Genomic DNA, 72,089 nt, shown 5'->3' on the forward strand with positions numbered 1-72,089 from the left:
ATGCATGTATGGTAGCAATGAACAGATCAAGTAGTTTTTATTGTCGCTTATTACAAGTTCTGTTTTAGGTTTCAGGTAATCCATGAGAAACTAAATTTAGAACATAATTAGACTGGGTTTTTCCTCATATCGTATTTCAATGTACTAATATATCTGAAAGCCCTCTTACTTGCGATTATAATATTCCTTCAAAATCAACTGGATTTAAGTTAAATTCTGTTCCTCGGCCTTTACTGAAATATCAAATTAATTATCATCATCCCTATGATTCCAGAACTTCCCCAAATGTTTCTTGTATGGAAAATATTAATGATTTTAACAATAACCATATCCGTGATCCAGAACTATCATATATATATATATATATATATATATATATATATATATATATATATATTCTCCTTTCTTCCACCTTATAGGGTTGGTATATATATATATATATATATATATATATATATATATATACCAACCCTATAAGGTGGAAGAAAGGAGAATATATATATATATATATATATATATATATTCTCCTTTCTTCCACCTTATAGGGTTGGTATATATATATATATATATATATATATATATATATATATATATATATATATATATATATATATATATATATATATATATATATATATATATATATATATATATATATATATATATATATATTCTCCTTTCTTCCACCTTATAGGGTTGGTATATATATATATATATATATATATATATATATATATATATATATATATATATATATATATATATATATATATATATATATATATATATATATATATATATATATATATATATATATATATATATATATACAGAATGATTTCTAAGGGAATCGACCAAGTTTTACACCAAAAAAATACTCTGTTTTCTTTGCCGAGCTTTCGGATTTTATTCAATCCATCCTCAGGGCTTCTACAAGATATTAACAAAAATTATCAGTTACAATAAAAAGAAAAAATAAACATAAAACTGTCACAATGGTACATACAGTCATCGATAAAACTTGATTAAAATGAAAAACAAAAACAATTGAAAACATACTCACTGAAATCGAGGTTAAGGTGTCAACAAATATAAACTAATCATTAAGTAATTCATAAATCTAACAAAAATAAAAATATTTCAGGAATCTCAAAGTGACAACTGGGTATCTTATGTCGATAAAGGTCAATATTTTAATGTGGAATATAGAATGAAATAAGATGGTGGTATTTGCACATGCGTTTAAATCATTCAATTTAGACAGAAGATAAAAATCAATGAGACAAGGCATCAAACAATGGGTGCAAGAGAGATGGTGGGTTTTGTTCACAAATTTTATTATTCATCAATAGGTCCATCATAGATATTTTTCTCTCGGTTTGGGTATGTTAACAAATATGTGTAGATATTACTAAGATTTTGCGTGTCAGATTTACTGTTAATTGCTTCTTCTTCCTCATTGATATGGATCATCTCTAATATAATTCTCTTATTGTAATTCCGTTCTTTATCAATTATCTCTACATTGTCAAAAAGAAATTTATGATTTTGTTCTAATGAGTGCTTTGTTAGGGCACACCTTTTGTTCTTTTTATTTATGTCGCTCTTGTGAAGTGATATTCGATTTTTCAACAATTGAGATGTCTGACCTACATAACCACGCGAACAATCTTCACACTGTATTCTATAAATTACATTTGAATGCAACATAGTTGGAATGGTATCTTTCAGCCTACTATACAGTCTCTTAACAGTTTTGTAATTATATACTGCTATTTTCACATCTTCTCTACTCAAACATTTTTTTATTTTACAAGTTAAACCTTTAATATTAACAATACTACCAAACTTAATTTCAACTCCATCTGTGTCCGTAGATCTAAGTACCTGGGGAGGGCGGTCGTTGTCGTCTATATGGTTGACATTCGCTGACGAATAGAGTAGCTTGGAAATCATTTTTCTTGGGTACCCATTTTCAACAAAAATATTAAAAAGTTTGTCAATGGAGCGTTTCAAAAATCTGGGATGGCATATTTTGTTCACCCTATTTTTCATTTCTTTAATACAATTTATTTTTATTTGTACAGGGTGGTCAGATTTGAAATGTATTAATTTATCTGAAGCAGTTTGCTTTCTATGCCAGTCAAGATGTACAGTATTATCAATTCTGTAGAGTCTCGTATCTAAAAAACTAACAGAATTATTTTCGTCCTCAAACTCTATTGTAAACTGTATATGCGGATTGTAACTATTGAACTGTTCCAATATAATTTCAACGTCTTGTTTGTGTAAGGCTACAATAAGATCATCAACAAATTTTTTGATGAAGGCGATTTTGTGTCTCAACTTTGGAACACACATATCTAATGCATGATCCATGACATACTGAGCCAATATTGGGCTGATTTTCGAGCCCATGGCGCATCCAAATATTTGAATATAAAACTGATTGTCAAATGAGAAATAATTGTTCCGAAGTATGAACCTGATAATTTCAAAAAATAGATCTTTAGGAATGTCACAGTTTCTAGAAATACTACCCCATCTCTGATTAAGGACATCTACTACAACTTCCTCACATAGGTTGCCAAACAGGTTGACAACATCTAAAGAAATGAGGACATAATCCTCCTCTAACCTGAAATTATTGACAAATGTAGCAAATTCGAATGTATCTTTTATAAACCACCATCTTATTTCATTCTATATTCCACATTAAAATATTGACCCTTATCGACATAAGATACCCAGTTGTCACTTTGAGATTCCTGAAATATTTTTATTTTTGTTAGATTTATGAATTACTTAATGATTAGTTTATATTTGTTGACACCTTAACCTCGATTTCAGTGAGTATGTTTTCAATTGTTTTTGTTTTTCATTTTAATCAAGTTTTATCGATGACTGTATGTACCATTGTGACAGTTTTATGTTTATTTTTTCTTTTTATTGTAACTGATAATTTTTGTTAATATCTTGTAGAAGCCCTGAGGATGGATTGAATAAAATCCGAAAGCTCGGCAAAGAAAACAGAGTATTTTTTTGGTGTAAAACTTGGTCGATTCCCTTAGAAATCATTCTGTATAAATCACGACCATTACTGCATCTAAGTTATATATATATATATATATATATATATATATATATATATATATAATATATATATATATATATATATATATATATATATATATATATATATAAATCATAAGGATAAGGACAGTCCCTCTCAGAGAAATACCAACCGTAGACACGTGTTTCGGGCTTTCGGCCCTCATCAGTACGGTGAACAAGTGTTAGGATGTGCAACACTTGAAAGAAACAACAAACAAACAGAGTCAACAACAGAAGCCAGCAATCCATTTGTGGTTTCAGCAGGAAGACCCAATGTGTTTTCGGGCAACAACCGACATCACCACGCGGAAAGCTATAGCTAACTGCTAATAATAGCTAAAATGACTCATCTGATAGTTTACAATATGAAATATTAATTAAAATTGAGCCTTCAATTTCTCGTCATTTTACCTGAAATGACGAGAATAGTATGTTATGGAAAGAAAATAAATATGTATTGTCTTCTAGATGTTCATCAACACGTTTATGGGCTGGAGGTGCATCATATCAAATATTCAATATGAAAGTTAATTTTTATGAATTTCAGATATCAAATGGATTGATAACTGTTAGAATATTAAGCTAGAGCACACATGTACCTAAGTTGATACTTTGAGGTCCTAAAATAGATTTGTAGAGAAAATAATTATACATCTTCAGAAGTAAATGAAGATAACAATAAAGGTCATCATCAAAAGTTTGTTATATGTACAATTTGGCGATATGAAGAAGAGAAAACGGATTCAAAATTGAAAAAATTTATGGCGCTTGAAATATGACGATTGAATTAATTTGAATGAAAAATAATCAGAAACGTTATCGGAGCATATTTGTTTGCACACTGCAGAGACAGTCACTGTACTTCTATGGGTTGATGTAATAACTGTGACGATACTGTACAAAAATATGATCAGTGGAGCAATTGATAATTAAATATGTCATATAGATATTGCTTCATGTTATGGAATTTCATTATTAATGAATCGTCTGATATCCACTAACAATGTACTTTTCAATGAGTGCTTCGAATGATGAGTCATCTTGGGGGATCGTTATATCCTTATAACGATTCCTTCAGATTCGAACAGAATTCTAGTTTGCTAGTTTTATAAATCTAGAATCGACCACAAATCTGATGAAATTAATATTTAATCGATAAATAGGTACATACAGATTACATGACTTACCTATTCACCTTCAATAGCGTCATCGAATGATTCATACAGTTTTATTAAAATAACCTATGTATTATTTTCCGAACACTCCGTAGAATGAAGAATTATTATATTCACATAACGACGCACCTAAAACTCACTTATCAGCTCAACGCACATAATTGAAATGAACCGTTTTCTGCTGCAAAATATTTGGTGAATGGTTACATCTGGTCTAATACTCTAGTGGGTTTTACGATTGTTGTTATTCACTTCTTTGAAAATGCCGCTCGCCTTTTCTGGGAAGAAATGTTTTCAAAAATAACCTTTTTTTATGACCTTTCCCTCTGGATATTAGGGGTAAATATACCTCCTGTAGGTATATCTTTCCTAACGAACTTCCGTGCTTTTCGTGTTTGATAAAAAAAAATTTTATTTATATCACAAAAATTTGCTCAAGATTATCATCATAATTATAAGCTTGCGAAATGAAAAAAAAAGGAATTTTTATGTTGCAGATTTGTCTGTTTTTCTCGAACGATAACACAAAATAGTTCATAACGCGAAATAATACATATATGTAAATGAACTGATATGATAGACCGAAAAAAAATCGAAAACATTTTTCGACGACAACGTTTACTCATACCTGTAATGTGAGAAAGAAAGGTTCGATAACGAAGTTCGAAGCAAACATTACTCAAAATAATAGCAATTTTTTGATTACCGATTCGATCATCAACCCTTATACAGGGTGTTCCTAAATTGGAGGTACCGCAATCGCTTTGTTTTCAAGATACAGGGTGTTCCTTGTAATTCTACATATAGAATATATCTCGTCTATGGTGTAGTATTTGCGCGATATCGTAAAACTCAATTCAATGCTTACATTTATAGGTTTCCTTCAAATAGTGAATTTAGCAAAATGTGGTGTCACGCGTTAAGATTGTTTTCATTTTGAAATATGATAAGTCATTTATATTCCTCTGAGGGGACGCCGACGAAAGCGGGTAGATAAAGGAAAATAATAAATTTCGGACATAGACGTGCTCGCAGTGCAATAAAAGTAATCATCTTGAAAGCGATAATAAACTGAAATTCTATATTTTGTAAATCTTGGGGGGGGGGGAGTAATTACCCCGAGTATCCTCTCATTTCTACGCCCTTGGCCCTCTGGTTATTACTCGAACAAAAGGATTTGTAGGTCCTGTCTTTCAGAAGGCAAATTCGTTATTAATGAGCAGATATTTTGAATAGATAAAGTTGGTAGCTTCTCAGAATCGAAGATACCCATATAAAAGTGAAATCAACCTTTCCTATGTATATAATAAAACATGTCTGAAATCCTTTGAATGCAATAATAAACGCTACCTATACAATAGCTAAATGACCATCTTTTTCTTTGAAAGTTGACATTAACAATATTACAAATAGTTCCCATAGAATTTCCGAGAAAAGGTCCTTTTTCACATAATCGAAAATCAGGGGTAGGAATATTAATAATGACTCAGATGTTCATTTTAGGTATAAGGACTGGAATTTTATTCCCTACGCCTCTACTTTAATTTCTCCGATTTCCTACTAATGTCTAATTGTGAGACTTTTCTCCCTAATATTAATACTGTTTGACAATCGGTTTTTAATTTATACCAACTTTGATACGAATCGTTTCAGAGAACGGTGTACGGAAGTATCATTATTATTTATCTATTGAGTAGGGGAGAACGGGGGAATTTCGCGCACCTAACGGAAAAGGTTTCAAAAATGTTTCCTATGTAAATGCAAACTTTCACAATTTAACTTCGAAATTTTGCATTTATTTGACGAATCGCTTTGAGAATATATTAAAAATCTGAAATAATAATGTCATTGCGCGAAATTCCCCATGTGCTGGGATAATATCGCGCATGGGATGGGGTAATTCTGCGCAAGTATATATTGAATGAAGCGGGTACTGTTCCAGCATTATTATGCTCCCAAATTCAATAATTTAAAAGTCATTCGAGATTTTATCAATCAATGTTATCTATTTATTTATACGTAGGGTTAATTCCATCTAATGTGTTTTTAGGGTGCGTTTCAAATAAATATTCTATAGCATAGAAATTAAACTATGTAATTTTTTCACAAGTGACAGGTGTATTCATTATTGAAAGTAGTGCAATATAATTTCACGAACTGAATCTGAGAATCTCCGCTATTCAATTAATGAAATTTTGGATCTTGTCGAACATTCAATTAAAAATATCCACATTCAACTCCGATGAGGGAGAAGATATTTTGGAAGTATGTCGCAAACTTTCTAAGTTTTGGAACAGTTAAAGCATCTAGAAATTCTGAAAAGGATATATTTGAAGTTCTAGATAACCAGATAAATGTGCGTATCAAAAAAAAATTGTTGACGACGACGTTTACTCATATTTGTAATGTGAGAAAAAGTTCGATAATGAAGTTTGAAGCAAAAATTAAAATAGAATTTTTCTAATTCGATTGTTCATACCATTCGATTGTTCCTAAATTGGAGGTGCGAAGAAAAATGATAAATTCCCTGAATAATTTTAAGGAGCAAATGTACTATACATGGGCCCGCAAATGCTATGTTTTCTGGATACAGGGTACCTACGTTTCTTGTAGTCCTACTTTTTTGTGATGCATATAACATTTTATCGAATCTCTTATTGATCCTCTCTACAGATTGGATAAATAAATACCAAAAATTATAATTAATTATTTATCACTGGATCCTATAATAATTTGAATTTTCCTTGGGATTTCTGAAAATTTGTTTGACAAGAAACCGTTAAGTGTAGTTCTGGACCAGAGATTCTTTTCACATTTTTCTAAACAACCAGTGGTTCATCCAAAAGGTCTGGTGAAAAGAAGCGGGCACTCTTCCAGAAAAAATATCACAAAAACTTTAAATTGGAATATCTATGCCAAATTCAAGTTAAATATCTTGTGGGGAGAAGGTGCACCCTCGTTAAGCTAGCAGAAAGACTTTCGAATTTTTGATTTTTATTTTGATTTTGTTGGCTTATTTATTATTACCTTATTCAAAAATTTTTTTTTCTTGAATTGTCGGAGAAATCGCGGGTTCTGCGAGCTTTACGGTTGAGCTAGCGGAACCCAATCGTAACTATACTCCTCAGAATAATTTAAATAACATAATAATTTTAGGCTCTATTCAAACTAATTTATCACCCTATTCCGGCGTTTTGATAAGTAAATACACCTTTGACGACTTGGTATAATCGTTTTGGTGTTTCGCCTCCTGTCAGATTGTGATTATTTCCATAGTAACGTACTTGGACGTTCGCCCAAAAAAAAAAAAAGTCAAGCTCACTGAAATGTCATTGAATTTTTTAAAAGGCAGCGCTTTGGTTATAGGTCCATTAATAAATAAGAAATTGAAATTATTTTTCGTGATATAATCATAACGAATACCAGAGTGTAGACTATATATTTCGATTATGCGGACCTTTTCATCTCGTCGTATTTCGGGAAACACCACACGAGTTGCACTCTCGTGTCTCAGTGTTTAATCGAATATTATATATGCTCTTATGACATAATAACTGATCATTCAATGAATATTAAGTGAATATTCAATGATTATTTAGTTAATACTTATTCGAATATTCCAGATTCCACTCAAAAAACCTAGCCACCTATGACTGGAACTTTGTTGATATCTTTAAATAAATAAATATATTTCCGGTGGTTTAAAAAATAATGAGCATTTCACAATTGAAAAAAGATGGAATTGTCATAAATAATATTTTGCTATTAAAGTCATCTAGACTTTCTTCCTCCAATCCATGTTTGAATGCCATTAAAACTGGCACAGAATCTCCATCAATATCACGATATTCCAACATAGCCACCATGCCATCAATTTCCATAGCAGAAAAATATGCATAATTATTCAACAGATTTATTGAATGAACAGGTAATACTGAACACAGTTTACTGTTATCTGATGGATAAATGTAAAAATGTTCGTTATTCTTGGAAAGTCGAGAGTACCCTGGTTTTACCGAAAAAATGGTTACTTATATTTTTATAATCAAATTGTCGTTTGGAAAATCCAGCAATTAGTTCTATTCCATGACAACGTACAAAATACAATAGATCTTTAAGTAGACGCAGTAAAACCTGCGCTGGGACACTACAATCTACATAGACCCATTACAGGTATACAGGTATATGAACCCATTATAGCTATACAGGTATATATTTTTTATTTTCCATTATCTTTCTTACTTTCGTAGAATTTATTTCATTGAAAAAACCAAAGAACCCATATCATACTCATCTTTCCGAATGTATTTTCTATCCGTAGAATCTTATGTTATTATTATTAGAACTCTTTATTGCTAAACTCATATGTTAGAATTCATATTCGATTTGCATTTTTCACGTACTGGCGGTATGAGATTAGGGGAGAGTGGGGCTGGAAGTTCCCGGGGTAAGGTGTTCCGATGGTAATAACTTTTTAACAAAAAGAGATATCAAGAAAATGTAAATTAGGCTATTTTGTGAACCACTGGAAGTTTAAAAAAAATAAAAAGAAACTCTTGTTCAGTACTACACTTTGGTTTGTTATAGTTTTGTCGTATTTGCAATCGATTTCGAGAAAAAAATTCAAACAGCTCTCTATAGCAATTCTCAGGAAAATCCAAATGATTATAAAGATCCAGTTAGGTAGCTGTGATGAATAAATTAATTATAAGTTTTGATACTTATTTACCAACTGTGTAGCGAAGATTAATAAAGATTCGATAAACTGGTTAAGCATCACAAAAAGTAGCACTACAAGAAACACCCTGTATCTCGAAACCAAAGCGTTTGCGGGCTCATGTTTAAGTGCCTTGATACAAAGGGCGGTAAGGCATGCAAAGCTTCGAAAACTAAATGAGATTAAAAACATCTGTTCCGCTGAAAACACTTAGCCTTTGTCAGTAACTAGTTTCGAACGCAGAATCGTAGGAAATTTCCATATGTTAAATGTGTAAACAACTTCCACGTAATTCGAAGTGTTGTTTTTCGTCTTTGTGAAATACATTACATCCCTGATTCAGTTAGGGTAATAGGCAATACCAGTGCCGTATCTAGGGCGTGGCAAAGGTGCACTTGTCACGGGCGCAAGGTCTGCAGGGGCGCCCAAAAATATCAAGAGAAAAAATAATTGGAGCACACATAATAATTCGAAAGATCACAACTCGGTTTTCAAGTATACGCCTCGCAACGAGCAATGACGAGGAATCTGGAAACCAAGGACGGAGATCTTTCTTTTTCTTGGGGGGGGGGGATTCTCGAACAAAATTTTTTTTTACAACAACGTTTACTCATATCTGTAATGTGGGAAAAAAGTTTGATAACGAAGTTGAATCTTAATTACTCAATATTTTTTTTTATTACCAATTCGATTGTTCTCACCTTATACTGGGTTTTCCTAAAAAGGATTTACGAAGGAAAATATTCCTTAGGATAATTTTAAGAAAAAAAAGTCCTGTAAACATGAGACCGCAAACGCTTTGTTTTCGAGATACAGGGTGTTTCTTGTATAGTCATAATTTTTAGTGATGCTTATATTTATTAGTTTATCGAATCTTTATTAATCTTCGCTACAGAATTTGTTGATAAGTACCAGAAGTTATAATCAATTTATTCATCACAGCTTACTAACTGGATTTTTATAATAATTTGGATTTTCCTGAGGATTACCAGAGAGCTGTTTGAATTTTTTTTTCGAAATCGACAGCAGAAACGACAAAACTATAACAAAACAAAAAGTGTTGTACAAGACAAGAGTTTCTTTCCACATTTTTCTATAGAACCAGTGCTTCACCAAAAAATAGTTCTGGGGGAAAGAAGCAGGTACCCTTCCACAAAAAATATCACACTGCAGATTTGCATACAAAATAAGCATATCACAAGCTGAAAACTTTAAATCGGAAGATCTATGCCAATTAAAATTGAATATCTTGTGAAGGATAGGTGATATGAGAAAAAAACTTGAACTTTAACACCGGCATCTCAAAAACAAAGCGTTTGCGTAATCGTGTTAGGACTTTTTTTCCTAAAAGGATCCGAGAAATCTGTCATTTTCATTTGTACCTCCAATTTAGGAACACCGTTCAGATATAATCAATTCAAAACTGATATATTCACAAAAAAAATTGCAATTTGAATGATCCACAATAAATTATATAACACAGCCCAGACAATTTTCAGATGGGAATTACTCAGTTCAGTTCTTTGACAACTACAGTATTGTGACGAAAATTATACAAAAAACTGAAAACAACGGGTAGGTAAGTGTATACCGATGACGAATGCAAAAATCACAGGTAACAAAAAAGGGGCGATGCCGAGAAAACGGATAGATGAAGGAAAATAATAAACCTCGGACAAAGACGAGCTGAAATGCAATTAATGTACTCATTTTGAAAGCGATAATAAACTCATAAACGGTAAAGGGGTCCGATTTTTTACTGACGTGTCGATTTCAAAGGAAAGAAAAATGATTATTATTATTGGTTCATTTGATGGAGAAATTTTCGTTATTCGTATTCGCGATATTTCTAGAATTTTATATTTTGAAAATCTTGGGGTGGGGTAATCACACCCAGTACCTCCCCATTTCTACGCTCTTGGATTGAAAAAAATGTTGACGAAAAAATGGAATACTTACACTTTGAATTAATTAACCTTTGTTTTAGAGTCTAAATCAGACTCCTCCATCAGACAAACTCTTAAAATGTTCAGAATTTGTCAACACAGAGAGACATATTGGTCTATCTCATTATAAAATTTTTCACTGTCAATTCATTTTTCAGTAAATTCATCAAATATGTACGATCTACTCCTATTATAGGGAATAAATATCACTATTCTTTACCTCTATAAAGCGGTTTAGGTCTATATCATCTTGTAGGGGAGAGTTGGATAATACCGCGGGGTTGATAATTCCGCGCTTCAGTATTATTCAAAAACTATTCACTTTTTCTTTGATGTAGTGTGTATACATCAAAGCTGGACATGCCTACATCCTTCTCCGCGCAATGCCATCACGGTCCCTGAAACGACGAAAATAGCACGCCCTGTAGAAGTTTTTTTCGTCACTCCTTATAATTTTTCGCGTACTTTCAGTAAGAGGTAAGTAATACTGTATTTATATTGTAATACTTTGATACTATAAATTTCTAATGCTTGTACACTGTAGAATTATTGACCGAATACTTTTTTACGTACTATAATATTTCCCATAAAATTTTGAGCTTAAAAAATAAAATTATCAAGTTTGATTATTCCGCGCCGGGGCGCGATATTATCAATCCGTAAAATATGAAGTCTGTACTTGAGGCTATTCGAAACGGAAATAAAATAAAGACATCTGCTAGAAACTTCAGACGAAAATTTACTTAGACTTCATGTTATAAAAAAATATTTACGTTTTGTTGTCATATAGACTTTAAGTTTCCATCAATACTTATTGCGTGATATTTTATATACTGATTTAATTTTGAGAAGAAGATTCGGCTCTCCCTATCTTCACGCAGGAAAATTACTCAGAAAGATATCAATTTTTTTATTATTAGATACTTTTGTTACTTACCCATTCGCGAGCAAATAATGTGGGCACTATTTTGTCAAACCTGGGCACGATAATATCGAATCAGTTCGATAATACCGCGCCTCTATTTTTTTTTATAAATTGACAATAAATACTTTTTGATTAAATTTCAGAAGTTTTTGTTATGCGGTTATTGTACCTGAATAAATGTCCTACTAATTACTCAATGTTGTTTCTTTCAATATCAAATAGTTTCCTAATTATAGGTCCAAGTCCTTAGGGGCTCGGTATTATCCAACTCTCCCGTAAGTCGAATTTAATCAAGAATGAATTGTATAACTCGAACTACGCCTATGTCGAACTATACGTAACTCAACGAAAAATCTTGCTCCCGTGGTGTTTCGAGTAATACGAGTTAACTCTTAACTGCATTAATTATCATATTTGATATATCGTATTTTTAATACTGCTAGGGACATCTATGAGCGAGTGTACGAATTTTATGACGTTACTCATTGGAGACAGTAATTCGGATATAGTGAAATGATTTGCAACATTAATCGCAATTTCTCTTAATTCTGGTGGTGTTAAATCGATTTCGTCAGACATAACTAACGAATTTAATGAGTAATTGTAAATTATTTCAAAATTCTAAACGTACGATTCATATCCAAATTTCGTAATCTGTCAATGTTCGTAACAGTCACACCAACTGCAATGATACAATACAAATGTCACTAGGATATTCAATCTAAATTTTTCATTTAATTTCGACAATAATTCACAAAACTTGACTGAAATAGAGAAAATATCGTCTAATACTCGTTGCAGAAGGCAATTCCAACACTCATGCGTTCGAATTTCGCATTCGTGTTAGAATAGAAGCCCATTCTGCAACTTGTTTTAGAATATAGTCCGTTCAGGAATTATTGACATCCCGGGTGGCTGGTGGAAAATCGAAATTAAGTTGGTAATGGCTCATTCGATCAGTAACATTTTGAATTGCAGATTTCGGGTTGGCATTGGAAATGTCATTGACAGGAGGTTAGATTATTCAGTTTGTTTGTATTATTGGTTTTGATCCAAGAAATTTTGAAACTAAAAAGTTGTATCAATTTCAAACACACATTGATTAGTTTATTTGAGTATTTCTCACAGTACTGTTTGAAAAAAGAAGGCAAGTCATTACAGCCTGGATTATTAGAGGAAGAAAATCTGTGCAATACGATTTCACCTTCAAAGAATCATTGAATGATTTGATCGTTACCAACAGCAACCAATATATCAGTCTGGATAAAATTTGACCAAAAAGCATCTGAATTTCAATAAATCAAAGACAACATTACATAAAATTTATTGGTCACAAGTTCAAAACAGTAAATAAAAGGAAAATTCTTATTGATAAACAGAAAAATATAATAAGTTGAGTACGATTTTATGGTGAATACGTCAGAGGAAAGAAAATATAGAGGTGCCTTATAGCATTTGTTGACATCGCTATAACATTTTTGTTTACAAACACTTATAATGTACTGCGTTGCCATTCTGAGGAAGAAGTAAACTTTTCTCCGTTCTGTGGCATAGATGTTTTGCGAATATTGTGGGGATTTGGCAACACGGTTCTGTTGTTGTTATTGCACGTGACAACTAGAGGGACGTTAAGGGTTAACTGTTCATTTTAATTTCACGTTTGTAATCGTCGTTATTTTATACAAGTTTGTGAATTTAAAGTTACATATTGTTAATTTTAATCATGGTAAAACCTCGAAAAACATGTATAGTGTGTAAAACATCCGGAAATGAAAACCTAACCTATCATAGGTAAGTTCACGTTTTGAGTCCATAGGCGTAGAATATATCTCGTCTAAAAAATTCGATCCATTCTTTAACGATTTCCTAAAAATTTTCTTGTTTTATGTGCGAATCTATACGCATCTCTAATATCTATCCTATTCATGAAGTAAAATTTAACCATAAGAGACACTAGAATGAAGTGTAATCTGAATAATGTGAAATTGTAATGCAGTGCCAACTGTGGAATTTTTTCTAAAAAGTATGTCAGTAGATTTTTGATAGATTTCTGAACGATGATGGTAGATTTTTAGTAGATAACTCCAAAACCAGTAATCAGTAGAAAGAAAGAATTAGAAGAACGATTCCGTTGAAGGAGAGGCTCATTGATCATTTCGGACAGAGGAACTGTTTTTTTGATTATCATACATAATTGTTTTTCAAGCCAATTGACCTTATTGATTCCTTCAACCCAAAAAGAAAAATTATGAAGCTGTCATACTTATCGAAATTGTAATAAATCATGTGTTAAAACTTCTTAGTGTTATTACTGTGTCTTCTCCCCAATGCATTATGAATCAAATTTGAAACAAATGAATTCCCCCTTTATTTTTGAGAAAAAAAGTTAGTATGAATTTTTTTAACTTACAACTTCTGTTGTGTCGGCAGCACACAATTGCACTTTTCTGTATTGTGGGTTGCTGACTCATAAAACGCTTTGAAAATATTGGCAATATGAGCCAATATGGAACGAGCGGTTTTTTATAACAGCAAAAACATTATTATTAATTGGAACTGTTAATGTTACTTTCTTGTTCTCCGCATATTTCGTCGCTATAAACAATAGTATTCGCATTATCGCTAATTTCGATAAGTTTATTAACTTCGCTGTGTGTGGCAAATTAATTCAAGTGTTAGTAACTGATAGAGACAGTAATTAGTTATAAGGTTCAAGAATATCAAGTGCATGACAACTGGTGTGCCATCATTGAGGGATCCCTCCTGGCCTACGAAAGAAAAGGAAGCCCCCAAAATCATCACGGCCCATTTGGAGTTGGTAAGAGCTTTTATATTCAGTTTCTCATTAGCGGAAAATCTGTGAATTGTTTTTGCCATCGCAACATCTATAATAAAAATACAGTCCATACTCGCTCTACTTATTAAATACAGTGAAGAGCTAACAACTTCTTTCTCTTTTGCAGTCAGGCTATAAATTAGCCTTTTACTGCTCCATCTCAATATAATTCACCTCTGGTGAGCTATTTTGATCTGCTCTAGCAGGTGGCAAAGTTTGTGTAATCATTACACAATCTCTGTGCCAGTAAGGGTTTGGCTCTAATACACACTTCCTAGAGAAGTGCCATCTTCGGTCGTTTGTGTTTCCTAGGAGCCGAACATGCGTAACACATGACCGGCCGGATGGTGGACTTATAAAGAAGAAGCTTGTTGGAAAGAGACATTTTTGTGCTTTTGCAAAGTAGCGGTTGCAACGCTGCCGCTGTTGTCTTTCCCCTTCGTCACAGCTGATGTGACGTGTTGGTTCCAAGTGAGCTTTTTGTCAAGTATCACTCCCAGATACTTGGCCTCGTTTTTCCATTACAATCCTCCTACCGAACATTACGACGAGTCCGATGGGATCTATTTTCTTTCGGCTAAAAAAAACTGCTTTGATCTTCTCAGGGTTTCTTGTAGGTACTTCGTTGCCATTTTGGGACACCAAGAACTGGCAAGAAAGGCGGTATCGTCAGCGTAAAGTGCCATGGAGTTTTTCACCGTTTTTGGCATTTCGGATACATATATTGTGAAAAATATTGGAGACAGCAGAAATCCTTGCGGAACTCCGGCTAAAAGAGACCTCTCTGAAGACAATACTCCGTCAAATCTGGCTCTAAACTTGCGAGAATGCAGGTAAGAAGCTAAAAGTTGGACCATGGAGAGTGGGAAACCTGCCGTAAGCAGTTTGTATAGCAGTCCTTTGGGCCGTACTTTATCAAACGATTTGGCTACATCCAAAAACACAGCTCCTGTGACTTGTTTCCGGTTATATCCATCCGTGATTGGTTCCACTACTCGGAGCACTTGTTGCACAGTGGAATGTTGGCTTTAAAAACCGAACTGTTCCTACTGTATGATATTCTTTTCTTTCGTTATTGTGTTGAATCTTTAGCATTGACTATATTCGTCAGTGCTACTAAAGCTTTTCGAGGGAGGTTCCGCAACGTCAAGTTAGTAATGCCGTCCGGTCCTGGTGCCGTTCTCACTTTACTCGACATAATAGTGTTCTGGATTTCCTGAACGGTTCGAAACCAATAGCTTCCGTTGATTCATTTTTCACTTTGCGGTTGACGTCCTCAATGTGGTCCAATTCCGCATAGTTGTAACTACAGCTGCATTGGCGTTGGAGGTTATCTGCGAAAGCTTCAGACTTTTCTTCTGGACTGTATACCATTCCTCGTAAACCGTGAATCGGCGGGGTTGGTTTCCTATCTGAGTGCAGTGCTTTGGCCATCCGCCAAACACTGTTGTCTTCTGTGGAAAGAGAAAGTAGTTTCTCTTCCCAACTATCATTCCGGACCTTTCTGAGAGCCTCCTTTTGACTCTATCGTTGAGCTAGAGTGCTTCTCTCTGATAAGCTCCGCCATCAATAGGTTATTACCACCAATAACACCCAAGAATCGCTCGAATTTCATGTTTTCTATTTTCAGCTGTTTGAAATGCAGGAATAAGAAAAAACCTTCTAATTTTACACAGACATCCTAAAGGACTAATGAACACGTAGGTACCTTTCATTTTGCAAACACAGAACCTTTCAGAAACTATAATTGATCATTTCAAAGAGCGATTTAACGAGCACACATATATAGGTATTAAATATGAATAACAAATATTAATCGCTCATTGAAATGATCAATTATAGTTTCTGAAACGTTTATTTGTGATTGCAAAGTGATAGATACTTACGTATCAATTAGTCCTTCAGAAAGTATGTGTGAAATTAGCAGCCTTATATTATTCATTCGGTACCTGCATTTGTCCGATTTATTGTTACGTGAATATTGGCATTTTTTCGATATTCCGCTTGAATTATATATTTATTTGAAGTACCTATATGTATTCGGTAATGATTGATTGCAAGTACTGACTTTGTTTTAAAGGTAAAAAAACCTGACCCGCCACCTCTTGTCCACATGTTTTTGGATAAGAACAAGATCTATGTTAAAACTGTCGAAATCAAAATCAGGATAGATATTTTTCAGGGGGACACGCAGAGTCTCTTCTGGTTTTGTTTGGCGCTAAACCTACTGAGAAGCCAGTTAGATACATCGACGACCTCAAGCTCTACTCCGCTAACGACGAGCAATTGGGCAATGTGGTAGCGTTCTTTGAGGCTATCGGAATGAAGCCGGGGAAAGATGAATGTGCCGTGGTTCAGGCGAAGAGAGAAGTCAAGTACAATTAATAGGGGACAGATCTGGTCGGCACGCAGAACTTGACGATACAAGAATGCCAGAGTCTTTCATCTTCCTCAGAGCACATCAAGCCCTAAGATCCCTGAAATGAAATGAAGAACATTTTCAAGGCAAAATTTGTAAAAAAAATTTTTGTAGTCTCATTCTAAAATAAATTGAAGGACAACAATCAATACGGTAAGGCCTTTCGGTTTCAAGGTGGACAGAGAAATGGGGAATCAGAAAAATTGGAGAACAAGATGAATATTTCAAATTTGATCGATAATTTTTGAAGGTCCTGAGAAGGACCGATTAGTTAGACGAACCATTCTCATCACAACAGTAATTTTTATATTCACTTCTTCTTCTTCAAAGGTGCTGCTTTTTTCGGAGTTGCCACAGACTTGACTGATTTGGGTTTTGGAGCTTTCGGTTTCTTAGTTGGCGATTTCGCAATCTTCTTAGCTTTAGAAGGGGATTTGGCGGCTTTGGGGCTCTTCTTCTCGGTTGTTGCAACTGCTTTCTTCGTTTTCGTTACAGCGGCTTGTTTTTTGGCAACAGTAGACTTCTTTTTCTTCTTGTCGGTCACCACAGCTGATGCCGAAGTGGATTTTTTAAGATCATCTTTGGACTTGGAGGTGGCTTTTTTAATCACTTTCTTCTGGGATCCCGATGTCGAACCACCAGCTGCCAATTTGAACGAACCAGATGCGCCTTTTCCTTTTGTCTGAACTAAAGATCCAGATTGCACAGCTGATTTGAGGTATTTCTTAATGAAAGGAGCCAACTTTTCCGAATCTACTTTATAGTTGGAAGCTATAAATTTCTTGATGGCCTGCAATGACGATCCACTTCTTTCTTTCAAATCTTTGATGGCGTTATTAACCATCTCTGAAGTCGGAGGATGGTTGGGTTTGGCCTGTTTCGCGGTCGCAGTCTTTTTCTCGGATTTCTTCGCAGTTTTCGCACCGATTGGAACGGACGCACCGCTTTGTTGCACCTCTGTATCGGCAGAAGACATTATCGTGATAATTGATGAAATCGTTACACGGTATATATATTTATCTATATATGTATATATGTATATATATCAAGAACGTTAGATACACTTTCTGCAGGAAAAATACTGAAAATTAATGCATTAAAACTGAAGTCGACGGAACTTTGGCTAGAAATGTATGAATATGAGGATTATTTCGAGCAAAATGCTCAATTGATCAATCCTTGAAATTTCCGAATGGAAAAATCAAAAATAGAAAATTTCTGCACCATATCGTCTAGAAATATTCCCGGAAAATTTCCCATAATCGATAATAAACGACATTCGAACGAAGGAATGTGAATTCCGGTATAAAACGCTATCGTTAACAAAGGTGGTCCTTCGAGCCAGAGTATTGGCCTCAGTTTTCTCCATGTAATTTGATTAATAGGAAATATAATCAATTGTATTTCAGGGAACGTAAATTGTTCGAATTTTCATTAATTCAAAGCATACTTGATATAATCGATAACTTTCCTACAATTAGGGTTATTATAGTTCTGAAAGTGGCGAGTCGGTAGGGTGATCTAGTGTGGATGAATCTTCTAACTGTTCAATGAAGACAATTTTAAATCAACTCGTGAGAAATAACAGACAGGAAAGGATAATAATCGTATTTTGGAGCAGGCTGGAAATGTAGCTGATTGTTCATAAATTCATAGAAAAGCTTTTCCGCTACATAATGCCGTAATACAAAAGAGCGTTCGGAAAAAGTAGTCAATCTAATATGAAAACTCGATTAATGTTAGACACGCACTAACGGATGAATTACCTGAAGAACGGACCAGGAGGTAATCATACAAATTAATAGTTTGAAAAAAAAAGGATAATATAAAATCTCCATAAAAAAAAACAATTTGTAATCCCATACTGGAAGCAGGAATCAGCGAATGATATAAATGGGAACCAGCGATATCGTGCAAACAAAACTATATTACCTCATTTAATTAAGATATCAAATAATTCAGTAAGTAAACTACTTTTAATAATTCAAGTGAAATACTAAATTGTTAATTCTGCACTTCAAACATGTGAAACTTAAGTAACACGGGAGAGTATAAATCTCAAGTATAATATTGTCAGTCCAATGGGCACTGGAAGAATGTCTAGGTAAAGTTGCTTCACCCTCCACTCATTATTATTATCATATTATAATAATATTGTATTATAATTATATTATAATGGATATGGAATGTCTTGATGATGAGTCTGATAACTCACTGGCAGATTGAATGGTCATAGAATCGAAAGTATAAATTTCCATCAACTCGTCATTAAGCTGAACGATGAAGAGAGCCTGAAATGTTTATGATGATGAGTACATACTGGCAGATTTAATTTTTATTGTTATTAACGGTCATAATAGTGCCGTAATGTAATTTTCCATAAATCTGTTATTGAAGAAAAGAAGAAAGAAAGAGGTGAGCAATGAAGAATTTTTGCTGGTTTATGCAATGGTATTGTTGATCGGAGTCATGTAATATACAGCGAAAACAAGATCCCTATATGAAGAATAAGGAATATTGTTCAAAAAGCATTAATACAAGGATGTGCCACGTCCCCGACACTTGTTAACAATATAGAACAGAAATGAACATCTGAACACGCTGAGAGGTTTTGGTGAGCAGTTTGCATGTAATATTTTTGGCAGACGCTCTATTGTAAGATTCACTACTAATGATGTTATATTTAAGTGAAAGCAATTAATATGATTAATACCGGCACCACTGACATCATCAGCATATTTAATGGCCTAATATATATATATATATATATATATATATATATATATATATATATATATATATATGAACCCAGCGGTTCATATTTGACACCCTTATGAGAGATAAGTTCAACGGTTGATATATATGTTTTTTCTTTGTAAATATAATATGGATTGTACCGTGTGTGAAATATTGTGCAATGCGGGATAGGAATGAGAAAATTGGCTTCTCGATTAGAAAATGTGTGATCTCGTTATACGCGGAGGGGATTAACTTAGCGAGAATTATCAACTCAAACGGGTGGGATGAACGGAACTTCTTCTTCTTGATAGTGCCAATCCGTTATCGGATATTGGAGACCATTCTGGCTATTGTGACCTTATTCACTGCTGCACGAAACAGTCCAATTGTTGTTTCCCAGAACCAGACTCTCAAATTTCAGAGCCACGAAATTCTCCTCCTGCCGGGACCACTCCTTCCCCCAACCATGCCTGCTGTATTAGGGGTTGTCCATTAATCACGTGATCTTTTTTTAGCATTTTTTAAACCCCCCTCACCCATTGGTGATACGTAGTGAGGTTTAAGACCACCCCCCCTCCCCCTTCGCAACATCACGTGTATTTTTAGTACCTACAACGAATCTTAAAATTTTCTGAATATTATCTTAATTTAAATACAGGTATAAACTATAATCTTTCTTCTGAAATTAAGGACCATAATAAAAATGTCCACACCAGGTTGCAAGTTTTTTTTGATTGCCATAACAATAATAATAAACGAAAAGTGTAATCATAGGAAAAACATGTATTGTACTAGTACATGAATATATTTAATAAGAAGTCGTATTTTGGTCTTCTTGTTCAGGTCGTGAATCGTGAAAAGTTTTTTCATTTTAATGAAAGCTGCTCTTGCCTTTTCAATCCTACAGCGGATTTCCCTTGAATGATCCCATGCCGAGGTACGAAATTGTTTCGACTCTCTACCATTCTGTTGTCGATGTAAAGTTGATGAACGGAACGCGCAGAAGAAATAATTATATATCTTATCGCCGCCTACCGTCATCGATTCTGTGAAAATATTTTATGGAATAATTTATATATGCCCATTTCTTAATTTGTTCAAATTGATAAAATAAGGTGGCAATAAAATTTGGATAAGAAATTTTCCTCCTAGAGCACTACTAACTAAATGCTTATAAACTTGAATAGACAACACTTTTGTTTGTCCTCGGAATATTTATATATTTTGTGATCGTATGGTCACAGCAATTCCAAGTAAAAAAAAATTAATAAATAATATTTATAGTTGGGTGAATGAAAATGTTAGCTGTTTACCCTTAACGGTGAATTCCAAAAGAATTATCTCGTCATTGTAATTTGGTTGCCCATCTCACGGACAGGTTTAGCCTTTGTGGGAATTTTGTTTGCTTTCGGATTGTATGATATTTGTGTAATGGAAAAAACGAAGAAACGTTAACTTTGTGGTCCTGAAAAGGACCGATAGCAATATTTCGATGGTGAAATTTAACCTCCGAAACCGTACAACGTACGACCTTGGCGTTTCAAAGCATATACGACGTCCATTGCTGTTACAGTCTTCCTTTTTGCGTGTTCGGTGTAAGTTACAGCGTCTCTAATAACGTTTTCTAGGAATACCTTAAGTACACCTCTAGTTTCTTCGTAAATCAAACCAGAGATACGTTTCACCCCTCCGCGGCGGGCCAATCTTCTGATAGCGGGCTTCGTGATTCCTTGGATATTGTCTCGTAGAACTTTCCTGTGACGCTTAGCGCCACCTTTTCCCAAACCCTTACCACCTTTGCCTCTGCCAGTCATTTTTCCGTTAACGATTACAATAACAAGAATTAAGTAAAGGTTTTACCGTAAAATACGGCTTTTATACCATCACAGTTTTCCCCACCACTAGATCTACACGACCAACCAATGATATTGCGAGAATGTGCAGTGGAACCGCCTACCTATTCCGCTATAAATAGATGAATCTAAGATTTACCTCAACTAGTTTATACCCATACTCGAGATGGCCCGTACGAAGCAAACGGCAAGAAAATCCACTGGCGGAAAGGCACCGCGTAAGCAACTTGCCACAAAAGCGGCACGTAAAAGTGCACCCGCTACGGGTGGCGTAAAAAAACCTCATCGTTACCGTCCAGGTACCGTAGCTCTTCGTGAGATCCGTCGTTATCAGAAAAGTACCGAGCTGTTGATTCGCAAACTTCCTTTCCAAAGGTTAGTGCGCGAAATTGCCCAAGACTTCAAGACCGATCTCCGTTTCCAGAGCTCCGCCGTGATGGCCCTTCAAGAAGCTAGCGAAGCTTATCTGGTCGGTCTATTCGAAGATACAAATTTATGTGCCATTCACGCCAAGAGAGTAACCATTATGCCGAAGGACATTCAACTTGCTCGACGTATCCGTGGCGAACGTGCTTAAGCATCTTTTTCACAAAGTTTAAAATCGGTTCTTTTCAGAACCACAACTTTTTTTTTACATTTATACAATTGATTGCTTTCTTATAAGGTATCCCAAATTAAAGATCCGATATCAATAGTGCAATATAACCTTACTTAATTTCTTCCAACAAAATGCGTTACGAATTTCAATTTTGATTATGGATATCAGTCTTTTGATATCCTCTATATCTTGGCGCAATAGCTTATTTTAAGCTGGAAGCAAATTATGCCGTCTCATTTCCAATTCGATCATTCAACTGCAAAAGATTCTGATGACCAGCATTAGAGAGAAGCGATACCGTGATTTCTAGATCACGTTGTGAAACGTGAACGTTACTTTATGATATCAGTGAAATTAAAGCGTGACGTGATCACTGTTTAGGTTGCTTGTTAATAATATTTGTATGAATCACCCAAACCTGGGTTCGATTATATTTGCAACTCGAATTGGTCACTCATTCAAAGCAAAATTGTTATGAAAACATCCATTTTTCTTACATATTCAACTCTTTTCCTTATTTCAGATTTAGTTAGGAACGTAACAGAAGGATATCGACTTTTCAAATGTTTCCTCAAATTTGAAGAGGTGATTTTGAAAGATAATTTCAACTTGCATAAATTACAAGTAGCATAATTTACATCAACTTTTGTGAAGAAAGCCCAAAGATTGCTGGTCTTTCGCCTGTTATTATTCTTTCGCCTATTATTATTATGTCGCTGACGTGTTTTCGTTTATTTTTTATAATACAGAGTACCATTTATTGCTTCGGTCGACAACTTCAATATAGAAAGAATTTCTTTGGGGTTGTTTATCAAAGATAAGCATAAAATTAGAATTTTATTGCCACCACCAATTATGCAGTAATGCAGTAGTTATTAGTTTGCAGCAAGTATTTATTGTTTAACTAGTTCTACAAAAATACTTCCTACAGCATGCAAAGTTGCCTACGATGCTGGGATTGTCATAAAAATATGCAATTATGTTAGTCGAAAAAGGTTCCGAAGCAATAAAAACATCAGGCTGCCTTCATAATTTACGATTGCAACGGACGATGATATGCCCTGAAAAGATCTGTGAAATGTTCAAACTGTGATCCCGTCACGCTCTGTATTCGTTTTTCGGAACCGTGACTACCTGTGACATTCTGATCTCAGTGATTAAATCACAGTTCGTGAAATATCGCTCTTCTCTAATCAGCATTCCACCGACTGTTTCATAACATTTTGAAGAGGATAATGAGCATACAAGTTGTAAATAACATCCCATCACCAGTAAGGGTTAATGTACAACAATCTAGCTTGCGACATGTTTGGAATACCATAGACGATGAGATGGCGGTAGTTTTTGCAGACACTCGCCATTGCTAGAGTCCATCGAACTCTGTGCTAAGCTTTAATTCTTCGGGTTTGATGAAATGTCCATCAGTTGATTATTCAGGTGATGCGTCAGCAGTGTTGTGAAAGGCAGTGCTATGGTTCCTAAATGGTTTTGTCGGAGATGACCCGGGACCAACTTCTATTTTCTTTTGAAGTTTGTAGGTTCGGGTATATACCCGAACTTAAATAGGTGGAGTCAATTTAGGTGGTACGATCTCAAATAAAAAGTTTACACTGAGAAGCCAATTTTTTAGGAGAGAGAGAGTAGTTGAGACTAGTTAGTTAGTTAGAGTGAGTAGTGACTACAACGAGTCTAGTGAGAATAGTGAGTTTTCCAGAGAATTATCCAAGTCCTCTGGTAAGTTTTCTGTTGTGATTTTTAATGTTTCAAGTGTTCTGTGTAGTAGACGTGTGATCGCCAGACAAAAGAGTAGACTAGGAGTGAAACGCTCGCAAGAGCGGGTTCTCATTAGAATCACGCTTTAAAATTAGGGATATTGTAAGGAAGTCGACGGAATTTTGTACAGCCGTGACTAGACTCAACATGGGTACTCCAGCAAACGGTGGCCCGGTGAAGCCGACGGCAAAAGAGGTCGAATCAATCCTGGATTACTTTGCTACAGACTCCGACACACTTATGATATTATTCATAAAGCTTGGAGAGAAGCTAGGTATTCCAATGGACGACGTTTCAAGGAAAAATAAACGAAAGAAAATGCAGGTAAAAACTACTGAGGAAGTGTCCATCAGTACAAAAAATAGATTCGAAAACCTGGCCGATTCTGATGATGTCATCATGGACTCTGAGGACGACAACGCCCACGCCCCCCAAGGTTCTTCCGAAAAAGATGGCGGCACTACAGCGCCATCTATGAATCAAGACGCACAAACAACCGGGAAGAAAAGGCGCAATTCGAAAATTGATTTCCCCCCCCTGAAAGAGAAAACCGAGACAATCTCCCAGGTAACTCCCAAAAAAATACGTGTTCCACCAATAAAAGTGATCAACACGGCATCGTTCCCGTCCATTGACAAGATGGCAAAGCAGATGAACGTTAAAATAACGTCAGCCAAGGAGAACTCCAAAGGTCTCCACATATACACCGCGACCCCTGATGACCACAGGAAATTGACGAAAGGACTGGAAGAACACAATCAGCAGTTCTTTACATTCCCACTCCAAGAAGACAAGATCCTTAGAGTAGTAATTCGCGGAGTTCCCTCACACGACAATGAGGAGTCAATAAAATCCAAGTTGTCAGAACAAGGATTTGACGTTCTCGAGGTGACACAGATGTACCGGAAAGAACAAGGGAAAAAGATTACTTATCCTCTCTGGCTGGTAAAGCTCCCTAAAAATGATGACAGCAAAAAGATCTACAACCTAGAATTTCTGGGTTACTTCAGAGTGAAAGTCGAGACTCAGAGAACCAAACAAGGCCACAGACAGTGTCACAGGTGCCAAAATTACGGGCACACTCAGTCCACCTGTAGGCTGCAACAAAGATGCGTGAAATGCGGAGAAGACCACTTCTCAATAGAATGCCCTAAACCTAGGACCACTCCGGCTAAATGTGCCAACTGCGCATTAAGTCACCCGGCAAATTTCCGTGGCTGCAAAGCTTACCCCGGAAATAACCAACAGCCGAAAAAAACAGAAGAAAGAAGGTTTTTCAATTCAAGAAAAACCACTGAAGGAGTTTCCTATCGCTCTGTCGTGTTGAATGAAGTCAACACACCCAAACCTACTACGCCAAAACAACAAAAAGAGCCACAATTAACAGAAATGCTGTCACAAGTGACACTACTTCTTACCCAGATTGCGAGTCGTCTTCAAAATTAGGAGACCAAATTGCCTAAAAGTGCTAGCCTGGAATGCCAACTCCTTGCTTAATAAAAATCTGGAACTCGGAGACTACATTCCGAAGAAAAATTCGACGTCGTGCTTATCAGCGAAACTTTCCTCAAACCTCAGGACCACCTAGTCATCCCGAACTTCATCATCTACAGAAGTGACCGTCTAACAGGCAGAAACGGTGGCGTTGCCGTGCTTGTTAACAAATCTATCGAGCACGTTCGGACGAGTAACTTCAACACGGTTAACCTAGAGAATGCTGCCGTTAACATCACCATGGCCGACAACAGGACTTTAACAGTCGTTGCAGTGTACAACTCCCCATGTAAAGCCCTACTGCCTGATGACCTGGACCAAATTCTTGCTACTCCGAACGAAGTAATTCTAGGAGGTGATCTGAACGCTAAGAGTACAGCATGGAACAGCCGGCTTAACACCCCGAGAGGACGAACGCTTTCTTCAAACGCATTGAAGAACAACTACACTGTAGTTGGACCCGACCAGCCAACCTTCTTCGGCCACGGAACTCCAGACATATTGGACGTGTTCATACTTAAGAACATCCGATACAACTACAGTGTACACACTGAAACTGTTCTCACCTCAGATCACAACCCTATCATACTTCAGCTGAACGAATGGCACGATATTCCCCAACCTCGACTTGCGAACAAGTTTAGCTGGGAAATCTTCACCCGAACACTAATGGATTCCACGAGACCACCCACCATGTTAAGTTCCAGTTCTGATATAGATGATGAAGTTCAAGCGGTCACTCTTGAAATTAAAAAAGCCATAGAAAAAGCTACAACTACTATACCCCAATCTGCATCAACAATCAATAAACTACCTCTTGAAATAAGGACGCTGATAAGACTGAAGAACCGTGCACGACGAACAGCTCAACGGACCCTCGACCCCAATGATAAGAGGGAAGCTAACAGACTCGGAAATAAAGTCAAGGAAGTGATCCAGAAATACAGGAACCAAAAGTGGCAAGCACTTCTAGAAGACATAAACGAAGAATGTAGTGATCACGACGCCCACTACAAACCCCTATGGCGCCTCAATAAGACCCTGAAGACCAGAGGCAATCGATCACCCCCCATCCACGGTCCGCAAGGTTTGGTCTATACGGATCAAGAAAAAGCTAATGTGTTCGCGGAGAAACTTGAACTCCAGTTTTCTCCGAATCAATCCCCTGAGGATGACGTTGCCTTCGAAGGTATGGTGGAAAGTAGCGCCAGGAGGATAATGGGAGAGGAAACCTCTGAAGCAATCCGAACCACCACCATCGAGGAGCTCAAAGATATCATCAAATGGTTAAAGAAGAAGTCATCACCTGGCGAGGACGGGATCAATAATAACCACATCAAGCATCTACCGGACAACATATTAGCTCAAATGGTTAATATAACAAACGCCATTCTCAGAGAGAAATACTTTCCAGTAACATGGAAAAACGCTACGGTTATTATGATCCCGAAGAAAGGTGATAACCCTCTATTTCCCCAGAGCCATCGACCAATAAGCCTATTGTGCACACTAGGCAAACTAGTCGAAAAAGTCATCCTCATAAGGCTCCAAGAAGAACTGGACGAGAACAACATTATCCCCCCAGAACAATACGGGTTCAGGGCTGGTCACTCAACTGAACTTCAGGCTCTTAGGTTAACGGAAAACTTAATCCTGAACATCAACAGGAAGCACTACAACACGGCCGCATTTTTCGATGTCTCAAAGGCATTCGATAAAATGTGGCACGAAGGACTAACATTCAAGATGAACCAGTTGGGCATTAACAAATCAATAGTCAAATTAATTGGGAACTACCTCAAACACAGAACATTTCAAGTCAGGATAGGATCTTGCTTATCATCACGAACCCACATCACAGCTGGAGTACCCCAAGGAGGAGTGGTTTCTCCAAAACTGTATAACATCTACACGGCAGACATTCCCACGGATCTCGCCAACGACACCAAAGTGTTCACCTTCGCGGACGACACCGGAGTACTAGCACATTCCAGGAATGTCAACCTCGGAGTGCGCTATTTACAACGAGCCACTGACACCATCCTTGAATGGATGGCCAAGTGGAAGATTAAAGTTAATGCTGAAAAGACACAAGCGATAGTCTTCAGCAGGAAAGCAACACTTCCCACCGAAGAAATCGAGGTGAATGGCGAGAGCATTCCGTGGAAAAACCAAGTTAAATACTTAGGGGTTACATTTGACAGGAAGCTAACTTGGAAAGACCACATCAACCAAGTTAAGGAAAAAGTGATCACAAGGAAATGTCAAATGTACCCCCTACTAGCTCGCTCCAGTAAACTCAACCTAAGCAACAAACTTAGGCTATATAAATCAACAATTCTCCCAGTGATGTTATACAGCTCCACGGTTTGGGGACAAACCGCAAAGACCCACCTCAATACCCTAGAGGTGATGCAGAGCAAGATCCTAAGACAGATAACCAATGCCCCCTGGTTCATCAGGAATAAAAACATAAGGAATGATCTCCAGATCAGCAGGATAAGTACTAAAATCCGACTCCGAAATTCAAAAATTCTACAGAAAATAGAAGATCACCCTAACCCCACATTAGAAGAAGCCCTCAATTATGACATAGACGAATATTCAAAAATTAAAAGACCAAAATTGGCATTATCACTGGCCGGTGACCAACCCTGAAACCGGCAACCAAGGCGTATGAACGTGAACGCCCCCTAAACCCGCACCGATAACCACAAGGAGTCAACGAGTAAAAGTGCCATGCACTGACTTAATAATTAAGAAAGATCTCAGCCAGCCAATTTTTTAGTAGAGAAGTAGCGAGAGTAGAGTGAGTAGTCAGTCGAGTGAGATTAGTCGACAGAGTAAGACGTGTCAGCAGTGAGTAGTGATTTCCCAGCCCACTGGTGAGTTATTTTTTGTGATTGTGTATGTTGTAATTTCAGTGTACTGTGTTGTTCAAGTGTGATTGTTGTAAAGCAAACAGGCCCATTGAAAAACGCTCTTAGGAGCGGGTTCGATCAGAACCCTGATCTATTCCACCGTCTCTAACGCGAGTGAGACAGTCATGGATGCGACGACGAGTAGTTCCCCGGTCAAGCCGACAGCAGATCAAGTAGAGACAATTTTGGACTACTTTGCTTCCGATGAAAAAATTTTGAGGACATTATTTATCAGATTAGGCGAAAAATTAGGTATCCCAACGGGTGAAACTCCCGAAAGGAGGTCAAGGAAATCGAAAAGGCAGAAAACACTCCCAAAATCTAATGAGAATTCCCCAATTCAGACAAAAAACAGGTTTGAAATCCTTTCAGACCTTGAAGTCAACGAAAAACTTGATGACGTCTCCATGGTCTCAGACGATGAAGACTCTCAAATTGACCACGCCCCCAACAGCGAATCCGGTAAAGATGGCAGCACATCAGCAACCCCCACCCAGAGGAACACCCAAAACAACCACGCCCCCAAAGGTTCGTCATTCAGAGGTACAATCGAAAACATGCATTCTATTCCCCCACCCAAGACCAAGATAGAATTTCCCCCTCTGAAAGAGAAAACCGAGACAATCTCTCAGGAAACTCCCAAAAAAATACGTGTTCCACCAATAAAAGTGATCAACACGGCATCGTTCCCGTCCATTGACAAGATGGCAAAGCAGATGAACGTTAAAATAACGTCAGCCAAGGAGAACTCCAAAGGTCTCCACATATACACCGCGACCCCTGATGACCACAGGAAATTGACGAAAGGACTGGAAGAACACAATCAGCAGTTCTTCACATTCCCACTCCATGAAGACAAGATTCTTAGAGTAGTAATTCGCGGAGTTCCCTCACACGACAATGAAGAGTCAATAAAATCAAAGTTGTCAGAACAAGGATTTGACATTCTCGAGGTGACACAGATGTACCGGAAAGAACAAGGAAAAAAGATTACTTATCCTCTCTGGCTGGTAAAGCTCCCTAAAAATGATGACAGCAAAAAGATCTACAACCTAGAATTTCTGGGTTACTTCAGAGTGAAAGTCGAGACTCAGAGAACCAAACAAGGCCACAGACAGTGTCACAGGTGCCAAAATTACGGGCACACTCAGTCCACCTGTAGGCTGCAACAAAGATGCGTGAAATGCGGAGAAGACCACTTCTCAATAGAATGCCCTAAACCTAGGACCACTCCGGCTAAATGTGCCAACTGCGCATTAAGTCACCCGGCAAATTTCCGTGGCTGCAAAGCTTACCCCGGAAATAACCAACATCCGAAAAAAACAGAAGAAAGAAGGTTTTTCAATTCAAGAAAAACCACTGAAGGAGTTTCCTATCGCTCTGTCGTGTTGAATGAAGTCAACACACCCAAACCAACTACGCCAAAACAGCAAAAAGAGCCACAACTAACAGAAATGCTGTCACAAGTGACACTACTTCTTACCCAGATTGCGAGTCGTCTTCAAAATTAGGAGACCAAATTGCCTAAAAGTGCTAGCCTGGAATGCCAACTCCTTGCTTAATAAAAATCTGGAACTCGGAGACTACATTTCCGAAGAAAAATTCGACGTCGTGCTTATCAGCGAAACTTTCCTCAAACCTCAGGACCACCTAGTTATCCCGAACTTCATCATCTACAGAAGTGACCGTCTAACAGGCAGAAACGGTGGCGTTGCCGTGCTTGTTAACAAATCTATCGAGCACGTTCGGACGAGTAACTTCAACACGGTTAACCTAGAGAATGCTGCCGTTAACATCACCATGGCCGACAACAGGACTTTAACAGTCGTTGCAGTGTACAACTCCCCATGTAAAGCCCTACTGCCTGATGACCTGGACCAAATTCTTGCTACTCCGAACGAAGTAATTCTAGGAGGTGATCTGAACGCCAAGAGTACAGCATGGAACGGCCGGCTTAACACCCCGAGAGGACGAACGCTTTCTTCAAACGCATTGAAGAACAACTACACTGTAGTTGGACCCGACCAGCCAACCTTCTTCGGCCACGGAACTCCAGACATATTGGACGTGTTCATACTTAAGAACATCCGATACAACTACAGTGTACACACTGAAACTGTTCTCACCTCAGATCACAACCCTATCATACTTCAGCTGAACGAATGGCACGATATTCCCCAACCTCGACTTGCGAACAAGTTTAGCTGGGAAATCTTCACCCGAACACTAATGAATTCCACGAGACCACCCACAATGTTAAGTTCCAGTTCTGATATAGATGATGAAGTTCAAGCGGTCACTCTTGAAATTAAAAAAGCCATAGAAAAAGCTACAACTACTATACCCCAATCTGCATCAACAATCAATAAACTACCTCTTGAAATAAGGACGCTGATAAGACTGAAGAACCGTGCACGACGAACAGCTCAACGGACCCTCGACCCCAATGATAAGAGGGAAGCTAACAGACTCGGAAATAAAGTCAAGGAAGAGATCCAGAAATACAGGAACCAAAAGTGGCAAGCACTTCTAGAAGACATAAACGAAGAATGTAGTGATCACGACGCCCACTACAAACCCCTATGGCGCCTCAATAAGACCCTGAAGACCAGAGGCAATCGATCACCCCCCATCCACGGTCCGCAAGGTTTGGTCTACACGGATCAAGAAAAAGCTGATGTGTTCGCGGAGAAACTTGAACTCCAGTTTTCTCCGAATCAATCCCCTGAGGATGACGTTGCCTTCGAAGGTATGGTGGAAAGTAGCGCCAGGAGGATAATGGGAGAGGAAACCTCTGAAGCAATCCGAACCACCACCATCGAGGAGCTCAAAGATATCATCAAATGGTTAAAGAAGAAGTCATCACCTGGCGAGGACGGGATCAATAATAACCACATCAAGCATCTACCGGACAACATATTAGCTCAAATGGTTAATATAACAAACGCCATTCTCAGAGAGAAATACTTTCCAGTAACATGGAAAAACGCTACGGTTATTATGATCCCGAAGAAAGGTGATAACCCTCTATTTCCCCAGAGCCATCGACCAATAAGCCTATTGTGCACACTAGGCAAACTAGTCGAAAAAGTCATCCTCATAAGGCTCCAAGAAGAACTGGACGAGAACAACATTATCCCCCCAGAACAATACGGGTTCAGGGCTGGTCACTCAACTGAACTTCAGGCTCTTAGGTTAACGGAAAACTTAATCCTGAACATCAACAGGAAGCACTACAACACGGCCGCATTTTTCGATGTCTCAAAGGCATTCGATAAAATGTGGCACGAAGGACTAACATTCAAGATGAACCAGTTGGGCATTAACAAATCAATAGTCAAATTAATTGGGAACTACCTCAAACACAGAACATTTCAAGTTAGGATAGGATCTTGCTTATCATTACGAACCCACATCACAGCTGGAGTACCCCAAGGAGGAGTGGTTTCTCCAAAACTGTATAACATCTACACGGCAGACATTCCCACGGATCTCGCCAACGACACCAAAGTGTTCACCTTCGCGGACGACACCGGAGTACTAGCACATTCCAGGAATGTCAACCTCGGAGTGCGCTATTTACAACGAGCCACTGACACCATCCTTGAATGGATGGCCAAGTGGAAGATTAAAGTTAATGCTGAAAAGACACAAGCGATAGTCTTCAGCAGGAAAGCAACACTTCCCACCGAAGAAATCGAGGTGAATGGCGAGAGCATTCCGTGGAAAAACCAAGTTAAATACTTAGGGGTTACATTTGACAGGAAGCTAACTTGGAAAGACCACATCAACCAAGTTAAGGAAAAAGTGATCACAAGGAAATGTCAAATGTACCCCCTACTAGCTCGCTCCAGTAAACTCAGCCTAAGCAACAAACTTAGGCTATATAAATCAACAATTCTCCCAGTGATGTTATACAGCTCCACGGTTTGGGGACAAACCGCAAAGACCCACCTCAATACCCTAGAGGTGATGCAGAGCAAGATCCTAAGACAGATAACCAATGCCCCCTGGTTCATCAGGAATAAAAACATACGGAGTGATCTCCAGATTAGCAGGATAAGTACTAAAATCCGACTCCGGAATTCAAAAATTCTACAGAAAATAGAAGATCACCCTAACCCCACGTTAGAAGAAGCCCTCAATTATGACATAGACGAATATTCAAAAATTAAAAGACCAAAATTGGCATTATCACTGGCCGGTGACCAACCCTGAAACCGGCAACCAAGGCGTATGAACGTGAACGCCCCCCTAAACCCGCACCGATAATCACAAGGAGTCAACGAGTAAAAGTGCCATGCACTGACTTAATAATTAAGAAAGATCTCAGCCAATTTTTTAGTTTTCACTTATCGTCAGATTGATCGATTGAAGATGCCTCCTAAAACTAGCGGAAAAGCTGCCAAGAAAGCTGGCAAGGCCCAAAAAAACATTTCTAAAAGCGACAAGAAGAAGAAACGCAAGAGGAAGGAAAGTTACGCTATCTACATTTATAAAGTATTGAAACAAGTCCATCCGGATACGGGTATTTCAAGCAAGGCTATGAGCATCATGAACAGTTTCGTTAATGATATTTTCGAACGCATCGCCGCCGAGGCGAGTAGACTTGCTCACTACAACAAACGTTCGACAATAACCAGCAGGGAAATTCAAACAGCAGTGCGCCTTCTCTTGCCCGGTGAGTTGGCAAAACACGCCGTCAGCGAAGGAACTAAAGCAGTAACAAAATACACCAGTTCCAAATAAAGCAGGAATTGTTGTTGCATATCAAACGGTTCTTTTCAGAACCACAAATTTTTAAAACTTATAATTATAGTCTGATCTCTAATTTCACCGTTAACGACATGTAGATTTATCAATTTGAAATAATCCATACTAATATAATTCGAATATGTTCGTCAACTTCCTATACCATGTCTGATAATTTTGCACACCAATATCATATATATATGTATATATATTCGGTTCAATGTTATTTACCTGCTTTTCAATTGTTACTATATATATATATATATATATATATATATATATATATATATATATCTGCGGCATCGCAGTTTATAGAAATAAATGATTGATAAACTTGTTATTGTTGCTTTGTTTACGAAATAATTACAGGTTATGTTACAGCTCTCTGTGGATTTAGATCTTTACTTTGTGTTCCCATCCCATCCCATCTAAATCCACAGAGAGCTGTAACATAACCTGTAATTATTTCGTAAACAAAGCAACAATAACAAGTTTATCAATCATTTATTTCTATAAACTGCGATGCGGCTAATTTACATTGATAATTGTATTTGTATTGTTTTGTCTAGTCTGTAAGTTTTATTTAATGACGAATGTTTGAGCATGATGCTAGTGACTTCAAAAATCTCACATTCGGTAAGTTCAATGTGTAAAAAATATTTTAGATTGTTCATTGTGAAAATTATTGTACATTCTTTTAGAAGCCCTGAAGAAGCATTAAAAAAATGCGAAAGCTTGGCACAGAATAAAGAGTTTATCTTTTTATTTATTCCTCCAAACATTGAGTCGATAAACCCTTATCTCATTGATCTAAATATACCTGAGACTCTTAAATTCACTTATTATATATATATATATATATATATATATATATATATATATATATATATATATATATATATATATATATAAGTAGGGGTGATTTGGGTATCTAGGCAATTTGAAATGATCAACAATCTATCGTCTGTTCATCTATATTTCGAACCAAGGTGCGGTTCTTCTTCAGGATGCTAAAATTACAAAATTACAAAATCAAGAGTTGGAAAGCTGAAAAAACAACTCATGCTCACATCCGACAAGACAGTATTATCAATGCTAATAAGTATAGCAACAAAGGTCTTCTGCTCATAAAAATTATAAAAATTACAATAAACCAAAAAGAAAGGAAAGAAACGCTATCACAATGAATCTGTCTGGCTTTGCAATCTCACTATTACACAAATTCCCACCGAAGTTGAGGTTATCTTTAGTCTAGTACCAAAATTTGAAATGTGTTTCATAAACAAAAATGAAAATAATATTAATAAGAAGATTGACTTAAAGAATTTAAGTGTTATATATAGTTATTTATTATCCTTAGATCGTAGGCCATCTAGACAAACATGACTTTATGTCACTTCCTGCATTGTTGTTTTCTCTGTGTTCCCTTGTCTGTGAATGTTAACCTATAATTTTGACAGATTCATTGTGATAGCGTTTCTTTCCTTTCTTTTTGGTTTATTGTAATTTTTATAATTTTTATGAGCAGAAGACCTTTGTTGCTATACTTATTAGCATTGATAATACTGTCTTGTCGGATGTGAGCATGAGTTGTTTTTTCAGCTTTCCAACTCTTGATTTTGTAATTTTAGCATCCTGAAGAAGAACCGCACCTTGGTTCGAAATATAGATGAACAGACGATAGATTGTTGATCATTTCAAATTGCCTAGATACCCAAATCACCCCCTACTTACTTTATTCGGCAAATAATTCTCTAACTGTATATATATATATATATATTTTTTTTATATATATATTATATTATATATATATATATATATATATATATATATATATATATATATATATATATATATATATATATATATATATATATATCAATGATCAACAATCTATCGTCTGTTCATCTATATTTCGAACCAAGGTGCGGTTCTTCTTCAGGAGGCTAAAATCACACAAATTACAAAATCAGAGTTGGAAAGCTGCAAAAACAACTCATGCTTACATCCGGCAAGAGCAGTAAGAGTACTGCATTATATATATATATATATATATATATATATATATATATATATATATATATATATATATATAGTATATATATATATATAGTATATATATATATATAGTATATTTCAACCAACAAAGAAAATCATGATTCAAGACGAGACAACCAAACATACACCTCGATTTATATATATATATATATATATATATATATATATATATATATATATATATAAATAATATCAGTAACTGTTTAGTTTCCATGCGTTCTACCGTTGTAAAATCCCGCCCAGTTTCCCTTCTTATCTCTTCGTTCCTGATATGTTGCAATCTGGAAACTCTACAAGATCTTATCGAAATGTCCATCTCTAATTTGTCTATGGTCTTTTTTTTCTGGAAGTTGCCAGCATTCACAGCCATAAGTTAAAATAGATTCTACAACTGTTGTGTAGATTGTTGCCTCTGATATTGAAACCTTTTTTTTTCGTTTCAGTAGCCGTTCAGTTGTTTATAGATAGAGTTGAGTAGGGGTGGAGGAGTCTCGATAGAAATGGCCCCCATTAATTGGGGATCTTATATGTTAGATGATATCATAGTTCTCCAGTCGCATACTCCAGGAAGTTTATTTTAATTGGGGTCGGATCTTGTATATTCTCAAAATTTAAATATGTATGTCGTAAAAAGATTTACCCAGATTTTTTCCTAATTAGGATGTCTACTAGCTGTTCTTTCGATCCTATTCTTGGGGCATCCTTTCTGCTGTGTAGTAATTTTCAACTCTGTATTTCTCAGAGTAACTAACGCTAAAAGATTACATATATCATGCTGTTACAATCATTACGTGTTCTTCAATTAACGGAAACTCTAGAGCCCGTCAGCAATCAGAGGTCTCCCCAAAGGACGTAGTTAATATCACACAATCTACTTCTACGAAAGATGAAAAAAAACTCCTCTCCTGACCTATCTAGCTGCCGGTATCACTAGGCAACAACAGTACCTAGAAGTGAAGGGAATCCAATATGCTGATGTCATCATCAAAATGACATCACACCGAATAAATAAGTCAAAATCATTATTTTGATCCGTATCTGATAGAACGCTCGAGCTATTCGGATTCTGAAGAGTTTTTATGTCAAAATAGACGACGTAATATCCCCACCAGACAAATGGAAGCAGGAGTGCCTCAAGGTTCAGTTCTAAGCCCAAAATCAACAACATCTGCATATGCAACGCCCCAAAAAGGTCAAGGAATATGCTAGCTCTATACGCAGATGATAGATGTCATTTACAGAATAGTGATCGCAGCACTAGATGATTTATATATTACAGACGAATGTTTCATTAAGTGAAAGATTCAAATGAAATGACTAAACCTGCATAGTCAACTGTGCGATTGTATTTTTCTTCCTGTTAATTTCTAGCTGTTTGCGGAACCAATTATCAAATATATTGGGACTGTATGCAAATAAAAAAACAAACAAAAAACAAATAATAATTCAAACTCTATGGATGGCAATCAATGGCATTCAATGTATGAAATTAGTATACTAAGCCCTACCTCATTCAGAGTATGGAACGTACTACGCTGATTGGTCGAAACCGCGAGTATATATATATGTATACGAGGACATTTTCGAGGAATTAGGGAGATTAGAAGATTCAGGAAAAAAGAGTGGTGTTAGACGTTATAGAGTGAAGGTTGCGCAGCGAAGTGCGCAAAGAGTGAGTGAGTGAACACGTGGTAGCAAAAAGTGAGAGAGTGAACACGTGGTGAAACACGTAGTAATTGAGTCGTTAAGTGAATGTTGTGTTCCGTTACGGCTCAAGAAGTTTTTAAGTACTTTTCAGTACTAGTTATCAGTGAAAAAAAAATATATAAATAAATAAAAAATGGAGAATAAGGTGACCAGACCAATCACAAATGAGGATATTCTGGGTTTTATGGCTGAAATACGGGAGTTGAGAGAGACAGTAGCTGCCCTCAGCCGTAGAAATACGCAACTTGAAACATTGCTCACGCAATGTTCAAGCATAGGCCACGCCCCCTCAGGAACAACTTCGACAAATGAGGAGGCGACAACCGAGATGGAAGTCGACCATCAGATCCAGGGGAACAACAAAGCAGATGAAAAAGTCTCAAACGACGAGGATGACGAGGAATTCCAACTCGTCAGTAGAAAAAAGAAAAGGAGGACTGAGGCGCCGGTATCACCCAAACCGGCTGCTGCGGATGAGAAAAAGACGAGAGTTCCGCCTATTATCCTGCGGACCAAGGAAAATTGGTCGCAGATAATACGGTTCCTGAAAGAGTGCGGAATAAATATTCTGAGGAGTCAGAATATTAAAGATGGGGTCAGAATACAACCCGCTGGAGCCGACGATTATCGGAGAATCACCAAAATCTTCGACCAGAAAGATCTCCCGTATCACTCTTTCTCCCTTCCTGAGGAGAAAGTTCTAAAAGTGGTATTGAGGGGAATACCTGAAACGGTTGAGATGACAACCGTCGCAGAGGACTTGAAGAAACAAGGCTTCCACCCAACGGGAGCCTTTAGGATGAAAAGCGGCAAAGAAAGAAAGCCAACCCCCCTGGTTCTAGTCCATTTGCCGCGAGACGAAAGTCGTATTTACGACATAAAAACTGCCGCTGATGTCTGCGTTAAGGTGGAAACATTACGCAGAAAACCCGGTCTGGGCCAATGCCATAGGTGCCAGAAATTCGGGCATGCGGCAAATAGATGCAACGCACCAAGGAAATGCGTTGCCTGCGCAGAGGACCACAATGGGGTGACGAAGTGCCCCAAGGATAAAAAGAGCCCGGCGAAATGCGCTCTATGTAATGGCCCTCATCCGGCCAATTACAAGGGATGCCCCCTCAATCCCTCAAAGGGGAATCCGACGGTTTCCTTTTCAAAGCCGGCCGTCTCACAGAAAGATCAGGCCAAACCCATTTCGGCACCAAAAAGGACGGTTCCTGCCAAAGTAGAGCAGAAACCCGAGAAGAAGACCCCGAAGGAAAAGAATCCAGCGTTCAAAACGAAGAAGACGGCGAAAAAATCGCCTAAGAAAATTTCTCCGAAAAAGGCAGAAATTGAAAAACTCATGGCCACATTCCAGGTCATGATGAACCAGATGATCAAACTTCTGGAATAGCACTGGAGTACAGAAGGAAGCCAAAATCTCTGGAGATAGCGGTCTGGAATGCAGACGGCATCACCAATAAAAAGGACGAGTTCGAAGACTTCTTGAACAGGCATGAAGTGGATGTAGCACTGGTGTGTGAAACCCACCTCAAACCATACCTCTCTCTGAAAATCCGCAACTACCAGACCTATCGTAGGGACCGGAATGACGAGAGAAAAGGTGGAACAGCCATCTTGATCAAGAAGTCTATTGCTCATTCGGAAATAGATCTACCCGATCTTCAGCATCTGGAAGCCAACGCAATAACCGTGTACACCAACTCCGGTGACATAAGATTGATTGCCGCTTATAATAGACCGGGCCGAAAACTACTCAATGAGGACTTGAGGCGTGTTTTCGATCCCAGAACTCCGACACTGATGGCAGGCGATCTGAACGCCAAGCATCCAGCATGGCATAGCAGAATCACAAATGCTAGTGGAAGAACACTGAACGATTTTGCGGACAATAACCAAGAAATCGTTATAGATGCACCGAATGAGCCAACTCATTACGGACCGATAGGTCGCCCGGATGTATTGGACATCGCGATGTTCAAGAACATCCCATTAGTTCATCGGATCACAGCCATATCTGAGCTGAGTTCCGATCATAATCCTTTTTTGGTTCATCTTGGAGATGAATTCGACGTGGATCCGCCAAAAACCAAGTCATGGACAGACTGGCAGGTTTTCAAGGAACAAATGACGACGAATATGGGTCCACTTAGACTCATATATGACTTCAAGGAACTGGACTCAGCCGTCGAGTCCCTCACGAAAATCATCAAAACGTCATTGGACGGTTCAACACGAATTTCTTCTTTGCCTAGTCAGAAGAACTCGATCCCAGAAGACATCAAGGAGCTTATCAGGGAGAAGCATAGAGCGAGGCGTAGAGCTCAGAACACACTCAGCCCTGAGGACCGTCGAGTGTTCAATCAGCTCAACGCTAGAGTCAAGGAGGCTCTCAGAAAGGTCCGGAATGATCGTTGGGAAGAGAAATTAATCTCTCTTTCCACAGAAGACAACAGTGTTTGGCGGATGGCCAAAGCACTGCGCTCAGATAGAAAACCAACCCCACCGATTCACGGTTTACAAGGAATGGTATATAGTCCAGAAGAAAAGGCTGAAGCTTTCGCGGATAACCTCGAAAGCCAATGCAGTTGTACCTACAACTATGCGGATTTGGACCACATCGAGGACGTCAACCGCAAAGTGAGAAGAGACCTGAAAAAGGAATCAACGGAAGCTATTGGTTTCGCAACCGTTCAGGAAATCCAGAACACTATTATGTCGAGTAAAGTGAAAACGGCACCAGGACCAGACGGCATCACTAACTTGACGTTGCGAAACCTCCCTCGAAAAGCCTTAGTAGCATTGACGAATATAGTCAATGCTACGCTACGACTAAGGTACTTTCCGAAGGAATGGAAGAAAGCCAACGTGGTTTCAATCCACAAGGCCGGCAAAGATGCTAAATTCCCGCAGAACTACCGTCCTATCAGTCTTCTCTCGTGCATAGGGAAGATTACGGAAGCGGTCATTCTGAAAAGACTGAAGACAATAACAGAAGAAAAGAAGATTATACAGTTGGAACAGTTTGGTTTTCAAAGCCAACACTCCACTGTGCAACAGGTGCTCCGAGTAGTGGAACAAATCACGGATGGATATAACCGCAAACAAGTCACAGGAGCTGTGTTCTTGGATGTGGCCAAAGCGTTTGATAAAGTATGGCACAAAGGATTGCTATACAAACTGCTCGCGGCCGGATTTCCACTCTCCATGGTCCAACTTCTAGCTTCTTACCTGCATTCTCGCAAGTTTAGAGCCAGAGTTGACGGAGTATTGTCTTCAGAGAGGTCTCTTTCAGCCGGAGTTCCGCAAGGATCTCTGCTGTCTCCAATATTATTCACAATATATGTATCCGACATGCCAAAAACGGTGAAAACCTCCATGGCACTGTACGCTGACGACACTGCCATTCTTGCCAGTTCATGGTGTCCCAAAATGGCAACGAAGTATCTACAGGAAGCCATCTATAGACTTCAATCCTGGTTTGCTCGATGGAGAATCGAAGTAAACCCTGAGAAGAGCGAAGCCGTTCTTTTCAGTCGAAAGAAAAAAGATCCCATAGGACATGTCGTAATGTTCGGTAGGAGGATCGAATGGAAAGACGAGGCCAAGTATCTGGGAGTGATACTTGACAAGAAGCTTACTTGGAAACAACACGTCACATCAGCTGTGACGAAGGGAAAGACAGCAGCGGCAGCGTTGCAACCGCTACTTTGCAAAAGCAGCAAAATGTCTCTTTCCAACAAGCTTCTTCTCTATAAGTCCACCATTCGGCCGGTCATGTCTTACGCATGCCCAGCTTGGGGATACGCCGCAAAGACGCATCTGCAGGGACTTCAAGTCGTGCAGAGTACGATCCTGAGACGGGCCGTAAATGCACCATGGTTTGTCAGCAACGTACGGATACATGGAGACCTGCATATACCATTCTTAGACGACCATTTAATAGATCTGAGCGTGAAGACCTTCAACAAAATGAAAAATCACGCAAACCATCTTATAAGGAAGGCTTGCGACTATGATGAAAAAGCCCCTAGGAAACACAAAAGACCGAAGATGGCACTTCCCTAGGAAGTGTGTATTAGAGCCAAACCCTTACTGGCACAGAGATAATTACACAAACCTTCTGAAGTGGCATATTGCCACCTGCTAGAGCAGACCAAATTAGCTCACCAGAGGTAAATCATATTGAGACTGAGCAGTAAAAGGCTAATAGCCTGACTGCAAAAGAGAACGAAGTTCCAAGTTCCAAGTTTCGAGGAATTAGATAAGAGAATTAGTAGAGTGAAGGTTGCGCAGCGAGGTGCGCAAAGAGTGAGTGAGTGAACACGTGGTGAAACACGTGGTAGCAAAAAGTGAGAGAGTGAACACGTGGTGAAACACGTGGTTATTGTGTCGTTAAGTGAATGTTGTGTTCCGTTACGGCTCAAGAAGTTTTTAAGTACTTTTCAGTACTAGTTATCAGTGAAAAAAAAAATAATAATAAATAAAAAAAATGGAGAATAAGGTGACCAGACCAATCACAAATGAAGATATTCTGGGTTTTATGGCTGAAATACGGGAGTTAAGAGAGACAGTAGCTGCCCTCAGCCGTAGAAATACGGAACTTGAAACATTGCTCACGCAATGTTCAAGCATAGGCCACGCCCCCTCAGGAACAACTTCGACCAATAAGGAGGCGATAACCGAGATGGAAGTCGACCATCAGATTCAGGGGAAAAATAAAGCGGATGAAATAGTCTCAAACGACGAGGATGACGAGGAATTCCAACTCGTCAGTAGAAAAAAGAAAAGGAGGACTGAGGCGCCGGTATCACCCAAACCGGCTGCTGCGGATGAGAAAAAAACGAGAGTTCCGCCTATTATCTTGCGGACCAAGGAAAATTGGTCGCAGATAATACGGTTCCTGAAACAGTGCGGAATAAATATTCTGAGGAGTCAGAATATTAAAGATGGGGTCAGAATACAACCCGCTGGAGCCGACGATTATCGGAGAATCACCAAAATCTTCGACCAGAAAGATCTCCCGTATCACTCTTTCTCCCTTCCTGAGGAGAAAGTTCTAAAAGTGGTATTGAGGGGAATACCTGAAACGGTTGAGATGACAACCGTCGAAGAGGACTTGAAGAAACAAGGCTTCCACCCAACGGGAGCCTTTAGGATGAGAAGCGGCAAAGAAAGAAAGCCAACCCCCCTGGTTCTAGTCCACTTACCGCGAGATGAAAGTCGTATTTACGACATAAGAACTGCCGCTGATGTCTGCGTTAAGGTGGAAACATTACGCAGAAAACCCGGTCTGGGCCAATGCCATCGGTGCCAGAAATTTGGGCATGCGGCAAATAGATGCAACGCACCAAGGAAATGCGTTGCCTGCGCAGAGGACCACAATAGGGTGACGAAGTGCCCCAAGGACAAAAAGAGCCCGGCGAAATGCGCTCTATGTAATGGCCCTCATCCGGCCAATTACAAGGGATGCCCCCTCAATCCCTCAAAGGGAAATCCGACGGTTTCCCTTTCAAAGCCGGCCGCCTCACAGAAAGATCAGGCCAAACCCATTTCGGCACCAAAAAGGACGGTTCCTGCCAAAGTAGAGCAGAAACCCGAGAAGAAGACCCCGAAGGAAAAGAATCCAGCGTTCAAAACGAAAAAGACGGCGAAAAAATCGCCTAAGAAAATTTCTCCGAAAAAGGCAGAAATTGAAAAACTCATGGCCACATTCCAGGTCATGATGAACCAGATGATCAAACTTCTGGAATAGCACTGGAGTACAGAAGGAAGCCAAAATCTCTGGAGATAGCCGTCTGGAATGCAGACGGCATCACCAATAAAAAGGACGAGTTCGAAGACTTCTTGAACAGGCATGAAGTGGATGTAGCACTGGTGTGTGAAACCCACCTCAAACCATGCCTCTCTCTGAAAATCCGCAACTACCAGACCTATCGTAGGGACCGGAATGACGAGAGAAAAGGTGGAACAGCCATCTTGATCAAGAAGTCTATTGCTCATTCAGAAATAGATCTACCCGATCTTCAGCATCTGGAAGCCAACGCAATAACTGTGTACACCAACTCCGGTGACATAAGATTGATTGCCGCTTATAATAGACCGGGCCGAAAACTACTCAATGAGGACTTGAGGCGTGTTTTCGATCCCAGAACTCCGACACTGATGGCAGGCGATCTGAACGCCAAGCATCCAGCATGGCATAGCAGAATCACAAATGCTAGTGGAAGAACACTGAACGATTTTGCGGACAATAACCAAGAAATCGTTATAGATGCACCGAATGAGCCAACTCATTACGGACCGATAGGTCGCCCGGATGTATTGGACATCGCGATGTTTAAGAACATCCCATTAGTTCATCGGATCACAGCCATATCTGAGCTGAGTTCCGATCATAATCCTTTTTTGGTTCATCTTGGAGATGAATTCGACGTGGATCCGCCAAAAACCAAGTCATGGACAGACTGGCAGGTTTTCAAGGAACAAATGACGACGAATATGGGTCCACTTAGACTCATATATGACTCCAAGGAACTGGACTCAGCCGTCGAGTCCCTCACGAAGATCATCAAAACGTCATTGGACGGTTCAACACGAATTTCTTCTTTGCCTAGTCAGAAGAACTCGATCCCAGAAGACATCAAGGAGCTTATCAGGGAGAAGCATAGAGCGAGGCGTAGAGCTCAGAACACACTCAGCCCTGAGGACCGTCGAGTGTTCAATCAGCTCAACGCTAGAGTCAAGGAGGCTCTCAGAAAGGTCCGGAATGATCGTTGGGAAGAGAAATTAATCTCTCTTTCCACAGAAGACAACAGTGTTTGGCGGATGGCCAAAGCACTGCGCTCAGATAGAAAACCAACCCCACCGATTCACGGTTTACAAGGAATGGTATATAGTCCAGAAGAAAAGGCTGAAGCTTTCGCGGATAACCTCGAAAGCCAATGCAGTTGTACCTACAACTATGCGGATTTGGACCATATCGAGGACGTCAACCGCAAAGTGAGAAGAGACCTGAAAAAGGAATCAACGGAAGCTATTGGTTTCGCAACCGTTCAGGAAATCCAGAACACTATTATGTCGAGTAAAGTGAAAACGGCACCAGGACCAGACGGCATCACTAGTTTGACGTTGCGAAACCTCCCTCGAAAAGCCTTAGTTGCATTGACGAATATAGTCAATGCTACGCTACGACTAAGGTACTTTCCGAAGGAATGGAAGAAAGCCAACGTGGTTTCAATCCACAAGGCCGGCAAAGATGCTAAATTCCCGCAGAACTACCGTCCTATCAGTCTTCTCTCTTGCATAGGGAAGATTACGGAAGCGGTCATTCTGAAAAGACTGAAGACAATAACAGAAGAAAAGAAGATTATACAGTTGGAACAGTTCGGTTTTCAAAGCCAACACTCCACTGTGCAACAGGTGCTCCGAGTAGTGGAACAAATCACGGATGGATATAACCGCAAACAAGTCACAGGGGCTGTGTTCTTGGATGTGGCCAAAGCGTTTGATAAAGTATGGCACAAAGGACTGCTATACAAACTGCTTGCGGCCGGATTTCCACTCTCCATGGTCCAACTTCTAGCTTCTTACCTGCATTCTCGCAAGTTTAGAGCCAGAGTTGACGGAGTATTGTCTTCAGAGAGGTCTCTTTCAGCCGGAGTTCCGCAAGGATCTCTGCTGTCTCCAATATTATTCACAATATATGTATCCGACATGCCAAAAACGGTGAAAACCTCCATGGCACTGTACGCTGACGACACCGCCATTCTTGCCAGTTCATGGTGTCCCAAAATGGCAACGAAGTATCTACAGGAAGCCATCTATAGACTTCAATCCTGGTTTGCTCGTTGGAGAATCGAAGTAAACCCTGAGAAGAGCGAAGCCGTTCTTTTCAGTCGAAAGAAAAAAGATCCCATAGGACATGTCGTAATGTTCGGCAGGAGGATCGAATGGAAAGACGAGGCCAAGTATCTGGGAGTGATACTTGACAAGAAGCTTACTTGGAAACAACACGTCACATCAGCTGTGACGAAGGGAAAGACAGCAGCGGCAGCGTTGCAACCGCTACTTTGCAAAAGCAGCAAAATGTCTCTTTCCAACAAGCTTCTTCTCTATAAGTCCACCATTCGGCCGGTCATGTCTTACGCATGCCCGGCTTGGGGATACGCCGCAAAGACGCATCTGCAGGGACTTCAAGTCGTGCAGAGTACGATCCTGAGACGGGCCGTAAATGCACCATGGTTTGTCAGCAACGTACGGATACATGAAGACCTGCATATACCATTCTTAGACGACCATTTAACAGATCTGAGCGTGAAGACCTTCAACAAAATGAAAAATCACGCAAACCATCTTATAAGGAAGGCTTGCGACTATGATGAAAAAGCCCCTAGGAAACACAAAAGACCGAAGATGGCACTTCCCTAGGAAGTGTGTATTAGAGCCAAACCCTTACTGGCACAGAGATTGTGTAATAATTAGTTACACAAACCTTCTGAAGTGGCATATTGCCACCTGCTAGAGCAGACCAAATTAGCTCACCAGAGGTAAATCATATTGAGACTGAGCAGTAAGAGGCTAATAGCCTGACTGCAAAAGAGAAAGAAGTTCCAAGTTCCAAGTTTCGAGGAATTATCAAAGCCCAACAATCGTTTTACTCTCCCATATTCCCGTATTATATTATAATGTCTGGTCGCGGTAAAGGTGGAAAAGTTAAGGGTAAGGCAAAGTCTCGTTCCAACCGAGCTGGATTACAATTTCCAGTTGGTCGTATTCATCGTTTATTACGCAAAGGAAATTATGCTGAACGAGTTGGAGCTGGAGCACCCGTCTATCTAGCCGCTGTTATGGAATATCTAGCCGCCGAAGTTTTGGAATTGGCCGGTAACGCAGCACGTGACAACAAGAAAACCAGAATTATTCCCAGACATCTTCAGCTGGCAATCAGAAACGACGAAGAGTTGAACAAATTGCTATCGGGAGTAACTATCGCTCAAGGTGGTGTTTTACCGAATATCCAAGCCGTCCTCTTGCCAAAGAAGACAGAAAAGAAATCATAAATACAATCTGTATGTGAAACGGCCCTTTTCAGGGCCACAATATTTCCTCATTGAAAAGATTTTTTTATCATCTGATCACTTTGGGTATAATAAAATTGCGACAATTTCACGGTCCTACTGACATTCGTAAGTAGGGTAAATGCTCTGATTTTCGACCAAATTAACAAAAACATCGATTTCGGGTACGACTTTTTCACACATAAACTAATCATAAACTAATTTTAAAGGTGTTGATGTTCATCGATTCTTTGGCTAGTTTTAAATAATTTGTCATATAATTTCAAACGTTCTCCTCGCATTCAACCTTCGAAATGTGAAAACAGAGAAAATCTGAATAACATTCGGGTCACGACCATGCCGCAGAGTTCTCGACCATTTTTTTGTTTGTTTTCGACCACTAATAATAGTGGCTGCTCACTTCTCGTCTTCACTTAAAAATTTTATATTTATATCAATCAGATGGATTTCAGATGAGGTAATTGAGTAAGAAACACTGGGAACGTAAAAAAATTATTCTGCAAAAGTTTTCATTTTCTATAAGTATTTCAAAATAGGAACTCATATTAAATAATATTATTTGGTTATTTTGTTCTTAATATCTTTTCAGAAACTAATGAGTATATAAAACACCGACCACAAGTGGTCGAGAATTAAGTATAGTATATCCAAAGTCACTTGGAGGAAGCCAGAATATTTCAATTATATGTTCAAGGGTTGTCCAAGTTTCCAGAAATTCCAATGTAATTGGGCTTTTGAGTCGTTTCTATGGAAACGCAATAAATTCGCGCATACTGTCAACGAAGGCCATTTTAATTTGAATCAAGTCCATTACTTGAATTATTGAAATTTGTGCAGTTGTAGGAAAAGTACAGTGTGCAACATGTGGAGAAAGTCCTCTTCTCGCTCGTGTGAACTCGCGAGAAAAGTTGGACTTTCCCCACTTGTTGCACAATATACTATTTCAGCGCGAAAACTTTGACCTATACCCCTACTATGCAAACTATCTTGAAAGGGTAGCAATGGTCGAGAAAACACGTACGGCGGAAATATTTTACACTACAAGATATATTTTATTATTATTTTATCTCAAATCACGGAATGGTCGAGTCGAGAGACACTGACGGTCGGCTAACCAGTGCATTTACCCTATATACAGTGGCTTAGGTAGCTATTAGACCCGGGTCGATCGCAACCCACCGACGAGATAATCGGGTCGAAAGACATAATATAATACAGTGGGAGATCAGGTAAGAAATTTACGAAATCGGTTGTTCTGAATAATGGTCTATTTTCGAATAAAAATGAACAAATTTGTAAAACAGTCCCCCACTATGAACAGTAGGAAAGGACTTATTCTAGTTAACTAGACCTTCAAACTTCGATTTATCGAATCGAATAAATTATCGTATAATTCGATAATTATCGTACCGGTGGCAACGATGGATTTCGGAGTTACTTTCGAGCTACAATTTATTTATTTTGTATTATTCAATAGTTATGTCAACTAATGGGGCTATGTTAATTGGTGCTTTTATCTTTTGAAAATGAAATAAAACAAAAGTAAAAGATAATGAAATCAAACTCAATAAAAAATAACTATACTACGAGGTTGCAACAGGTAAGTCGAGTCCGATTGTTCATTAAATTAGTGGAGAAATGGTGGACTGTATAAGCGACAGCGAAACATATGAAAATGATACTAAAGTCTAAAATTGTGGTTAACATTATAACTTACCTGATGGGCGTCAGGTTAGAAAACATAGCCTCTCCACAGGGCCCTTGGTGCGGGATATACAGGGTGTTTCCTAAACATACGGCAAAAATTCAGGGGGTTGTTCCTTGGACTATTTTAAGCATGTTTTGTCCTTGGATGATTTTTGAAAAACCTCTTTGTTTCGAAGATACAGGGCGAACAACATTTTTCATATTTTTAAAATTAATAATAGTTCAATAATTAATAATAATTTGGATTGGAAGAGGTGGACCTCATTTATGGCCTGCTCGTTCCCCGGACTTAAACCCCTTAGATTATTTCCTATGGGGCCATCTAAAATCATTAGTTTATACCACTCCAGTAGAAAATGTGGAAGACTTGCGAAATCGGATCATTGCTGGGTGTAACTTAATAAGAAATGATCCTGGTGTTTTTGAAAGGGTTCGACAGTCAATGAGGAGAAGATTGGATGCTTGTATGCTGGCTAGAGGTGGTCATTTTAAACAGTTTTTGTAGGTTGAGTTGAATTTTCATGTAATTTTTCATAATAAAATGTTATTATCTGAAATTTTGTTTCCCCTATATCTTCGAAACAAATAGGTTTTTCAAAAATCATCAAAGGACAAAATATTCTTAGAATAGTCCAAGGAACAACCCCCTGAATTTTTGCCGCATGTTTAGGAAACACCCTGTATTTCAGCTCCAACTTTCGGTTTTCAAGGGCGGTGTAGAAAAGCTCTAACATAATGCGTTCGAGCGAATATAAAATCGACGAATAATGCGGGAGTTTCCGAATGAAGCCACCAATTGTTCACTTGTTCACTCGCGAACTTACCATCTTTCGCTATACCTCGAACTCACACAAACAGGTAGGAATGCTACACCTATCAATAACGCTCCCGTGGTTTGAAAAATGCTAGGGTTCGTGTTGTAGTAAGGAAAATGTATCGACGAAAAGCTGCAAAAATTCTACTTGCTGAAGAATCCGACAATCCGACAAGTTCGACAATCTAGGAATAAAAGTCGTAACTTAACAACATGAACACCTAATTGAAAATGCGTAAAGTGAATGATATCTTACCTACAAAAGGAAATTTTTTTACGGTTAATTGGGATCCGGGAATTGAAAGCACGCGGGATGATTTTATATCATCCCGATATGAAAAATTCAACGAGGTAGAGAATGATGAAAATGTTTCACGATTGATGAATTATGTAGAACCACACTCGAATCGTTTCGCCAACGATGTGATCTTCAGAAACGTTAGGCTACTAACTATATATAGCAAAACATGTCCCTGGGGAGGGGGGCTCAAACTACCTCCACTACCTACCACATTATAGGTTAATCGTAACACCTACCAATCACAGTATATCGTTATAATCTACTTATAACTAAACTACAATTTGTCACTAAGAACCGTAAACTTCAGCGGATTGTTAATTTTCCCTTTGAACATACGTTCCATTGAGGCCAAAAACACTTTTCATTAGAATACTTGAACAGTTTTAACGATCTATCACACCAATAATCAAGTTTTGATAATACTGACGACAGTTGAGTCATTAATTAAATTATCGCCGATTTCAACGGATAATGTTCGACTGTGAATTTGAATCCACGTCACCAGAACTTCGAGTAGCTATCCGAAAAGCGTACGAAGCTTTTATAAACTGGTGTGCGAGTGAAGATGAAATAAGTCCAGTGCATTATGCTAAATAGCGAGCATAGATACTTGAAAAGGCAGAATGTTGGATACAAAGCGAATAAGTCAAGTGTTCCTTCCGGAGCAATACAAATTTCTGAACGATGCTCCTGTAGAATGTCTCCCTAGTGAGGTAACTTCTGAATTCCTTCAGTGCATATTAAAACAGGTTGCTTTGATTATTGCCATCTCCTGAGTTGGCGCAGGTGCGATGAACTTCTGAAATTGAGAATGAATGTGATATGGAAACGTTAGAAAATCGAATCATAATAACTTATTCTCGCGCAAATCTTTCAATTACATAAGCAGAGTGGATCAAAATAGCGAAACAATACTGTGACACGCGCAACAAAAACCGCGACTGTAAAAAGGGTTATTCTTACAAATGAGGGGTTTGGCAAAGTTACACGACAGCCTTTAGAGCAGGGGGGTGAAACCGCTAGTGCTAACACTGGCAACGGATGTGACGTCACAGTCACTCAGCATTACACGGTATACGTATCACGATGTAAAAATTTTATTCTCATAACAAGCCAATCAGCGTTCGAGGTTTCCAATAAATAGGTATTTGATTGAACAGCCAACAATTAATTGTGTTTGTAATGCATGTATGGTAGCAATGAACAGATCAAGTAGTTTTTATTGTCGCTTATTACAAGTTCTGTTTTAGGTTTCAGGTAATCCATGAGAAACTAAATTTAGAACATAATTAGACTGGGTTTTTCCTCATATCGTATTTCAATGTACTAATATATCTGAAAGCCCTCTTACTTGCGATTATAATATTCCTTCAAAATCAACTGGATTTAAGTTAAATTCTGTTCCTCGGCCTTTACTGAAATATCAAATTAATTATCATCATCCCTATGATTCCAGAACTTCCCCAAATGTTTCTTGTATGGAAAATATTAATGATTTTAACAATAACCATATCCGTGATCCAGAACTATCATATATATATATATATATTCTCCTTTCTTCCACCTTATAGGGTTGGTATATATATATATATATATATATATATATATATATATATATATATATATATATATATATATATATATATAAATCATAAGGATAAGGACAGTCCCTCTCAGAGAAATACCAACCGTAGACACGTGTTTCGGGCTTTCGGCCCTCATCAGTACGGTGAACAAGTGTTAGGATGTGCAACACTTGAAAGAAACAACAAACAAACAGAGTCAACAACAGAAGCCAGCAATCCATTTGTGGTTTCAGCAGGAAGACCCAATGTGTTTTCGGGCAACAACCGACATCACCACGCGGAAAGCTATAGCTAACTGCTAATAATAGCTAAAATGACTCATCTGATAGTTTACAATATGAAATATTAATTAAAATTGAGCCTTCAATTTCTCGTCATTTTACCTGAAATGACGAGAATAGTATGTTATGGAAAGAAAATAAATATGTATTGTCTTCTAGATGTTCATCAACACGTTTATGGGCTGGAGGTGCATCATATCAAATATTCAATATGAAAGTTAATTTTTATGAATTTCAGATATCAAATGGATTGATAACTGTTAGAATATTAAGCTAGAGCACACATGTACCTAAGTTGATACTTTGAGGTCCTAAAATAGATTTGTAGAGAAAATAATTATACATCTTCAGAAGTAAATGAAGATAACAATAAAGGTCATCATCAAAAGTTTGTTATATGTACAATTTGGCGATATGAAGAAGAGAAAACGGATTCAAAATTGAAAAAATTTATGGCGCTTGAAATATGACGATTGAATTAATTTGAATGAAAAATAATCAGAAACGTTATCGGAGCATATTTGTTTGCACACTGCAGAGACAGTCACTGTACTTCTATGGGTTGATGTAATAACTGTGACGATACTGTACAAAAATATGATCAGTGGAGCAATTGATAATTAAATTTGTCATATAGATATTGCTTCATGTTATGGAATTTCATTATTAATGAATCGTCTGATATCCACTAACAATGTACTTTTCAATGAGTGCTTCGAATGATGAGTCATCTTGGGGGATCGTTATATCCTTATAACGATTCCTTCAGATTCGAACAGAATTCTAGTTTGCTAGTTTTATAAATCTAGAATCGACCACAAATCTGATGAAATTAATATTTAATCGATAAATAGGTACATACAGATTACATGACTTACCTATTCACCTTCAATAGCGTCATCGAATGATTCATACAGTTTTATTAAAATAACCTATGTATTATTTTCCGAACACTGCGTAGAATGAAGAATTATTATATTCACATAACGACGCACCTAAAACTCACTTATCAGCTCAACGCACATAATTGAAATGAACCGTTTTCTGCTGCAAAATATTTGGTGAATGGTTACATCTGGTCTAATACTCTAGTGGGTTTTACGATTGTTGTTATTCACTTCTTTGAAAATGCCGCTCGCCTTTTCTGGGAAGAAATGTTTTCAAAAATAACCTTTTTTTATGACCTTTCCCTCTGGATATTAGGGGTAAATATACCTCCTGTAGGTATATCTTTCCTAACGAACTTCCGTGCTTTTCGTGTTTGATAAAAAAAAATTTTTATTTATATCACAAAAATTTGCTCAAGATTATCATCATAATTATAAGCTTGCGAAATGAAAAAAAAAGGAATTTTTATGTTGCAGATTTGTCTGTTTTTCTCGAACGATAACACAAAATAGTTCATAACGCGAAATAATACATATATGTAAATGAACTGATATGATAGACCGAAAAAAAATCGAAAACATTTTTCGACGACAACGTTTACTCATACCTGTAATGTGAGAAAGAAAGGTTCGATAACGAAGTTCGAAGCAAACATTACTCAAAATAATAGCAATTTTTTGATTACCGATTCGATCATCAACCCTTATACAGGGTGTTCCTAAATTGGAGGTACCGCAATCGCTTTGTTTTCAAGATACAGGGTGTTCCTTGTAATTCTACATATAGAATATATCTCGTCTATGGTGTAGTATTTGCGCGATATCGTAAAACTCAATTCAATGCTTACATTTATAGGTTTCCTTCAAATAGTGAATTTAGCAAAATGTGGTGTCACGCGTTAAGATTGTTTTCATTTTGAAATATGATAAGTCATTTATATTCCTCTGAGGGGACGCCGACGAAAGCGGGTAGATAAAGGAAAATAATAAATTTCGGACATAGACGTGCTCGCAGTGCAATAAAAGTAATCATCTTGAAAGCGATAATAAACTGAAATTCTATATTTTGTAAATCTTGGGGGGGGGGGAAGTAATTACCCCGAGTATCCTCTCATTTCTACGCCCTTGGCCCTCTGGTTATTACTCGAACAAAAGGATTTGTAGGTCCTGTCTTTCAGAAGGCAAATTCGTTATTAATGAGCAGATATTTTGAATAGATAAAGTTGGTAGCTTCTCAGAATCGAAGATACCCATATAAAAGTGAAATCAACCTTTCCTATGTATATAATAAAACATGTCTGAAATCCTTTGAATGCAATAATAAACGCTACCTATACAATAGCTAAATGACCATCTTTTTCTTTGAAAGTTGACATTAACAATATTACAAATAGTTCCCATAGAATTTCCGAGAAAAGGTCCTTTTTCACATAATCGAAAATCAGGGGTAGGAATATTAATAATGACTCAGATGTTCATTTTAGGTATAAGGACTGGAATTTTATTCCCTACGCCTCTACTTTAATTTCTCCGATTTCCTACTAATGTCTAATTGTGAGACTTTTCTCCCTAATATTAATACTGTTTGACAATCGATTTTTAATTTATACCAACTTTGATACGAATCGTTTCAGAGAACGGTGTACGGAAGTATCATTATTATTTATCTATTGAGTAGGGGAGAACGGGGGAATTTCGCGCACCTAACGGAAAAGGTTTCAAAAATGTTTCCTATGTAAATGCAAACTTTCACAATTTAACTTCGAAATTTTGCATTTATTTGACGAATCGCTTTGAGAATATATTAAAAATCTGAAATAATAATGTCATTGCGCGAAATTCCCCATGTGCTGGGATAATATCGCGCATGGGATGGGGTAATTCTGCGCAAGTATATATTGAATGAAGCGGGTACTGTTCCAGCATTATTATGCTCCCAAATTCAATAATTTAAAAGTCATTCGAGATTTTATCAATCAATGTTATCTATTTATTTATACGTAGGGTTAATTCCATCTAATGTGTTTTTAGGGTGCGTTTCAAATAAATATTCTATAGCATAGAAATTAAACTATGTAATTTTTTCACAAGTGACAGGTGTATTCATTATTGAAAGTAGTGCAATATAATTTCACGAACTGAATCTCCATGGGCGCCCGCAGAAATTTTTCTCAGGGGGGGCAAAATGAAAATTATTGAAAAACGATAAGGTGTCCTTGATTGTCATTGAAAACCGGAAAATTGTTGTGAATCCATTACTTTCCTTTTTTCTTTGCTCTTTGGATTGATAAAGTTATATTGAGGGTGTTGTGCTGAAAAATGAGGAAATCAAAGTCTCAGGGGGGGCCATGGCCCCCCCTGGCCCCCCCCTGCGGGCGCCCATGTGAATCTCCGCTATTCAATTAATGAAATTTTGGATCTTGTCGAACATTCAATTAAAAATATCCACATTCAACTCCGATGAGGGAGAAGATATTTTGGAAGTATGTCGCAAACTTTCTAAGTTTTGGAACAGTTAAAGCATCTAGAAATTCTGAAAAGGATATATTTGAAGTTCTAGATAACCAGATAAATGTGCGTATCAAAAAAAAATTGTTGACGACGACGTTTACTCATATCTGTAATGTGAGAAAAAGTTCGATAATGAAGTTTGAAGCAAAAATTAAAATAGAATTTTTCTAATTCGATTGTTCATACCATTCGATTGTTCCTAAATTGGAGGTGCGAAGAAAAATGATAAATTCCCTGAATAATTTTAAGGAGCAAATGTACTATACATGGGCCCGCAAATGCTATGTTTTCTGGATACAGGGTACCTACGTTTCTTGTAGTCCTACTTTTTTGTGATGCATATAACATTTTATCGAATCTCTTATTGATCCTCTCTACAGATTGGATAAATAAATACCAAAAATTATAATTAATTATTTATCACTGGATCCTATAATAATTTGAATTTTCCTTGGGATTTCTGAAAATTTGTTTGACAAGAAACCGTTAAGTGTAGTTCTGGACCAGAGATTCTTTTCACATTTTTCTAAACAACCAGTGGTTCATCCAAAAGGTCTGGTGAAAAGAAGCGGGCACTCTTCCAGAAAAAATATCACAAAAACTTTAAATTGGAATATCTATGCCAAATTCAAGTTAAATATCTTGTGGGGAGAAGGTGCACCCTCGTTAAGCTAGCAGAAAGACTTTCGAATTTTTGATTTTTATTTTGATTTTGTAGGCTTATTTATTATTACCTTATTCAAAAATTTTTTTTTCTTGAATTGTCGGAGAAATCGCGGGTTCTGCGAGCTTTACGGTTGAGCTAGCGGAACCCAATCGTAACTATACTCCTCAGAATAATTTAAATAACATAATAATTTTAGGCTCTATTCAAACTAATTTATCACCCTATTCCGGCGTTTTGATAAGTAAATACACCTTTGACGACTTGGTATAATCGTTTTGGTGTTTCGCCTCCTGTCAGATTGTGATTATTTCCATAGTAACGTACTTGGACGTTCGCCCAAAAAAAAAAAGTCAAGCTCACTGAAATGTCATTGAATTTTTTAAAAGGCAGCGCTTTGGTTATAGGTCCATTAATAAATAAGAAATTGAAATTATTTTTCGTGATATAATCATAACGAATACCAGAGTGTAGACTATATATTTCGATTATGCGGACCTTTTCATCTCGTCGTATTTCGGGAAACACCACACGAGTTGCACTCTCGTGTCTCAGTGTTTAATCGAATATTATATATGCTCTTATGACATAATAACTGATCATTCAATGAATATTAAGTGAATATTCAATGATTATTTAGTTAATACTTATTCGAATATTCCAGATTCCACTCAAAAAACCTAGCCACCTATGACTGGAACTTTGTTGATATCTTTAAATAAATAAATATATTTCCGGTGGTTTAAAAAATAATGAGCATTTCACAATTGAAAAAAGATGGAATTGTCATAAATAATATTTTGCTATTAAAGTCATCTAGACTTTCTTCCTCCAATCCATGTTTGAATGCCATTAAAACTGGCACAGAATCTCCATCAATATCACGATATTCCAACATAGCCACCATGCCATCAATTTCCATAGCAGAAAAATATGCATAATTATTCAACAGATTTATTGAATGAACAGGTAATACTGAACACAGTTTACTGTTATCTGATGGATAAATGTAAAAATGTTCGTTATTCTTGGAAAGTCGAGAGTACCCTGGTTTTACCGAAAAAATGGTTACTTATATTTTTATAATCAAATTGTCGTTTGGAAAATCCAGCAATTAGTTCTATTCCATGACAACGTACAAAATACAATAGATCTTTAAGTAGACGCAGTAAAACCTGCGCTGGGACACTACAATCTACATAGACCCATTACAGGTATACAGGTATATGAACCCATTATAGCTATACAGGTATATATTTTTTATTTTCCATTATCTTTCTTACTTTCGTAGAATTTATTTCATTGAAAAAACCAAAGAACCCATATCATACTCATCTTTCCGAATGTATTTTCTATCCGTAGAATCTTATGTTATTATTATTAGAACTCTTTATTGCTAAACTCATATGTTAGAATTCATATTCGATTTGCATTTTTCACGTACTGGCGGTATGAGATTAGGGGAGAGTGGGGCTGGAAGTTCCCGGGGTAAGGTGTTCCGATGGTAATAACTTTTTAACAAAAAGAGATATCAAGAAAATGTAAATTAGGCTATTTTGTGAACCACTGGAAGTTTAAAAAAAATAAAAAGAAACTCTTGTTCAGTACTACACTTTGGTTTGTTATAGTTTTGTCGTATTTGCAATCGATTTCGAGAAAAAAATTCAAACAGCTCTCTATAGCAATTCTCAGGAAAATCCAAATGATTATAAAGATCCAGTTAGGTAGCTGTGATGAATAAATTAATTATAAGTTTTGATACTTATTTACCAACTGTGTAGCGAAGATTAATAAAGATTCGATAAACTGGTTAAGCATCACAAAAAGTAGCACTACAAGAAACACCCTGTATCTCGAAACCAAAGCGTTTGCGGGCTCATGTTTAAGTGCCTTGATACAAAGGGCGGTAAGGCATGCAAAGCTTCGAAAACTAAATGAGATTAAAAACATCTGTTCCGCTGAAAACACTTGGCCTTTGTCAGTAACTAGTTTCGAACGCAGAATCGTAGGAAATTTCCATATGTTAAATGTGTAAACAACTTTAACACACGTAATTCGAAGTGTTGTTTTTCGTCTTTGTGAAATACATTACATCCCTGATTCAGTTAGGGTAATAGGCAATACCAGTGCCGTATCTAGGGCGTGGCAAAGGTGCACTTGTCACGGGCGCAAGGTCTGCAGGGGCGCCCAAAAATATCAAGAGAAAAAATAATTGGAGCACACATAATAATTCGAAAGATCACAACTCGGTTTTCAAGTATACGCCTCGCAACGAGCAATGACGAGGAATCTGGAAACCAAGGACGGAGATCTTTCTTTTTCTTGGGGGGGGGGATTCTCGAACAAAATTTTTTTTTACAACAACGTTTACTCATATCTGTAATGTGGGAAAAAAGTTTGATAACGAAGTTGAATCTTAATTACTCAATATTTTTTTTTATTACCAATTCGATTGTTCTCACCTTATACTGGGTTTTCCTAAAAAGGATTTACGAAGGAAAATATTCCTTAGGATAATTTTAAGAAAAAAAAGTCCTATAAACATGAGACCGCAAACGCTTTGTTTTCGAGATACAGGGTGTTTCTTGTATAGTCATAATTTTTAGTGATGCTTATATTTATTAGTTTATCGAATCTTTATTAATCTTCGCTACAGAATTTGTTGATAAGTACCAGAAGTTATAATCAATTTATTCATCACAGCTTACTAACTGGATTTTTATAATAATTTGGATTTTCCTGAGGATTACCAGAGAGCTGTTTGAATTTTTTTTTCGAAATCGATAGCAGAAACGACAAAACTATAACAAAACAAAAAGTGTTGTACAAGACAAGAGTTTCTTTCCACATTTTTCTATAGAACCAGTGCTTCACCAAAAAATAGTTCTGGTGGAAAGAAGCAGGTACCCTTCCACAAAAAATATCACACTGCAGATTTGCATACAAAATAAGCATATCACAAGCTGAAAACTTTAAATCGGAAGATCTATGCCAATTAAAATTGAATATCTTGTGAAGGATAGGTGATATGAGAAAAAAACTTGAACTTTAACACCGGCATCTCAAAAACAAAGCGTTTGCGTAATCGTGTTAGGACTTTTTTTCCTAAAAGGATCCGAGAAATCTGTCATTTTCATTTGTACCTCCAATTTAGGAACACCGTTCAGATATAATCAATTCAAAACTGATATATTCACAAAAAAAATTGCAATTTGAATGATCCACAATAAATTATATAACACAGCCCAGACAATTTTCAGATGGGAATTACTCAGTTCAGTTCTTTGACAACTACAGTATTGTGACGAAAATTATACAAAAAACTGAAAACAACGGGTAGGTAAGTGTATACCGATGACGAATGCAAAAATCACAGGTAACAAAAAAGGGGCGATGCCGAGAAAACGGATAGATGAAGGAAAATAATAAACCTCGGACAAAGACGAGCTGAAATGCAATTAATGTACTCATTTTGAAAGCGATAATAAACTCATAAACGGTAAAGGGGTCCGATTTTTTACTGACGTGTCGATTTCAAAGGAAAGAAAAATGATTATTATTATTGGTTCATTTGATGGAGAAATTTTCGTTATTCGTATTCGCGATATTTCTAGAATTTTATATTTTGAAAATCTTGGGGTGGGGTAATCACACCCAGTACCTCCCCATTTCTACGCTCTTGGATTGAAAAAAATGTTGACGAAAAAATGGAATACTTACACTTTGAATTAATTAACCTTTGTTTTAGAGTCTAAATCAGACTCCTCCATCAGACAAACTCTTAAAATGTTCAGAATTTGTCAACACAGAGAGACATATTGGTCTATCTCATTATAAAATTTTTCACTGTCAATTCATTTTTCAGTAAATTCATCAAATATGTACGATCTACTCCTATTATAGGGAATAAATATCACTATTCTTTACCTCTATAAAGCGGTTTAGGTCTATATCATCTTGTAGGGGAGAGTTGGATAATACCGCGGGGTTGATAATTCCGCGCTTCAGTATTATTCAAAAACTATTCACTTTTTCTTTGATGTAGTGTGTATACATCAAAGCTGGACATGCCTACATCCTTCTCCGCGCAATGCCATCACGGTCCCTGAAACGACGAAAATAGCACGCCCTGTAGAAGTTTTTTTCGTCACTCCTTATAATTTTTCGCGTACTTTCAGTAAGAGGTAAGTAATACTGTATTTATATTGTAATACTTTGATACTATAAATTTCTAATGCTTGTACACTGTAGAATTATTGACCGAATACTTTTTTACGTACTATAATATTTCCCATAAAATTTTGAGCTTAAAAAATAAAATTATCAAGTTTGATTATTCCGCGCCGGGGCGCGATATTATCAATCCGTAAAATATGAAGTCTGTACTTGAGGCTATTCGAAACGGAAATAAAATAAAGACATCTGCTAGAAACTTCAGACGAAAATTTACTTAGACTTCATGTTATAAAAAAATATTTACGTTTTGTTGTCATATAGACTTTAAGTTTCCATCAATACTTATTGCGTGATATTTTATATACTGATTTAATTTTGAGAAGAAGATTCGGCTCTCCCTATCTTCACGCAGGAAAATTACTCAGAAAGATATCAATTTTTTTATTATTAGATACTTTTGTTACTTACCCATTCGCGAGCAAATAATGTGGGCACGATTTTGTCAAACCTGGGCACGATAATATCGAATCAGTTCGATAATACCGCGCCTCTATTTTTTTTTATAAATTGACAATAAATACTTTTTGATTAAATTTCAGAAGTTTTTGTTATGCGGTTATTGTACCTGAATAAATGTCCTACTAATTACTCAATGTTGTTTCTTTCAATATCAAATAGTTTCCTAATTATAGGTCCAAGTCCTTAGGGGCTCGGTATTATCCAACTCTCCCGTAAGTCGAATTTAATCAAGAATGAATTGTATAACTCGAACTACGCCTATGTCGAACTATACGTAACTCAACGAAAAATCTTGCTCCCGTGGTGTTTCGAGTAATACGAGTTAACTCTTAACTGCATTAATTATCATATTTGATATATCGTATTTTTAATACTGCTAGGGACATCTATGAGCGAGTGTACGAATTTTATGACGTTACTCATTGGAGACAGTAATTCGGATATAGTGAAATGATTTGCAACATTAATCGCAATTTCTCTTAATTCTGGTGGTGTTAAATCGATTTCGTCAGACATAACTAACGAATTTAATGAGTAATTGTAAATTATTTCAAAATTCTAAACGTACGATTCATATCCAAATTCCGTAATCTGTCAATGTTCGTAACAGTCACACCAACTGCAATGATACAATACAAATGTCACTAGGATATTCAATCTAAATTTTTCATTTAATTTCGACAATAATTCACAAAACTTGACTGAAATAGAGAAAATATCGTCTAATACTCGTTGCAGAAGGCAATTCCAACACTCATGCGTTCGAATTTCGCATTCGTGTTAGAATAGAAGCCCATTCTGCAACTTGTTTTAGAATATAGTCCGTTCAGGAATTATTGACATCCCGGGTGGCTGGTGGAAAATCGAAATTAAGTTGGTAATGGCTCATTCGATCAGTAACATTTTGAATTGCAGATTTCGGGTTGGCATTGGAAATGTCATTGACAGGAGGTTAGATTATTCAGTTTGTTTGTATTATTGGTTTTGATCCAAGAAATTTTGAAACTAAAAAGTTGTATCAATTTCAAACACACATTGATTAGTTTATTTGAGTATTTCTCACAGTACTGTTTGAAAAAAGAAGGCAAGTCATTACAGCCTGGATTATTAGAGGAAGAAAATCTGTGCAATACGATTTCACCTTCAAAGAATCATTGAATGATTTGATCGTTACCAAAAGCAACCAATATATCAGTCTGGATAAAATTTGACCAAAAAGCATCTGAATTTCAATAAATCAAAGACAACATTACATAAAATTTATTGGTCACAAGTTCAAAACAGTAAATAAAAGGAAAATTCTTATTGATAAACAGAAAAATATAATAAGTTGAGTACGATTTTATGGTGAATACGTCAGAGGAAAGAAAATATAGAGGTGCCTTATAGCATTTGTTGACATCGCTATAACATTTTTGTTTACAAACACTTATAATGTACTGCGTTGCCATTCTGAGGAAGAAGTAAACTTTTCTCCGTTCTGTGGCATAGATGTTTTGCGAATATTGTGGGGATTTGGCAACACGGTTCTGTTGTTGTTATTGCACGTGACAACTAGAGGGACGTTAAGGGTTAACTGTTCATTTTAATTTCACGTTTGTAATCGTCGTTATTTTATACAAGTTTGTGAATTTAAAGTTACATATTGTTAATTTTAATCATGGTAAAACCTCGAAAAACATGTATAGTGTGTAAAACATCCGGAAATGAAAACCTAACCTATCATAGGTAAGTTCACGTTTTGAGTCCATAGGCGTAGAATATATCTCGTCTAAAAAATTCGATCCATTCTTTAACGATTTCCTAAAAATTTTCTTGTTTTATGTGCGAATCTATACGCATCTCTAATATCTATCCTATTCATGAAGTAAAATTTAACCATAAGAGACACTAGAATGAAGTGTAATCTGAATAATGTGAAATTGTAATGCAGTGCCAACTGTGGAATTTTTTCTAAAAAGTATGTCAGTAGATTTTTGATAGATTTCTGAACGATGATGGTAGATTTTTAGTAGATAACTCCAAAACCAGTAATCAGTAGAAAGAAAGAATTAGAAGAACGATTCCGTTGAAGGAGAGGCTCATTGATCATTTCGGACAGAGGAACTGTTTTTTTGATTATCATACATAATTGTTTTTCAAGCCAATTGACCTTATTGATTCCTTCAACCCAAAAAGAAAAATTATGAAGCTGTCATACTTATCGAAATTGTAATAAATCATGTGTTAAAACTTCTTAGTGTTATTACTGTGTCTTCTCCCCAATGCATTATGAATCAAATTTGAAACAAATGAATTCCCCCTTTATTTTTGAGAAAAAAAGTTAGTATGAATTTTTTTAACTTACAACTTCTGTTGTGTCGGCAGCACACAATTGCACTTTTCTGTATTGTGGGTTGCTGACTCATAAAATGCTTTGAAAATATTGGCAATATGAGCCAATATGGAACGAGCGGTTTTTTATAACAGCAAAAACATTATTATTAATTGGAACTGTTAATGTTACTTTCTTGTTCTCCGCATATTTCGTCGCTATAAACAATAGTATTCGCATTATCGCTAATTTCGATAAGTTTATTAACTTCGCTGTGTGTGGCAAATTAATTCAAGTGTTAGTAACTGATAGAGACAGTAATTAGTTATAAGGTTCAAGAATATCAAGTGCATGACAACTGGTGTGCCATCATTGAGGGATCCCTCCTGGCCTACGAAAGAAAAGGAAGCCCCAAAAATCATCACGGCCCTTTTGGAGTTGGTAAGAGCTTTTATATTCAGTTTCTCATTAGCGGAAAATCTGTGAATTGTTTTTGCCATCGCAACATCTATAATAAAAATACAGTCCATACTCGCTCTACTTATTAAATACAGTGAAGAGCTAACAACTTCTTTCTCTTTTGCAGTCAGGCTATAAATTAGCCTTTTACTGCTCCATCTCAATATAATTCACCTCTGGTGAGCTATTTTGATCTGCTCTAGCAGGTGGCAAAGTTTGTGTAATCATTACACAATCTCTGTGCCAGTAAGGGTTTGGCTCTAATACACACTTCCTAGAGAAGTGCCATCTTCGGTCGTTTGTGTTTCCTAGGAGCCGAACATGCGTAACACATGACCGGCCGGATGGTGGACTTATAAAGAAGAAGCTTGTTGGAAAGAGACATTTTTGTGCTTTTGCAAAGTAGCGGTTGCAACGCTGCCGCTGTTGTCTTTCCCCTTCGTCACAGCTGATGTGACGTGTTGGTTCCAAGTGAGTTTTTTGTCAAGTATCACTCCCAGATACTTGGCCTCGTTTTTCCATTACAATCCTCCTACCGAACATTACGACGAGTCCGATGGGATCTATTTTCTTTCGGCTAAAAAAAACTGCTTTGATCTTCTCAGGGTTTCTTGTAGGTACTTCGTTGCCATTTTGGGACACCAAGAACTGGCAAGAAAGGCGGTATCGTCAGCGTAAAGTGCCATGGAGTTTTTCACCGTTTTTGGCATTTCGGATACATATATTGTGAAAAATATTGGAGACAGCAGAAATCCTTGCGGAACTCCGGCTAAAAGAGACCTCTCTGAAGACAATACTCCGTCAAATCTGGCTCTAAACTTGCGAGAATGCAGGTAAGAAGCTAAAAGTTGGACCATGGAGAGTGGGAAACCTGCCGTAAGCAGTTTGTATAGCAGTCCTTTGGGCCGTACTTTATCAAACGATTTGGCTACATCCAAAAACACAGCTCCTGTGACTTGTTTCCGGTTATATCCATCCGTGATTGGTTCCACTACTCGGAGCACTTGTTGCACAGTGGAATGTTGGCTTTAAAAACCGAACTGTTCCTACTGTATGATATTCTTTTCTTTCGTTATTGTGTTGAATCTTTAGCATTGACTATATTCGTCAGTGCTACTAAAGCTTTTCGAGGGAGGTTCCGCAACGTCAAGTTAGTAATGCCGTCCGGTCCTGGTGCCGTTCTCACTTTACTCGACATAATAGTGTTCTGGATTTCCTGAACGGTTCGAAACCAATAGCTTCCGTTGATTCATTTTTCACTTTGCGGTTGACGTCCTCAATGTGGTCCAATTCCGCATAGTTGTAACTACAGCTGCATTGGCGTTGGAGGTTATCTGCGAAAGCTTCAGACTTTTCTTCTGGACTGTATACCATTCCTCGTAAACCGTGAATCGGCGGGGTTGGTTTCCTATCTGAGTGCAGTGCTTTGGCCATCCGCCAAACACTGTTGTCTTCTGTGGAAAGAGAAAGTAGTTTCTCTTCCCAACTATCATTCCGGACCTTTCTGAGAGCCTCCTTCCCAGCAAACACGTTACATCACTTGGCAGTTTCGCGAAGTCTCAAATTGCACATTGACAGATATCTTCATTGCGATTACGCATACTTGTTCTAAACATATTTATTTTGCGACATTGCTTTGTTAACAACAATTCGAAGATGCAGTGATAATAATTTGAGGATATTAATAAATAACCACAATGCCATCCCCATAGAAAGTGGTAAATTAGTAGTTAAAAAGTTTACCATCGAGCGACTTCGCAACGAAGTCTTTTTGAGAACTACACAATGTTAACATGAATTGGATGATATTTCAAATCCTTTTTGAGTGGGTCACTTTATGTTCCCAATGTGGCTGTTTATTCTGGTGAATGTAATAGTAATACTTTGCACATTATTATTTTCAATTATCCATCTGTGGCACTGAAATATCCAGCCCTCAAAGAGTCCGACGAATATTTATTTATTCTCCTTCATCTGGATGTAATAAACAAAAACAAACGATTCAGAGCAATCCGAGAGGTCGTCGGTGAGACCAGAACGTGATCCTAATAGAAGCATTTTTGCAACAAAATACAGATTACGTATTCACTTGGTCCGTTTTCTGGCTGATCGAGCGATATTTCGAAAACTACAATAGCTATAGGCTTCCCGTTTTTTCAGTTTTATTTGTGCGTTGGTGTCTGCCATGTGGCTGGTGATATAGCTATATCACCAAAAAACCAATAAATTAAAATATATATAGTATTTTTTTATAAGTGGTCAAATGAAGACCGGCTCTGTTTGTTAATTTTATTATTTTATGAGAGATAATTTCACTTTTTTGTGACGTTTGTTTTTTTAAATTTGATTGAATAATTATTTATTATATGGATGTTTCATTACTTCATTTCCCATTTCCAAATTGTATGTACAAATTTCTACAGGATTACTTTTGTGATATTCATAAAATAGTCCCTTTGGCACTATACAGTGTGTTTCCAAATTGTATGTATGACTTTGTACAAGATATTCTACACATTAAATAAATGATATTCTATATAGGAATCCTTGTCCGAATTTGAACAATACAAGGCATTTGACCTATATCAAATATCATTTATTCAATTGGTAGAATATCTTGTACAAAGTCATACATACAATTTGGAAACACACTGTATAGTGCCAAAGGGACTTTTTTATGAATATCACAAAAGTAATGTTTTGTGGGGATTACAGATTCCTGCGTTACGGTCATGGTGGCGTTGCCAACAAGGTTAACGCTTCCCCCAACAGAGGGCGCAACAATCTACTTAAGCCTCGAAGTAAGCATCTTAAACGGAGATAAGCCGAGCATTTTGTGTCTGTTCTATATTTTATTTTTAATGTTTTATAACCGTCTAACTAGGAGTAGGCATATAGAGGCCTAGTTAGATAACCATTTATTTTTCCCGTTAACTAGGAGTAGGCAGATTGAGACCTAGTTAGCGCATGTCCCGTTATAGTTATCCCGAGGTTAATCAGGAGTAGGCAGATTAAGGTCTGAATAAACCCCACCATCGACCAAGTCGTCACGCTGTCCCAAAAGTTTTATTTAATAAAGTTCAAAATTTTATCTTATATGGAAGTCAGTATGTGTACTCTATGTGTAGTGAAAAAAAAAATAGAATTGAGAAGTCTAATAATGAAATCATAATCGAACTTCCTATTGAAATTGATATAATGTTCTCTATGTGTGGTGAAAAAAAGGGAATGGAATATAGAGATATCAAAGAGACCTCGCATGAAACGACCCAATGTGGTTATTAAAAAGAGATTTATTGACTCAAAAACTTCCATAAAAGTGACAACAAATGGATGTTTTTTTGGGGATATTTTTTCATGTCTCAATTTGAACAACACAACGACTTGAAATGCGTACATGATGTCGCGGACATTTCGCTGCAAATGCGAGCGGGAGGCAATGTTTTTAATACATCGCATGCGAGCTTTTAGTTGCAAAGTTACTTCCATGGTACTTCACAGTTACCTCCCAGTGTTTGCTGGGTTGACTCTATCGTTGAGCTAGAGTGCTTCTCTCTGATAAGCTCCGCCATCAATAGGTTATTACCACCAATAACACCCAAGAATCGCTCGAATTTCATGTTTTCTATTTTCAGCTGTTTGAAATGCAGGAATAAGAAAAAACCTTCTAATTTTACACAGACATCCTAAAGGACTAATGAACACGTAGGTACCTTTCATTTTGCAAACACAGAACCTTTCAGAAACTATAATTGATCATTTCAAAGAGCGATTTAACGAGCACACATATATAGGTATTAAATATGAATAACAAATATTAATCGCTCATTGAAATGATCAATTATAGTTTCTGAAACGTTTATTTGTGATTGCAAAGTGATAGATACTTACGTATCAATTAGTCCTTCAGAAAGTATGTGTGAAATTAGCAGCCTTATATTATTCATTCGGTACCTGCATTTGTCCGATTTATTGTTACGTGAATATTGGCATTTTTTCGATATTCCGCTTGAATTATATATTTATTTGAAGTACCTATATGTATTCGGTAATGATTGATTGTAAGTACTGACTTTGTTTTAAAGGTAAAAAAACCTGACCCGCCACCTCTTGTCCACATGTTTTTGGATAAGAACAAGATCTATGTTAAAACTGTCGAAATCAAAATCAGGATAGATATTTTTCAGGGGGACACGCAGAGTCTCTTCTGGTTTTGTTTGGCGCTAAACCTACTGAGAAGCCAGTTAGATACATCGACGACCTCAAGCTCTACTCCGCTAACGACGAGCAATTGGGAAATGTGGTAGCGTTCTTTGAGGCTATCGGAATGAAGCCGGGGAAAGATGAATGTGCCGTGGTTCAGGCGAAGAGAGAAGTCAAGTACAATTAATAGGGGACAGATCTGGTCGGCACGCAGAACTTGACGATACAAGAATGCCAGTCTTTCATCTTCCTCAGAGCACATCAAGCCCTAAGATCCCTGAAATGAAATGAAGAACATTTTCAAGGCAAAATTTGTAAAAAAAATTTTTGTAGTCTCATTCTAAAATAAATTGAAGGACAACAATCAATACGGTAAGGCCTTTCGGTTTCAAGGTGGACAGAGAAATGGGGAATCAGAAAAATTGGAGAACAAGATGAATATTTCAAATTTGATCGATAATTTTTGAAGGTCCTGAGAAGGACCGATTAGTTAGACGAACCATTCTCATCACAACAGTAATTTTTATATTCACTTCTTCTTCTTCAAAGGTGCTGCTTTTTTCGGAGTTGCCACAGACTTGACTGATTTGGGTTTTGGAGCTTTCGGTTTCTTAGTTGGCGATTTCGCAATCTTCTTAGCTTTAGAAGGGGATTTGGCGGCTTTGGGGCTCTTCTTCTCGGTTGTTGCAACTGCTTTCTTCGTTTTCGTTACAGCGGCTTGTTTTTTGGCAACAGTAGACTTCTTTTTCTTCTTGTCGGTCACCACAGCTGATGCCGAAGTGGATTTTTTAAGATCATCTTTGGACTTGGAGGTGGCTTTTTTAATCACTTTCTTCTGGGATCCCGATGTCGAACCACCAGCTGCCAATTTGAACGAACCAGATGCGCCTTTTCCTTTTGTCTGAACTAAAGATCCAGATTGCACAGCTGATTTGAGGTATTTCTTAATGAAAGGAGCCAACTTTTCCGAATCTACTTTATAGTTGGAAGCTATAAATTTCTTGATGGCCTGCAATGACGATCCACTTCTTTCTTTCAAATCTTTGATGGCGTTATTAACCATCTCTGAAGTCGGAGGATGGTTGGGTTTGGCCTGTTTCGCGGTCGCAGTCTTTTTCTCGGATTTCTTCGCAGTTTTCGCACCGATTGGAACGGACGCACCGCTTTGTTGCACCTCTGTATCGGCAGAAGACATTATCGTGATAATTGATGAAATCGTTACACGGTATATATATTTATCTATATATGTATATATGTATATATATCAAGAACGTTAGATACACTTTCTGCAGGAAAAATACTGAAAATTAATGCATTAAAACTGAAGTCGACGGAACTTTGGCTAGAAATGTATGAATATGAGGATTATTTCGAGCAAAATGCTCAATTGATCAATCCTTGAAATTTCCGAATGGAAAAATCAAAAATAGAAAATTTCTGCACCATATCGTCTAGAAATATTCCCGGAAAATTTCCCATAATCGATAATAAACGACATTCGAACGAAGGAATGTGAATTCCGGTATAAAACGCTATCGTTAACAAAGGTGGTCCTTCGAGCCAGAGTATTGGCCTCAGTTTTCTCCATGTAATTTGATTAATAGGAAATATAATCAATTGTATTTCAGGGAACGTAAATTGTTCGAATTTTCATTAATTCAAAGCATACTTGATATAATCGATAACTTTCCTACAATTAGGGTTATTATAGTTCTGAAAGTGGCGAGTCGGTAGGGTGATCTAGTGTGGATGAATCTTCTAACTGTTCAATGAAGACAATTTTAAATCAACTCGTGAGAAATAACAAACAGGAAAGGATAATAATCGTATTTTGGAGCAGGCTGGAAATGTAGCTGATTGTTCATAAATTCATAGAAAAGCTTTTCCGCTACATAATGCCGTAATACAAAAGAGCGTTCGGAAAAAGTAGTCAATCTAATATGAAAACTCGATTAATGTTAGACACGCACTAACGGATGAATTACCTGAAGAACGGACCAGGAGGTAATCATACAAATTAATAGTTTGAAAAAAAAGGATAATATAAAATCTCCATAAAAAAAAACAATTTGTAATCCCATACCTGAAGCAGGAATCAGCGAATGATATAAATGGGAACCAGCGATATCGTGCAAACAAAACTATATTACCTCATTTAATTAAGATATCAAATAATTCAGTAAGTAAACTACTTTTAATAATTCAAGTGAAATACTAAATTGTTAATTCTGCACTTCAAACATGTGAAACTTAAGTAACACGGGAGAGTATAAATCTCAAGTATAATATTGTCAGTCCAATGGGCACTGGAAGAATGTCTAGGTAAAGTTGCTTCACCCTCCACTCATTATTATTATCATATTATAATAATATTGTATTATAATTATATTATAATGGATATGGAATGTCTTGATGATGAGTCTGATAACTCACTGGCAGATTGAATGGTCATAGAATCGAAAGTATAAATTTCCATCAACTCGTCATTAAGCTGAACGATGAAGAGAGCCTGAAATGTTTATGATGATGAGTACATACTGGCAGATTTAATTTTTATTGTTATTAACGGTCATAATAGTGCCGTAATGTAATTTTCCATAAATCTGTTATTGAAGAAAAGAAGAAAGAAAGAGGTGAGCAATGAAGAATTTTTGCTGGTTTATGCAATGGTATTGTTGATCGGAGTCATGTAATATACAGCGAAAACAAGATCCCTATATGAAGAATAAGGAATATTGTTCAAAAAGCATTAATACAAGGATGTGCCACGTCCCCGACACTTGTTAACAATATAGAACAGAAATGAACATCTGAACACGCTGAGAGGTTTTGGTGAGCAGTTTGCATGTAATATTTTTGGCAGACGCTCTATTGTAAGATTCACTACTAATGATGTTATATTTAAGTGAAAGCAATTAATATGATTAATACCGGCACCACTGACATCATCAGCATATTTAATGGCCTAATATATATATATATATATATATATATATATATATATATATATATATATATATATATATATATATATATATATATATATGAACCCAGCGGTTCATATTTGACACCCTTATGAGAGATAAGTTCAACGGTTGATATATATGTTTTTTCTTTGTAAATATAATATGGATTGTACCGTGTGTGAAATATTGTGCAATGCGGGATAGGAATGAGAAAATTGGCTTCTCGATTAGAAAATGTGTGATCTCGTTATACGCGGAGGGGATTAACTTAGCGAGAATTATCAACTCAAACGGGTGGGATGAACGGAACTTCTTCTTCTTGATAGTGCCAATCCGTTATCGGATATTGGAGACCATTCTGGCTATTGTGACCTTATTCACTGCTGCACGAAACAGTCCAATTGTTGTTTCCCAGAACCAGACTCTCAAATTTCAGAGCCACGAAATTCTCCTCCTGCCGGGACCTCTCCTTTCCCCAACCATGCCTGCTGTATTAGGGGTTGTCCATTAATCACGTGATCTTTTTTTAGCATTTTTTAAACCCCCCTCACCCATTGGTGATACGTAGTGAGGTTTAAGACCACCCCCCCTCCCCCTTCTCAACATCACGTGTATTTTTAGTACCTACAACGAATCTTAAAATTTTCTGAATATTATCTTAATTTAAATACAGGTATAAACTATAATCTTTCTTCTGAAATTAAGGACCATAATAAAAATGTCCACACCAGGTTGCAAGTTTTTTTTGATTGCCATAACAATAATAATAAACGAAAAGTGTAATCATAGGAAAAACATGTATTGTACTAGCATAGTATAAGGAATGGATAGTAAGCCAACCGCCGTTTGACGGCAAGGAGCTGGTCACTTGGAGTCGTTACTGTAGTTGGAACCGGTGTTTTACGGGTTGCATATATCGAACACTATTGACTACCCAAAGTGGAGAAGTAACTCGATAATAGACGGCGCTGAATCATGAGCTATAGATGGCGCAGAAATAATACGATAATTAATTCAGTGGCGTGGTTGAAAAGGGGTCGCATGACATTGCCAACAATTTTTATGTTATTATTAAGTTACCACTACATTTGAATATTTATTCGAATAATTGCGATTTGCATTACGATAAAAGTTTGAATGATCACTTAACTCTCTATTCAGGAATAATTAAAACAAATTGATAGATACAATTGAATTAAAATTATTCATATAATAGTAGAAAGTGGTTTCATCCGAAGAAATATGAATAGAATTGGGATATTATCAATGAAAAAAATATAAAAATTGAATATAAGATTCAAACATATGAATTTAGCAATAAAGAGTTCTAAAAATAATAATATAAGATTCCATATTCGAAATGTAATGTCGTCTTTTAAATCGTTGGCAAAGTTTTTTCATTTGAAATCTTGCTTTTCTGTTCCCTATGCATTGTGATTTTTAGACATTTCTCTATTTCAGTGGTCAAAAATTTTTTTATTCTGAATTGAGAACCGACGAATCTTTCTATTCTTTCAAACCTGGGGTCTTGAAATGTACACACATCCTCTTCTAACTAAACTGAATCAGAAAAACAAAGTGTTTTGAATCATTCATAGAATTGAGGACGAAGTGTATTCTTGGAGGATTTAATGTTCTCAAAATCCGCTCGATCATTGTTTTGGTATCTGTATACCTGTAATGAGAATGAATTTATTTATGGCATTTAGATTGTATTGCTGTGTCCCAGCGTAGGATTACTGCGTCTACATAAGGATCTATAATTGTATTTTGAACGTTGTCATGTAATGAAAATTATTTATGGATTTCCAAAATGAGGTTTTTGATTGAGAATTAGTCTCGAAAATTAGCTCCGCTTTGTATGATCGGTATTAATTTTCTCGATAATTTGGAACAATGAGCGATAATGAATGATACTGCTAGTCTACTTGGATGATTTTTTTATGCAATTTTTTTAACGAAAATTGTTTTGGGGTTTGAGGATGCATTAAATTGAATTTGTATTTTAGTATATCCTGAAACATACTAACTATATTTATCTTAAAATGATAAGGAAATGCCAGGCGGCAAATTTTCAAAGTGCCTGTTATGGTTTATTACATCTCTTGTCGTTAGACACTTCTATCTTTTGAGCGATTTCTTGTGTACCTCCAATTTCTTTTATTACAAGGTCAAAAGGATTATTGAACGCATTACGACCCTAGGACCGGATCATAAAATACCATTTGGTACCTATTTTGCTCACTCTCAATTGAGCGGTAGTTTTTCTATAGAATTTAACATGTACTTGGGTAAATATCTTATTTTCTCCTTTCACAGTGTTTATGCTGCCATAATGACAGCCCTAAGAACTGGAGAACTAGTATCGGCAACAGCCGAAAATACTGCACGCTTTGTGGAAACCATCAACAACTTATTTGATGCTTTGAATAGCACACGGTTTCATTCAACAAAACCTTGTAATCGTGCACTTAGTGATAGAAATCCGGAAGTTATAACAGCCATTAATAATGGTTATGAATTAATTGAAAACTTGTATAAAGTTGGCAAAAATAACAAATTAACGAGGCCTGATAGTTTTGATGGTTTTC

The 72,089-nt window shown here is 37.1% G+C and overlaps 7 protein-coding genes across 7 annotated transcripts; 3 read left to right on the forward strand and 4 right to left on the reverse strand.

Moving 5' to 3' along the window:
• Nucleotides 1-825: 825 nt before the first annotated feature.
• Nucleotides 826-2,669, reverse strand: LOC123675067. The gene is made up of 2 exons (XM_045610310.1): nt 1,064-2,669; nt 826-930 (listed from the first exon to the last, which is right to left on the reverse strand). The coding sequence occupies exon 1, from the start codon at nt 2,416-2,418 to the stop codon at nt 1,339-1,341; it is 1,080 nt and encodes a 359-aa protein (XP_045466266.1). The 5' UTR covers nt 2,419-2,669; the 3' UTR covers nt 826-930; nt 1,064-1,338.
• A 14,495-nt stretch (nt 2,670-17,164) lies between these two features.
• Nucleotides 17,165-18,193, reverse strand: LOC123675407 (histone H1B-like). The gene is made up of 2 exons (XM_045610761.1): nt 17,472-18,193; nt 17,165-17,190 (listed from the first exon to the last, which is right to left on the reverse strand). Exons 1-2 carry the CDS (start codon nt 18,106-18,108, stop codon nt 17,165-17,167), a joined length of 663 nt encoding a protein of 220 aa, XP_045466717.1. The 5' UTR covers nt 18,109-18,193.
• Nucleotides 18,194-21,327: 3,134 nt separating this feature from the next.
• Nucleotides 21,328-21,712, reverse strand: LOC123675083 (histone H4). The gene has a single exon (XM_045610329.1). It carries the CDS (start codon nt 21,683-21,685, stop codon nt 21,374-21,376), a length of 312 nt encoding a protein of 103 aa, XP_045466285.1. The 5' UTR covers nt 21,686-21,712; the 3' UTR covers nt 21,328-21,373.
• A 178-nt stretch (nt 21,713-21,890) lies between these two features.
• On the forward strand, nt 21,891-22,301 carry LOC123675408 (histone H3). Its single transcript, XM_045610762.1, has one exon. It carries the CDS (start codon nt 21,891-21,893, stop codon nt 22,299-22,301), a length of 411 nt encoding a protein of 136 aa, XP_045466718.1.
• Nucleotides 22,302-32,843: 10,542 nt separating this feature from the next.
• On the forward strand, nt 32,844-33,307 carry LOC123675090 (histone H2B-like). Its single transcript, XM_045610335.1, has one exon. It carries the CDS (start codon nt 32,888-32,890, stop codon nt 33,257-33,259), a length of 372 nt encoding a protein of 123 aa, XP_045466291.1. The 5' UTR covers nt 32,844-32,887; the 3' UTR covers nt 33,260-33,307.
• A 12,410-nt stretch (nt 33,308-45,717) lies between these two features.
• Nucleotides 45,718-46,092, forward strand: LOC123675409 (histone H2A). Its single transcript, XM_045610763.1, has one exon. The coding sequence runs from the start codon at nt 45,718-45,720 to the stop codon at nt 46,090-46,092; it is 375 nt and encodes a 124-aa protein (XP_045466719.1).
• Nucleotides 46,093-66,783: 20,691 nt separating this feature from the next.
• Nucleotides 66,784-67,683, reverse strand: LOC123675410 (histone H1B-like). The gene is made up of 2 exons (XM_045610764.1): nt 67,169-67,683; nt 66,784-66,809 (listed from the first exon to the last, which is right to left on the reverse strand). The coding sequence occupies exons 1-2, from the start codon at nt 67,593-67,595 to the stop codon at nt 66,784-66,786; spliced, it is 453 nt and encodes a 150-aa protein (XP_045466720.1). The 5' UTR covers nt 67,596-67,683.
• Between the last annotated feature and the right edge of the window lie 4,406 nt (nt 67,684-72,089).

This window comes from Harmonia axyridis, chromosome 3 (genome assembly GCF_914767665.1).
Source record: "Harmonia axyridis chromosome 3, icHarAxyr1.1, whole genome shotgun sequence".
Classification (NCBI taxonomy): Eukaryota; Metazoa; Arthropoda; class Insecta; order Coleoptera; family Coccinellidae; genus Harmonia; species Harmonia axyridis.

Coding starts and splice junctions, on each gene's coding strand:
- LOC123675067 (XM_045610310.1), bottom strand. CDS start 2,418: ATGGGCTCGAAAATCAGCCCAATATTGGCTCAGTATGTCATGGATCAT.
- LOC123675407 (XM_045610761.1), bottom strand. CDS start 18,108: ATGTCTTCTGCCGATACAGAGGTGCAACAAAGCGGTGCGTCCGTTCCA. Junction 17,191..17,471: donor GTCTGTGGCAACTCCGAAAA/AAGCAGCACCTT, acceptor ATTTCATTTCAG/GGATCTTAGGGCTTGATGTG.
- LOC123675083 (XM_045610329.1), bottom strand. CDS start 21,685: ATGACTGGCAGAGGCAAAGGTGGTAAGGGTTTGGGAAAAGGTGGCGCT.
- LOC123675408 (XM_045610762.1), top strand. CDS start 21,891: ATGGCCCGTACGAAGCAAACGGCAAGAAAATCCACTGGCGGAAAGGCA.
- LOC123675090 (XM_045610335.1), top strand. CDS start 32,888: ATGCCTCCTAAAACTAGCGGAAAAGCTGCCAAGAAAGCTGGCAAGGCC.
- LOC123675409 (XM_045610763.1), top strand. CDS start 45,718: ATGTCTGGTCGCGGTAAAGGTGGAAAAGTTAAGGGTAAGGCAAAGTCT.
- LOC123675410 (XM_045610764.1), bottom strand. CDS start 67,595: ATGGTTAATAACGCCATCAAAGATTTGAAAGAAAGAAGTGGATCGTCA. Junction 66,810..67,168: donor CAAATCCCCTTCTAAAGCTA/AGAAGATTGCGA, acceptor ATTTCATTTCAG/GGATCTTAGGGCTTGATGTG.